We start from the raw sequence: 72,089 nt of genomic DNA on the forward strand, positions 1-72,089 counted from the left end.
AGTGATGATCATGATGCATTTATTGACCCCGAAGCATATATAGACGAGCACGATTGTTATTAGTTCATGTCAGGTATTCAACTATTATACTATATATAAATTTTGAGTTCATGTTAGGTATTCAATTTTTATTAGTCATGTTGGTATTTATGACGATGATACACTTAAATTATATACATTTTATTACTCTTGTTGGTATTTATGTTGTACTAATTTCATTTACTCTTTCTCATGAGAGGTGTTGAAAGATGGTGGGAAAGGGTCGAAAACACTCCTCGGCTCCTTCTTCGTCGGCGGGTGATGGGATGGGTACTTCCATTCCTGCCTCGCCTCTTCGGAGAATGTTGCTCTCTACTATGCAAGGAGCGCCTCCCGTGAGAGGAGGTCGACCCCCCGCGAAGCCGAGAGGTACTAAAGGTACACGTTGTATTTATGTTGGTATTTATGTTGTACTCATGTTGTATGCATGTTGGTATTTATATACATTTTATTACTCATGTTAGTATTTATGTTGTACTAAAGGTACACGTGGCAGCGGGAGAGGTAGGGCGGTGGCTGCCACGCCTTCTGAGGTGGAGTCTACACGGTCTCCGCCACCACCCCAAGCTGATTCACCTGAGCACACGACTTCTAGGGTGGATTCGTCTCTGGTGGAGGCTACAAGGTCTCCAGTTCATGAGCCTCGGGTCGACGAGCCTCAGGTCGACGAGCCTTCGAGCCACGAGAATCGTGTCCCAGAGGCTTCGTTCCAGGCGACTCCGGAGCAAAGCAGGGATGAGGGTACGTCCCCAGAGACCCAGTGGGATACCTGGGCTGAGCCAAGTGGCCATGCTGGTAGCGATGAGGAGCGGGGTGAGGGGGCTACCGTCTACCAGCGTGGTAGTTCAGGGCTCCCGCTCGTGCCGGCAACCCCCGAGCAGAGGTGGTCGATTAGGCCAAATGGGGACAAGTAAGTTAATTTACTCTTATTTAAACTTTTGCCTTCATGTTTTCTCAAATATCTAATGTTTTGGCTTTAATTTGTCATACCGTAGGGGTTGGATTGTTGCCAAGGGTGTCCGCAAGCCCAACAGCGTCCTCGCTGTGCTTTGCCGTAAAAACTTCCCAGGGTTTGTTATGTTGCCCGGTCGGGAGCGAGAGGTAGGAATGACCTGGGAGCACTACTTGGGTGCCCCGGCCCCGCCGGAGGTGGAGATCGACGGTGTTCTGTGCCACACGAGGGCCGACATGGTGATCCGATAGTTCTGGGTAATTTCTCCTTCACACAATTATAAATCAACCATAGCTAGTGATCGTGGAGGAGAATATTTGAGTCACGAGTTTGGCACACACCTAAGGAAATGTGGAACTATTTCACAACTAACGCCGCCTGGCACACCACAACATAACGGAGTGTTTGAACGTCGTAATCACACTTTATTAGATATCGTGCGATCTATGATGTCTCTTACCAACTTACCGCTATCATTTTGGGGATACGCATTCGAAACTGCAGCATTCACATTAAATAGGGCATCGTCTAAATCTGTTGAGACGACACCATATGAATTATGGTTTGGCAAGAAACCTAAGCTGTCGTTTCTAAAAGTTTGGGGCTGCGATGCTTATGTGAAGAAACTTCGACCAGAAAAGCTCGAACCCGAAGCGGAGAAATGCGTATTCATAGGATACCCTAAGGAAACTATTGGGTACACCTTCTATCTTTGATCCGAAGGTAAAATCTTTGTTGCCAAGAACAGATCCATTCTAGAGAAAGAGTTTCTCTCGAAAGAAGTAAGTAGGAGGAAAGTAGAACTTGATGAGGTAATTGTACCTCCTCTCGAACCGGAGAGTGGCGCAGCGCGGGAAAATGTCCTTGTGGCGCCTACACCAACTGAAGAGGAAATTAATGACGATGATCATGAAGATTTGGATCAAGTTGCTACTGAACCACGAAGGTCCACAAGGGTACGTTCCGCACCAGAGTGGTACGGCAACCCTGTGATGGAGAACATGTTGTTAGACAACGGTGAACCTTCGAACTATGAAGAAGCTATGGCAGGCCCGGATTCCAACAAATGGCTTGAGGCCATGAAATTCGAGATAGGATCCACGTATGAGAACAAAGTATGGACTTTGGCGGACTTGCCCGATGATCGGCGAGCCATAGAAAATAAATGGATCTTCAAGAAGAAGACTGACGCAAACGGTAATGTGACCGTTCATAAAGCTCGACTTGTCGCAAAGGGTTTTCGACAAATTCAAGGAGTTGACTACGATGAGACCTTATTTCCCGTAGCGAAGCTGAAGTCAGTCTGAATCATGTTAGCAATTGCCACTTTTCATGATTATGAAATTTGCCAAATGGACGTCAAAACAACGTTCCTTAACGGGTATCTTAAGGAAGAGTTGTATATGATGCAACCAGAAGGTTTTGTCGATCCTAAGAGTGCAAACAAGGTATGCAAGCTCCAGCGCTCCATCTATGGGCTGGTGCAAGCATCCCAGAGTTGGAACATTCGCTTTAATGAGGTGATTAAAGCATTTGGGTTCATACAGGTTGATGGAGAAGCCTGTCTGAACAAGAAAGTGAGTGGGAGCTCTGTAGCTTTTCTCATACTATATGTGGATGACATATTATTGATGGGGAATGATATAGAGTTATTGGAGAGCATAAAGGCCTACTTGAATAAGATTTTTTCAATGAAGGACCTTGGAGAAGCTGCATACATATTAGACATCAAGATCTATAGAGATAGATCGAGACGCCTCATAGGTCTTTCACAAAATACATACCTTGACAAGATATTGAAGAAGTTCAATATGGAAAACTCGAAGAAGGGGTTCTTGCGAGTTTTGCAAGGTATGAAATTGAGTAAGACTCAGTCACCGACCACGGCAGCAGATAGAGAGAAGATGTGTACTGTCCCCTACGCCTCAGCCGTGGGCTCTCTAATGTATGCCATGATGTGTACCTGACCTGATATAAACCTTGCCATAAGTTTGTTAGGGAGGTACCAAAGTGATCCCGGTATGGAACACTGGACAACGGTCAAGAATATCCTTAAGTACCTGAAAAGGACTAAGGAGATGTTTCTCGTTTATGAAAGTGACCAAGAGCTCGTCGTAAAGGGTTATGCCGATGCTAGCTTCGACACAGATCCGAATGACACTAAGTAACAAACCGGATACGTGTATGTTCTGAATGGTGGGGCAGTGAGCTGGTGCAGCAACAAGCAAGACGTCGTGGCAGCATCTACGTGTGAAGCGGAGTACATAGCTGCTTCAGAAGTAGCTCATGAAGGGATCTAGAAGAAGGAGTTCATCACCGACCTTGGAATGGTTCCAAGCGCGTCAGGTCCGATGACACTCTTCAGTGATAACACTGGAGCCATTGCCATAGCCAAGGAGCCCAGATTTCACAGGAAGACCAAGCACATCCAACACCGTTACAACTCCATCCAGGACCAGGTCTAGGGAGGAGTCATAGATATTTGTAAAGTACACACAGATCTGAATATTCCAGACCCGTTAACTAAACCTCTTCCACGAGCAAAACATGTTCAACACCACAATGTTATGGGTGTTCGATTCATCACAATGTAACTAGATTATTGACTCTAGTGCAAATGGGAGACTTTTGGAAATATTCCCTAGAGGCAATAATAAAATGGTTATTATCATATATCCTTGTTCTTGATAATTGTCTACTTTTCATGTTATAATTGTATTAACAGGAAACAGTAATACATGTGTGAATAAATAGATCACAATGTGTCCCTAGCAAGCCTCTAGTTGGCTAGCTCGTTGATCAATAGATGATCATGGTTTCCTGATCATGGACATTGGATGTCATTGATAACGGGGTCACATCATTAGGAGAATGATGTGATGGACAAGACCCAATCCTAAGCATAGCACTAGATCGTGTTGTTCGTATGCTAAAGCTTTTCTAATGTCAAGTATCTTTTCCTTCGACCGTGAGATTGTGCAACTCCCGGATACCGTAGGAGTGCTTTGGGTGTATCAAACGTCACAACGTAACTGGGTGACTATAAAGGTGCACTACGGGTATCTCCGAAAGTATCTGTTGGGTTCGTACGAATCGAGATCGGGATTTGTCACTCCGTGTGACGGAGAGGTATCTCTGGGCCCACTCGGTAGAACATCATCATAATGAGCTCAATGTGACTAAGGAGTTAGTCACGGGATGATGTACTATGGAACGAGTAAAGAGACTTGCCGGTAACGAGATTGAACAAGGTATAGGGATACCGACGATCGAATCTCGGGCAAGTTCTATACCAATAGACAAAGGGAATTGTATACGGGATTGATTGAATCCTTGACATCATGTTTCATCCGATGAGATCATTGTGGAACATGTGGGAGCCACCATGGGTATCCAGACCCCGCTGATGGTTATTGGCCGAAGAGGTGTCTCGGTCATGTCTGCATGCCTCCCGAACCCGTAGGGTCTACACACTTAAGGTTCGATGATGCTAGGTTTATAGGGAATTGTTCTACGAGGTTACCGAAGGTTGTTCGGAGTCCTGGATGAGATCCTGGACGTCACGAGGAACTCCGGAATGGTCCGGAGGTAAAGATTTATATATAGTATGGATGGGTTTGGACGTCGGAAATGTTTCGGGCACCACCGACAACGTGTCGCGACCACCGGAAGGGTTCCGGAGGCCCACCAGGAGGGCCTACCAGCCCCGGGAGGCAACATGGTCCAAGTGTAAGAGGGAACCAGCCCCTGGGTGGGCTGGTGCACCCCCCACACCCAGCTCAAGGCGCACCAGAGAGGGAGGGAGGGGACACCCTAGGTGCTGGTGGGACTGAGGCCCACCTAGGGGTGCGCCACCCCTCTCCTCCCTGGCCGCCGCCCACACCTCTCATACGTCCATTTTGCATCATGCGTTTATATTGACATTTACCGCATTATGGGCAATGATACCTCCATTTTGCATCATGCTTTTATGTTGATATTTATCGCTTTATGGGTTGTTATTACACTTCACGGTACAATACTTATGCCTTTTCTCTCTTATTTTATAAGGTTTACATGAAGAGGGAGAATGCCGGCAGCTGGAATTTTGGTCTGGAAAAGGAGCAAGTTTGAGATACCTATTCTCCGCAACTCCAAAATCCATGAAAATCAACGAGGAATTATTTTGGAATTTATAAAAAATATTGGGCGGAAGAAGTACTAGAGGGGAGCCACCAGGAGGCCACAAGCCTGCCAGGCGCAGCCTACCCCCCTGGCCGCGCCTAGGTGGCTTGTGGGCCCTGCTACCTCTTGAGCTTGCGTTGGTTTTTCCCTTGAAGAGGAAAGGGTGATGTAGCATAGTAGCAGTAAGTATTTCCCTCAGTTTGAGAACCAAGGTATCAATCCAGTAGGAGTATCAAGGCAAGTCTCTAGAGTACCTGCGCAAAAACAAACAAACTTGCACCCAACGCTATAAAGGGGTTGTCAATCCCTTCACGATTGATTGCAAGTTGAGATCTGAAGGTGGAGAGTGCAACAAAGTGAAAGTGTAGAGCTGAAAATATGAAGTGAAGTAGACCCGGGGGCCATAGTGTTCACTAGAGGCTTATCTCATGATAGCAAATATTATGGTGGGTGAATGAATTACTGTCGAGCAATTGATAGAACCGCGCAAAGTCATGATGATATCTAAGGCAATGATCATACATATAGGCATCACGTCCGAGACAAGTAAACTGATACTTTCTGCATCTACTACTATTACTCCACACATCGAACGCTATCCAGCTTGCATCTAGTGTATTTAGTTCATAAGAAACAGAGTAACGCCTTAAGCAAGATGACATGATGTAGAGGAATAAATTTATGCAATAGATATAAACCCGATCTTTTTACCCTTGATGGCAACAACATGATGCGTGCCTCGCTACCCCTTCTGTCACTGGGTGAGGACACCGCACTGTATGAACCCAAAACCAAGCACTTCTCCCATTGCAAGAGTTATAGATCAAGTTGGCCAAACAAAACCCAAAACTTGAAGAGAATTACAAGGATACGAAATCATGCATATAAGAGATCAGAGGAAACTCAAATAATATTCATAGATAATATGATCATAAATCCACAATTCATCGGATCTCGACAAACGCAGCGCAAAAGAAGATTACATCGGATAGATCTCCATGAAGATCATGGAGAACTTTGTATTGAAGATCCAAAACAGAGAAGAAGCCATTTAGCTACTAGCTATGTTCCCGAAGGTCTATGGTGAACTACTCACGCATCATCGGAGAGGCAATGGTGTTGATGAAGAAGCCCTCCGTGTCCGAATACCCCCTCTGGCAGGGCACCAGAACGGTCCCCGGATGGGATCTTGCGGAGACAGAAGCTTGCGGCGGCAGAAAAGTATTTTTGTGGCTCCCTCCCATGGTTTGGAATTTTTCGGGGATTTATAGGCGGAAGAGGTAGGGCAAAGGAGCCACGGGGGGGCCACAAGCCTGCTAGCCCCCCCCCCCCGAGGCCGCGGCTAGTGGGCTTGTGGCCTCCCCTGGGGGTCCTTTGCCTTGGCTCCCAAGCCCCCTGCATATCTTGTGTTACGGAAAAAATCTTTCCGAAGGTTTTATTCCGTTTGGACCCCGTTTAATATTCTTCTCTGAAAAGGGTCAAAAACACGGAAAAAACAGGAACTGGCACTTGGCACTGAGTTAATAGGTTAGTCCCAAAAAATATATAAAATAGCATAATCATGCATGCAAAACATCCAAAGTTGACAAGATAATAGCATGGAACTATCAAAAATTATAGATAGGTTGGGGACGTATCAAGCATCCCCAAGCTTAACTCTTGCTCGTCCTCGAGTAGGGAAGTGATAAAGACTGAATTTTTGATGTGGAATGCTACCTAACATATTTGTCCTTTGCAACTTCTTTCATGTGACATGAATGTTCAGATTCGTAAGATTCAAAACAATAGTTTGCTATTGACATGAAAACAATAATACTTTAAGGAAACTAGCAAGGTAATCATGAACTTTCAAAATAACAAGGCCAAAGAAAGTTATCCCTAAAAAATCATATAGTCTGGCTATGCTCCATCATCCCCACACAACGAATTTCAATCATGCACAACCCCGGTATTGGCCAAGTAATTGTTTTCTCACTCTTACTTTCTCAAACTTTTTCAACGCTCACGCAATACATGAGCGTGAGCCATGGATATAACACTATAGGTGGAATAGAGTGTGGTGGAGGTTGTGAGGCAAAAAAAAGGAGGAGATGGTCACATAGACTCGGCATATCAAAGGGCTATGGAGATGCCCATCAATAGATATCAATGTGAATGAGTAGGGATTACCATGCAACAGATGCACTTAGAGCTATAAGTGTGTGAATGCTCAAAAGGAGAACTAGTCGGTGTGCATCCAACTTGCTTGCTCACGAAGACCTAGGGCAATTTTGAGGAGGCCCGTCATTGGAATATACAAGCCAAGTTATAATGAAAATTCCCACTAGTATATGGAAGTGTCAAAACAAGAGACTCTCAATCATGAAGAATATGGTGCTATTGTGAAGCACAAGTGTGGAAAAAGATAGTAGCATTGTCCCTTCTCTCTTTTTCTCTCTGTTTTTTTGTTTGGGCTCTTTGGCCTCTTTTTTAATTTTATTTTTCACTTTTTTGTGGGCTCTTTGGCCTTTTTAAATATTTCCTCACATGGGACAATGCTCTAATAATGATGATCATCAAACTTCTATTTACTTACAACTCAACACTTAGAGCAATGATGACTCTATAGGAAATGCCTCCGGCAGTGTACCGGGATGTGCAATGATCTAGCTTAGCGTATGACGTTGAAACATCTTGATAGCTATCTTACAATCATGCAATGGCCATATGAAAGTGATGGCACAAGTCATGAGACGGAATGGTGGGAGTTGCATGGCATTATATATCGGAATGGCTATGAAAAGGCCATAATAGGTAGGTGATACGTCTCCAACGTATCTATAATTTTTTATGGTTCCATGCTATTATCTTGTCAACTTTGGATGTTTTGTATGCATGAATATGCTATTTTATATCTTTTTTGGGACTAACCTATTAACTTAGTGCCAAGTGCCAATTCCTGTTTTTTCCGTGTTTTTGACCTTTTTCATAGGAGAATATTAAACGGAGTCCAAACGGAATAAAACCTGCGGAATGATTTTTTCCATAACAGAAGACACGCACGAAACTTGAGAACCAAGGCAGGTGTCGTGGTTTTTTCACGGCCGATGTCCTTGTGAAAGGACTTACTACTGGAGCCATCGCACCTTGGTGGCGACTCAAAGGGGTTAAGCGGGAGAGACACGGCGATTTACCCAGGTTCGACCCCTCGAGAGGAGGTAATAGCCTACGTCCTGCTTTTGTGTGTATTGATATGGATTCGATTACAAGGAAGGCGTAACTCGCCTAAACCTAGCACTCGATGATTTCTAACCTATCCTCTGTCCCCAGGACCTCGCCTTTATATACAGGTCGATTCTCTAGGGTTTACAAGGATTCCTTCCTTTTTACAACTCGTGACCATTGCGATCTCTAAATCGCCATCTTCCAAAGCTGGGAGACCCGCCAATAGCCATACTCGTCGTGCGACCTTGATTCGGCCAAAACGAGGCCCAACTAAACACTTAGATGAGTCGCTCAATGGATAACCCGGCCCAACTAGGGCGGGTCATCCACAGGTTACATCCCCAATATTAGGCCCCAAATTGACTTGAACCTTTCTTCTTCACGCCAATACCTCTGCTCCATTGAAGGCGATTCATCCCCAATTTTTCTTCATTTGTCAAAAAATTGCACACCCGCCATCGCCTTTGGGCACTGACAATCCCTTAAGTCGCTAGATCATTACTAACTGGCCTTTTCTTATTCCTCTTTTTTCGAGAAGACCGCCACAACTCCAACGGATCCTTAGGGCATTGTTATCCCGAAATTTTCGGCGCACATTTATAGCGAATCTTTTATCCCCCGGTGGTTCCCGCTCATGGCGCCTCGATTCCAGCGCCTGCCTTGATAAATAGGCCAGGGGGGACAGAACTGGCGCTTCCCACCTACCAGTCCTGTCACCTTCCTCCCCACCGGCGCAGCGAGAAAAACGCATCGCCCCGAGGAATCCGTCGCCGACCATGCTTTCGGCCTTCACGCGAGGAGCTTCGGCGCCGCCTGTGGGCTTTCACCGTCGTCCATTCTCGTGCCGCAACCAACACATCCGCCATCGTCATCATCGACTGCACCGCCGTCAGTCACCTCTCCATTCACCACGAACTTCGCCGCCGCCGGAAACCTCTTCGCTCGACGGGACGCCCGTGCTTCTCCAGCAAACCCCATCACCGTCGGCTCTTCTCACCCGACAGCATCAGGTTAGGATTCCACCTATCTTCAGGAGTAGATTTACTCTCTGCTTGAACTTCCGCCATTGCCGTATTCTTGAAGCTCCTTGCATATAGACGCTATCTGCTCTGAATCGATTAGCACGAGTGTTGGTAGGATAGCTAATGTTCCGAATACTTTCATTTATCCGCTGTACTCGTGAATCTTTGAAAATAATGTTTTCACCAAGCGAAGGGCATCATCTGATAATAAACTGTCGCGACCAGTCATTTTCTCTAGGTTTTCGCGTCTGTCTGGTAGATCCATTCCATATTTACTGTTTGCAAAAAGTTGTTTATAATCTTCATCTCCTAGTACTTCAAATGAAACGCCCTTACCGTCTTCAGAACGTAGTCCTTGGGAATAGCCATACTTCCATAAGTTGCCATAGTGACCCAACTCGGCCCTTTGATCTCAAAGTACTCGGCGGGTTAAATGAACTGATTTCATCCCATACAGTAGGTGTCCAAGGAATGTAATATCATACTTTACTTATTTGTAGCATGGGCACCGTCTTCAAGAGTGACTGGCTTCCTACCAAGGTCGATGACTCCATATTAGCCGATTATGTGAAAACGGGTAGTTTGGATCCTCAGGATGTTATTGGCTGGCGCACTGGGTTCGGAGAAGATCTCCCTAACCCCAAAGAAGGGGAAACAATCGTTTTTGTTGAACACCTGGAGCGAGGTTTTAAGCCGCCCGGATCAAAGTTTCTTAGGGACGCCTTAACTTTCATGAACGTCCGTCTCCAGGATCTGGGACCCAATTCCATAAGTAATTTGTGCCAATTCCAAGTTCTCTGTGAGGCTTATCTGCGGATCGAGCCTTCTGTCCCTTTATTCTGGCATTTCTTTCATCTGAATCGCCAAACGGAATTCCACAATGGCCCCAGCTTGGAACTTGGTGGCGTCAATGTCCAGCGCCGCAGGGATAGCCCATTTCCCTCACTCACCATGCCTAGCCATCCCAAAGGCTGGGGCGAGTCTTGGTTTTACTGTCAAGAGACGTCTCCTGCTGGCGAGAACAAGCTTCTGGGTTACAGGCCAACCCGCCTTCCAACCAACTTCAAGCTTCCAGACAAGCTTACCGAGGAGGAGGAATCGGAATTCATCCCAATACTATCGGAATTAAGATCTTTGACGAACAACGGCCTTACCGGGGTCAACCTAATCCGCTGTTGGGTTGAATGGCGTATCCTCCCTCTGAGCCGCCGGGATGGTCTGATGTGTGATTTTGATGGCACCCTGGATCATCCTCAATGCTATTTTTGCACAGCTTTAGCGGAAAAGGATATTGTTACCATTATCAAAAAGCTGACTGGCGAGCCTGCGGGAAAATGCGGTCAAATCGGCCTTTAGCCTTTCTGCAAAATTAACCCGACGCCCAAGGTAAATAAACCTAACCCGCCTTTGGTCTTTATTCTTTATGCTTCATTTGTATTGTGGTTTCGTAATATATGCCATTTCAGAAAGGCGATAAGTTCTGGTCCAGGAGGCCCAAAAAGCAAGCCGTGAAAAATGTCAAGCCGCCCTCAAAGAAAACCAAGGGTAAGGGCAAATCTGCTGCAGCTGAACCATCCGAAGTTGACGAATCTCAAGTCGGCGATGCACTTTCGGAGGTAAAAATGCGTCCTCTTTTCACTCGCCACCTATTACTGTTAGCCTTTGTATTTATATCTCTCCCTTTCCTTGAAATAGAATGAAGATAACGAAAGCCAAGAGGACTCTGTTGAGGTAATTTCTGTTTCCTCCGATTCATCTCCTTCTCCACCTAAGCTGGCCAGGCGAATTTGTGGGAAAGTTCCCTTCTCACATCCAAATGCTTATTTGGACCCAAATTTCCTACTGAAGAAAGCACAACATGGCTCAAACCGGAAAACATGAAGTCACTCCGGCAATCTGGTATCTGGCTTACCAGCAACGAACAAAAGAAAGCCAAGCGAGGTACTCTTATGAGTAACCATTCTTCATGTTTCTTTGGATCACGTTTGTAACCCGCCTGTATTATTGACATATAATTTTTGCAGAACTCTCCTCCCACTTCCGGCGACTCAGTGATGTCGACACTTCCACCAATGATTCGAGTTTCGGGGTAAGTCTTTTGATAATCTTGCTTTGACTTTTGAGAATAACGAGCTTTTCAATTCCTTAACGTGCTTATTCCCTTTTTTTAGGGCACAAGCCAAGAAGAGGAAAACCAGTGGATCAACTCCTGATGCAACTTCAGAACCCACGAAAGAATCAACTCCGACTCGAGACAATCCGGATCAGACTGAGCCTGCGACTCAAGTGGATCTTCCTGAGTCGGAGAAGGAAACAATGGATGCCCCTAAGCCGCCGAGCCCATTGATGACAACAGAAGACCCAGATGCTGTAGTTATTACTGGCTCTGGCTTTTCTAAGCCGGCGGCGACAGTTTTGTCCAAACATGTAGCATCCTCCTCCCAAGCCGTTCCCGAGTCTGGGCTCTCCACGGCGAAACTTTCCGACTATGCAAATTTGGAGTTTAAGGAACTCTGCTCTGGCTTTGCAAGTCGCCTGGAGGCGAGCTATGAGATGGAGAAAAACCTGCTGCGGATGTTAAACAACAAACATGAGGTAAGTTTTTTTATACTATATTATTCCCATTAACCCCCAAGGGCCGGGTCATCAGTAAAAAGATGAGCCGGGTCTTGAAAATTTAGAAAAACTTCGCGACCAGTAACCCCCAAGGACCGGGTCATCAGTAAAAAGATGAGCCGGGTCTTGAAATTTTTTAGAAAAAACTTCGCGACCAGTAACCCCGAAGGGCCGGGTCATCAGTAAAAAGATGAGCCGGGTCTTGAAAAATTTTAGAAAAAACTTCGCGACCAGTAACCCCCAAGGGTCGGGTCATCAGTAAAAAGATGAGTCGGGTCTTGATTTTTGTATAATTTCATCTGAAAAAATTATACATTAGCCCCCAAGTGTCAGGGATATTGCTTTTGCAGTAGTTCTGAGACTTCCCTTATTTTAAACTTTCAATACGAAAACCTTGCTCAGACCGAATCGGCGCTGGGCGATTTAAGGAAGAATTTAGCTGGTCAACAAGACGCCCGAGCTAAGTCGGAGGAAAAATGTCAATTGGCCTTGGCCGAACTGGTAAAACTCAAGGCCGAGTTGAAAGAAGCTCAGGCTGACCAAAATGCCGTCTTGAAGAGAGCAGAGAAAGCTAAAGCGAGGCTGGCCACTGTACAACAGGAATTGTCCGGCTTAAAGCGTCATATCTCCAACATGACTCAAGCCGTCTTTGGTAAGCTTTACTTAGACCTTTGATATCCTCCTCCCTTTTTTGTTTTAAAATAACACTTATGATAAGTCGCTAATCATCATGATTCAAGTCCGAGAGCCGCCAACCTTCAAGAAGACTGTTTGTTGATGCTGAAGGCGATTTACACGCTGACATAGCAATTGTACACAGGCAGTGTCTTGACTGTTAAAGCTGTGATGGGTGCCAAAGAACCTATCACTTCCATCAAGAAGGTGCTTGGCTGCTTGTCCACACTTCCCCCTCAGATTGGCGAGTTAACTCGGTCAGCCGCCCGGAGAGGTATTATGACTGCCCTGAGTCGCTGTTTGGCGTATGCTCCAGAAATCAACTTTGAAGAAGTAGCCGCAGGCTTTCCTCAGCTCAAGGACGATGGGTCCGAATTTGTTGAAGAGGACTATCAGTGAGTCGTCAAGGACTCCCGGCTGGCTGCAACTCAACTTGCCGCAAGCCTTGATTTAACAAAATACCACGCGGCTTATGATAGCAGAAACAAGGATGTCAGCCCGCCAACCTTTGTGACGACCAGTCTAACTCCTCGGCGACCCAAGAATCCTTTTGACTTGGAAGCAGACCTGGCATCAATTCTGACTGATGAAGATGACTTTGCTGCTTTGGCCCAGTGCAATTGGGTATTGGGCGACTTGCAAATCAAAGTCGGCCAGAGCTCACATCAGGATGATCCCGAGGCGCCAGCAAAGTAAACTTTTTTGATTTTGGCCTGAGAGCCATGTAATAGGTCCTTTTTCCATAAGTCAGTACTGTTTTTGATGATACCCTCTACAAGAACCTTTATATCGCCCTTAAGGCGATTTGAAATATTTGACCCGCCTTTATAGGAGTCTTCTATAACGCTTAATTTGCCATGGATGAAACAATTCTTATCACCCTCCTGTCTTAAGCTTTGCGAATATCATATGTGAAAGCAAACAAACTATAGATATTCTCAACAAGCATGAGAAAGAAAAGGCTTAAAACCTTCAGGGCTATGCCACGACGAAAAGTAGCAACAATAATTTCGTCGGCTCATAAGGTCGCGACAGGGGGAGGCGAGTCAGAAAGCTCGTGCACCCACCTTAAATGCAGGTTTGGTCGGCTCATAAGGTCGCGACACGGGGAGGTGAGTCTGAAAGCTCGTGCACCACCCTAAATGCAGGTTTCGTCGGCTCATAAGGTCGCGACAGGGGGAGGCGAGTCAGAAAGCTCGTGCATCCACCCTAAATGCAGGTTTCCTCGACTCATAAGGTCGCGAGAGGGGGAGGCGAGTCAGAAAGCTCGTGCACCCACCCTAAATGCAGGTTTCGTCGGCTCATAAGGTCGCGACAGGGGGAGGCGAGTCAGAAAGCTCGTGCACCCACCCTAAATGCAGATTCTGTCGGCTCATACGGTCGCAACAGGATGACAGAATTTGCTTTTTAATGGAGAAGCCCCCAAGTCCGGGAATATTTTATTACTTCATAATGAAACTGAAAAACTTACAAAGTGTAGAGCTTAAGAGCTCAAGTGTAGTAAGGCCGCAAATGGGCAATATTCCACGGGCGAGTTGACTCGGCCTCCGTGGTCGGTCGATTAGGCCGAAGATCCAGCAAATAATAAGAGCCATTGCGGAGGTTCTTGCTGACGACGAACGGCCCTTCCCAAGGGGGTGACAACTTGTGCATGCCTGCTCGATCTTGTATAAGACGAAGCACTAAGTCGCCTTCCTGAAAGGTCCGACTCTTAACCCGGCGACTATGATAACGCCGCAGATCTTGCTGATAGAGAGCCGAACGGGCCGCAGCCAGGTCTCGCGCCTCTTCCAAGGCATCCAAAGAATCTTGACGCGCCAGCTCATTATCTTGCTCCACATATGCGGCGACTCTAAGAGAGTCATGCCTTATGTCAGTAGGGAGAACAGCCTCTGCTCCATAGACCAAAAAGAAAGGGGTGAATCCCGTGGACCGGTTCGGGGTGGTCCGAATACTCCACAGTACCGAAGGTAACTCTTCAACCCAACACCCTGGAGTCCTTTCTAGGGGAACCATGAGTCGGGGCTTGATCCCTCGCAAGACCTCCTGATTCGCCCGCTCTGCTTGCCCGTTGGATTGCGGGTGAGCGACTGCAGAAATATCAAGTCGGATATGTTCTCGACGACAAAAATCCTGCATCGCCCCTTGGGACAAGTTAGTACCATTATCAGTGATAATACTGTGCGGATATCCAAACCGGAAAATCAGCTTCTTCAAAACTTTGACCGCTGTCTCCGCATCGCAAGCTCTAACAGGTTCCGCCTCAACCCATTTGGTGAACTTATCAACTGCCACCAATAGGTGAGTCTTCTTGTTGGAGGACATTTTAAAGGGACCAACCATGTCCAGCCCCCAGACCGCAAAAGGCCAAGTAATGGGAATCATTCCTAATTCTTGAGCCGACACATGAGCCTACCTCCCATAATGTTGGCACCCCTCACACCGGCGAACTATGACTTCTGCATCTGCATGAGCCGTCAGCCAAAAGAGACCATGAGAAAAGCCTTTGATACCAAAGAACGTGACCCGGCGTGATGTCCACAGTCTCCGGAATGAATGTCATTTAGGATCGCGCATCCTTCTTCAGGGGAAACACATCGCTGAAACACCCCAGAAGCGCTCCGTTTATATAACTCGCCATTAATGATGACCATGGATTTGCTGCGCCGAATGATCTGGCGAGCCAAAACTTCGTCGGTGGGTAACTCGCCACGAGTGAGATAAGCCAGATAAGGGAGAACCCAATCCGGAGTGACACGGAGAGCCGCCACGAGCTGAGACTCGGGATCCGGTATCGCCAATTCCTCCTCTGAGGGTAAAACCACGGATGGTTTATGCAAGATATCCAGAAAAACATTAGGGGGAACCGGTTTTCTCTGAGAGCCGAGTCGCGAGAGGGCATCAGCTGCCTCGTTGAGGCGCCGGTCAATATGGTCCACCTGATAGCCATGAAAATGACCCGCCACATCAGACATAGCTCGTCTGTAAGCCGCCATCATGGGATCCCGAGAGTCCCAGGTACCCGAAACTTGTTGCGCCACCAAATCGGAGTCACCAAAACACCTGACTCGTGTTAGGTTCATCTCTTTTTCAAGTCACAAGCCGTGAAGCAAAGCCTCATATTCCGCTGCATTATTAGTGCAGGGAAACATGAGTCGGAGAACGTAACAGAACTTATCTCCTTGAGGGGATACTAACACCACACCAGCCCCCGAGCCTTCCAGCTGCCTGGACCCATCAAAGTAAATAGTCCAGTAGGTAAGGTCAGGCCGGTCTTCCGGAGCCTGTAGCTCTGTCCAGTCGTTAACGAAATCAACTAGTGCCTGGGACTTAATAGCTGTGCGGGGAGTATATTGTATGTGATGAGACCCAAGCTCTATCGCCCATTTGGCGATTCGCCCTGTTGCCTCCCGATTCTGGATGATGTCACCAAGGGGAGCAGAACTAACCACTGTGATCGGGTGCTCCTGGAAATAATGCTTAAGTTTTCGACTCGCCATAAACACCCCATAGGCCAGTTTTTGCCAATGCGGGTATTGCTGTTTGGAAAGAGTTAACACCTCGCTGATAAAATGTACTGGGCGTTGCACTGGGTATTCCTTCCCTTCTTCCTTTCTTTCAACGACCACAGCCACACTTACTGCCTTGGAATTCGCCGCGATATACAGAAGCATAGGCTCCTTTTCAGTCGGGGCTGCCAGGACCGGCGGATTAACCAATTGGCGTTTCAGGGCCTCGAGCGCCTCGTCTGCCTCATTTGTCCACACGAATTGATCGGACTTCCTCAATAATTGATAAAGATGAATCGCCTTTTCCCCTAGGCGACTCACAAAACGACTTAAAGCCGCAATGCGACCCGCCAGTCGTTGAACTTGATTAACATTCGCCGGCTTTCCGAGAGAGGTAACCGCTTTGATCTTGTCCGGGTTAGCCTCGATGCCGCGGTCCGATACCAAGAAACCCAGCAATTTTCCTGCAGGTACACCAAAAACGCACTTGGTACGATTTAGCTTCATCTGTTATACCCGTAAATTATCAAAAGTTCCCTTAAGGTCTTCCAATAGTGTCTCCCCGTGGCGGGTCTTGATCACAATATCGTCGACATAGGCATGGACGTTGCGACCAATTTGGTTACGAAGAGAATTCTGGATGTAGCGTTGATAAGTCGCCCCCGCGCTTTTGAGTCCGAAAGGCATGGACACATAGCAAAAGGCCCCGAAGGGGGTTATGAAGGCCGTCTTCTCCTGATCCTCTACGGCCATTTTGATCTGGTGATATCCTGAATAGGCGTCCAGAAAACAAAATCGTTCGCATCCCGCCACCGAGTCAATGATTTGATCGATGCGGGGAAGAGCGAAGGGATCTTTGGGACAAGCTCTGTTGAGATCTGTATAGTCAATACACATACGGAAAGTGCCATTCTTCTTGAGTACCAACACCGGGTTAGCCAGCCATTTGGGGTAGAAGACTTCCACGATGAACCCGGCGGCTAAAAGACGGGCGACTTCTTCTCCAATCGCCTTGCGTCGTTCCTCGTTGAATCTGCGAAGGTACTCGAAGGAGGTCACAAGCCACCCAGGCCCGGCCTAGGGGGGCGGGCCTAGCAGGCTTGTAGGCCCCTGTGGCTCCCCTGCCCTACTTCTTCCGCCTATAAATTCCCTAAAAATATGAAACCACGGGAGAGAGCCACGAAAATACTTTTCTGCCGCCGCAAGCTTCTGTCTTCGCAAGATCCTATCTGGGGCACGTTCTGGTGCCCTGTCGGAGGGGGGATTCAGACACGGAGGGCTTCTTCATCAACACCATTGCCTCTCCGATGATGCGTGAGTAGTTCACCACAGACCTTCGGGTCCATAGCTAGTAGCTAGATGGCTTCTTCTCTCTTGGATCTTCAATACAAAGTTCTCCATGATCTTCATGGAGATCTATCCGATGTAATCTTCTTTTGCGGTGTGTTTGTCGAGATACGATGAATTGTGGATTTATGATCAGATTATCTATGAATGTTATTTGAGTTTCCTCTAATCTCTTATATGCATGATTTCATATCCTTGCAATTCTCTTCGAGTTGTGGGTTTCGTTTGGCCAACTTGATCTATAATTCTTGCAATGGGAGAAATGCTTGGTTTTGGGTTCATACCGTGCGGTGTCCTCACCCAGTGAAAGAAGGGGTAGCGAGGCATGCATCATGTTGTTGCCATCAAGGGTAAAAAGATGGGGGTTATATCTATTGCATGAATTTATCCCTCTACATCATGTCATCTTGCTTAAGGCGTTACTCTGTTTGTTATGAACTCAATACACTAGATGCATAATGCATAGCGGTCGATGTGTGGAGTAATAGTAGTAGATGCAGAAAGTATCGGTCTACTTGTCTCGGACGTGATGCCTATATGTATGATCATTGACTTAGATATCATCATGACTTTGCGCGGTTCTATCAATTGCTCGACTGTAATTCGTTCACCCACCGTAATACTTGCTATCATGAAAGAAGCCTCTAGTGAACACTATAGCCCCCGGGTCTACTTCACATCATATTTTCAGCTCTACACTTTTACTTTGTTGCACTTTCCACCTTCAGATCTCACCTTGCATTTAATCATGAAGGATTGACAACCCCTTTATAGAGTTGGGTGCAAGTTTGTTTGTTTTTGCGCAGGTACTTTGGAGACTTGCCTTGATACTCCTACTGGATTGATACATTGGTTCTCAAACTGAGGGAAATACTTACTGCTGCTGTGCTGCATCACCCTTTCCTCTTCAAGGGAAAAACCAACGCAAGCTCAAGAGGTAGCAGTAGGTATGGTGGCTGTTTTGAGGAAGGTATATGGTGGTTTTGTGCACCGGAGAAAGTTGCGCGGCACTAGTGAGGCTCGCAACGGTGAAAGGTGAAACTGCATCTATACCATGGACTCACATTAGTCATGAAGAATGCATATACTTATTGCGAAAGTTTTATTAGTAATCGAAACAAAGTGCTAAACGCATACTCCTAGGGGAAGGGTTGGTAGGTGTTAACCATCGCGCGATCCCGACCGCAACACAAAAGATGACAATCAATAAATCAATTATGCTCCGACTTCCTAACATAGCGGTTCACCATACGTGCATGCTACGGGAATCACTAACTTCAACACTAGTATTTCTAGATTCACAACACTCTACTAACATAACTCTAATATTACCAATCCATATCTCAAAACTAATTGAGAGGAATCAAACTTCTCTTTACTAATCAATGCACATGAATATGAAAGTTTTATTATATCCTCTTTGGATGCCTATCATCTTTAGGACTACTTTCATAGCACAAGCCAACTGCCAAGTTACTCAGAGAGAGCACTCTCAAAAAGATATAAGTGAAGATCGAGAGTTCTTATTTCTCCAAAATATGACACCGCCGTGCTCTAAAAAGATTTAAGTGAAGCACTAGAGCAAAGTTATCTAGCTCAAAAGATATAAGTGAAGCACATGCGAGCTAAATTGCCTAACTCAAAAGATATAAGTGAAGCTCAATGAGTATTTTAGCAAATTCACGATGAGTGCATGTCTCTATCAAAAAGGTGTGAAGCAAGGATGATTGTGACACAACAAAAAGAAAAGACTCATATAATACACGACGCTTGATACGTCTCCATCGTATCTACTTTTCCAAACTCTTGTGCCCTTGTTTTGGACTCTAATTTGCATGATTTGAATGGAACTAACCCGGACTGACGCTGTTTTCAGCAGAATTGCCATGGTGTTGTTTTTGTGCAGAAATGAAACTTCTGGAACGTTCTGAAAATTCACGGAGAATTTTTCTACAAAATATGAAAAATACCTGCACAAAGATCCACCGGAGGGGATGGGCCAGTGGGCCACAAGCCCTGTTAACACGGCCACCCCCTGGCCGCGGCAACCAAGCTTGTGGAGCCCACGTGGCTCTACCGCCCTCAAACTCAACTCTATAAATTCACTATCGCCCAGAAAAAAATCAGAAGAGAAGATTTTGTCGAGTTTGCAAGACGGAGGCGCCGCCACATCCTGTTCTTCATCTGGAGGACAAATCTGGAGTCCGTTTTGGGCTCCGGAGAGGGGAAATCGTCGCCATTGTCATCATCAACGTTCTTTCCTTTCCAATTCCATGAAGCTCTTCATCGTTCGTGAGTAATCTATTCGTAGGCTCGCTGGGTGGTGATGAGTAGGATGAGATCTATCATGTAATCGTATTAGTTTTGAGGGGGATTGATCCCTAGTATCCACTATGTTCTGAGATTGATGTTGCTACTACTTTGCCATGCTTAATGCTTGTCACTAGGGCCCGAGTGCCATGATTTCAGATCTGAAATTATTATGTTGTCACCAATATATGTGTGTTTTAGATCTGATCTTGCAAGTTGTAGTTACCTACTATGTGTTATGACCCGGCAACCCCGGAGTGGCAATAACCGGAACCACTCCCGCTGATGACCATAGTTTGAGGAGTTCATGTGTTCACCAAGTGCTAATGCGTTGTTCCGGTTCTTTATTAAAAGGAGAACCTTAATATCCCGTAGTATCCTTTTGGACCCCGCTGCCACGGGAGGGATGGACAATAGATGGCATGCAAGTTCTTTTCCCTAAGCATGTATCACTACTCACGGAATGCATGCCTACATCACATTGACGAACGGGAGCTAGCCACATATCTCTCCGTGTTATAATAGTTGCATGATGAATATCATCCAACCGAATCACCGACCCATTGCCTACGAGTTTGTCCCACTTCTGCTGTTACTTGTCTTTCTCTGCTGCTACTGTTGTTACTACTGTTGCTGCTGCTGTAACTTGCTACCGCTGTCACTACTGTTGTTCCTTGCCACTGCTGTTACTCGTTACACTGCTGCTACCTGCTACAATTCTGGTTAGCTCGGCTTTGACGGGAAAAGACGATTTCCGTCAACAGGCAACTTCTGGCGCCATTGATACGACAGTTAGGAATAGTCTTCCGTCAACAGATCGTTTCTGACACCGTTATTATCATCCTACTTTGCTGCTGATACTTTGCTTGCAAATACTAATCTTTCAGGTGTGGTCTAATCCGACACATTCAGCTGCTAATACTCAAGAGTATTCTCTCACCTCCTGACTGGCGTACCAACAAATTTGGGTCGAATACTCTACCCTCGAAAACTGTCGCGAACCCACGCGCTGGTGGGCCATTGCAAGACAATTTCTAATTTTTGAGCAACTGGGAGCAGTTCTGGCTCTGTTGTCGCGAAGGCATCAAGTCAGGGACTCGTCAACAACATTCTTCTAGTGTTGCTGCCGCGGACTGCCGTTAGCAGCATTTTTCTGGCGCCGTTGCCGGGGAGGTTTGCTATATTCTCTGAGTCACTTGGGATTTATATCTGCTGATCACTATGAAGAATCTGAAAGATCCAAAAACCAAGGCTTGCCCTCAACTACGAGGGGAGGTAAGGAACTGCCATCTAGCTCTAGACTTGATTCACCTTCGGTTATGAGTAAGTTTGCGACATCACCTCCTGCTAGAAATCTTGATATGTCGCATGTGCTTGATGATGCTTATGATGCTACTATGCTTGATGCTATGCCTGATACTGCTAGAGATGCTAAGTCTGATACTGCTAGAGATGCTATGCCTGATACTGCTAGAGATGCTATGCGTGATACTGCTTTGCCTGATGATGCTAGAGATGTTATTTTTCCTGATGATGCTATGCTTGATACTGCTAGAGATACTACTTTGCCTGACATGCCACTAGGGGTATTCCTTGATGCTCATATTGCTATAGTTACTGCTAATGCTCGTGATACTTCTGAAACTGTCGATACTATTGAGATAGAACCTGCTTTTGCACCTGCTAAATCTAGCTCTCCTAGATATGAATTGCGTGATATACCTGAGGGTTACGTTATGGAGGGAGAGATAGCTGAGGATTTTCTTGCGTGTAAGGATGCCTATGACGCTGAGAAATTGCTTCTCAAGTGGAAGGAAAAAATCTTTGAAAGCTAGGATGAAATACGACCCGAAGTTTGCCACTTCACCTATCTTTATCACCGATAAGGAGTATGAATTCTCTGTCAATCCTGAGATAATCTCTCTAGTTGAATCTTATCCTTTCCACGATTATGAATCTGAGACGGTCGTAGCCCATCTTACCAAACTACACGATATAGCCACCCTTTTCACTAGTGAGGAGAAGATCCGCCACTACTATATCCTTAAGCTCTTTCCTTTCTCTCTAAAGGATGTGCTAAAGCCTGGTTCGCTTCTCTTGCTCCTGGATGTGTGAGTAGTCCCCAGGATATGGTCTATTACTTCTGTGAGAAATATTTCCCTGCCCATAAGAAGCAAGCTGCCTTGCAGGAAATATACAACTTTACTCAACTCAAAGAAGAGAGTCTCCCACAAGCTTGGGGGAGGCTCATCCAGCTACAAAATGCTTTGCCTGATCACCCACTTAAGAAGAATGAGATACTTGATATCTTCTATAACGGACTTACCGATGCTTCTACAGACCATCTAGATAGTTGTGCCGGTTGTGTTTTTAGGGAACGAACTGTAGAACAAGCTGAGATTCTACTGAATAACATCTTGATCAACGATAATGCTTTGACTATTCCCGAACCACCTCCTAAGCCAACTCCAAAGAAAAGATGTATTCTATTCCTTAGTCCCGAAGATATGCAAGAAGCCAAGAAATCTATGCAAGAGAAAGGCATTAGATCTGAAGATGTCAAAAATCTATCACCTATCGAAGAGATCCATGGTCTCGATAACCCGATACAGGTAGTGGAAGTAAATTCTCTGCGTAGGTTTGATGAAAGTGATATTCCTTTTGATAAACCTGCTAGCCTATGCTTTGATGAATTTGACAACTTTGTTGCCAAACAACAGAGTTTCAATGATTATGTTAGCAGACATTTGGAACAAAGTACTCGTATGCTTAGCCATTTAAGTGCTTGTGTAGACAGAAATGTCAATGATCTGAAGCTTCTGAGTAAACATGCCTCTATGATTACTACTCAGGTAGAACAAGTACTTAAAGCTCAGAATGACTTGCTCAATGAATTAAATGACAACTCTGTCAGAGTCATTACTAGAGGAGGCAAAATGACTCAGGAACCTTTGTATCCTGAAGGCCATCCTAAGAGAATTGATCAAGATTCTCAAGGAATTAATGCTGATACACCTAGTCATCCTTAGGAGAAGAAGAAGGATGATAGAAACCTGCATGTTGGTTCATCAAATACTGTCACACCTGAAGAACCATATGATATTTCTGCGTCTGATGCAGAAACACAATCTGGTGATGAACATGAACCTGGTGACAATATGGACAACGATGTTCATAATAATGCTCAACCTAGAAATGATAAGGATGTGGAGATTGAATCTACGGTTAATCCTGATAACCCACAACCTAAGAGATACGATAAGAATGACTTTACTGCTAGGAAGCATGGTAAAGAAAGGGAGCCATGGGTTCAGACACCTATGCCCTTTCCTCCTAAGCCATCCAAGAAAAAGGATGATGAGGATTTTGAGCGCTTTATTGAAATGATAAGACCCGTATTTCTGCAGATGCGGTTAGTTGATATGCTCAAAATGTCTCCATATGCCAAGTACATGAAAGATATCGTGACCAATAAACGGAAGATACCAGATCTTGAGATCTCCACCATGCTTGCCGATTACACTTTCAAAGGTGGAACTCCTAAGAAACTTGGTGATCTCGGAGTGCCCACTATACCTTGCTCCATTAAAGGAAACTACGTAAGAACTGCTTTATGTGACCTTGGAGCAGGAGTTAGTGTTATGCCTCTCTCTCTTTATCGTAGACTTGAACTGGATAAGTTGACACCCACTGAAATTTCTCTGCAAATGGCCGACAAATCAAGTGCTTTCCCTATTGGGATTTGCGAGGATGTGCCTGTTGTGGTTGCTAATACCACTATCTTAACAGACTTTGTTATCTTGGATATTCCCGAGGACGATGCCATGGCTGTCATCCTCGGAAGACCCTTTTTAAACACTGCAGGGGCTGTTATAGATTGCAACAAAGGCAATGTCACTTTCCATGTCAACGGTAATGAGCACACCGTGCACTTTCTGAAGAAACGATATCAAGTACATTGCATCAATGTTATCGAAAAAACTTCATCGATTCTTATTGGGAGCTTTGAATGCCCTATTCCTCGTGTCAAGATGAAGTATGATTTGCTTGTTGGGAAGATCCATATCCCCATTGAGGTGACTTAGTGGTTATTCAGAAATTCTCCGTTTCCTTTCGCGATTCGAGAAGGTTTTGTCATGAGGATTTGATCAACCCCACTGACGGATTTCCTTCAATGACCATGAAATGGATGAATCAAAGAGTCACATACCTCTATTTTAAGCTTTCACTTTCTGTTGCTTAGAAGAAAAATGATTGGTTTAGTTTAGTTTTTCTTGTTTTCTGTCTTAGCGTCTCGGATAAAAATACCCCAGAAATAAAAGTTCTCCGATGGTCCTGAAAATCTAGTATGATTTTTTCTGTAATATTTGAAAAATATTGGGACTCAAAGCTGGCCTGGGGGCCACCCCAATGGGCCACAAGCCCTGTCACCGAGGCCACCCCCCTAGCTGTGGCAAGCAAGCTTGTGGGGCCCATAGGGCCCCCCTCCACTCATTCCAGCTCCCATCCTCTTCTTCTTCCTCCAGAAAAAATCCTTTCATAGCTCAAACCCGTGTTCTTGCTCATCTGGCTGTGATTTTCGATCTCCTTGCTCAAAGCATCATTCTCCGAACCATTTTGGGGAAAATACTCCTTGGTAAGTGACTCCTCCATAGGTCCAATTAGTTTTTTCTCTAGTGCTTTATCCTTCGCGTATTCTTGCTACCTTGGTGACCCTGTTCTTGAGCTTAAATGTTGATTTTAGCTGGTCCCAAGTAGTTTTAGCACGTGATACGGTCTCTAAGCACTAGTAGGAGTAGTTGCTACAAGGTATGGTTGGTCTTTATTCACTTCTCTCTTGAACTTCAAAATTTCAGCAAAAAGAAATTATGTTCAGGAGGAAGTTTCATGGTGGTTCCTCAAGTAAGAAGGGTTCCCGTCTTTATTTTCGGGATCCCGATCCTTATCAACTAAGGGACGCATCGTTACAACCATGTGAATGGCCTTCCGATGAGTTCATGATCGAAGCAAGCTTCAAGGATGAGTTTGATACACTTGTTCGCAATGCTGGGTTAGAAGAATTCCTCTCAGATAAATGTGAACAGTATGCTATGCTCACTGCCTCTTTCGTCCATAGATTTAAATTTTCAGTTGTTCGTGACTCATCCATACTGTTTGATTTGTATGATAAATCCTATGCCATGGATTTGGAGGATTTTAATAGGATTTGCAAAATACCCAATGGAGGTAATCTTAAAGATCCTGGTAGATCTTCGGTTAGAGATTTTTTTTCTCTAGTATATCTGTTGGAGAAACTAGAGACATCACGCAAGCTACCATAGGAAGCATTCATTTCCCTGCCTTGCACTACTTTTCCCTCTTCATAGGTAGATGCATTAACAGTAAGGTTGAACATTGTCACCTATGCGCATCCGACCTTAGTATCCTTAAGAGCGCGGTTACGGGTGACAAAAGCTTCAACATGGGAGCTATTATAGCAAGGAGGCTGAATAAGAACGCTATTGAGGGAGATTTCTTTGGCGGCATCTATGCTACTCGCATAGCAAATTTTCTTGGAGTACCCATCCGCGCAGGAGTTCCCCCGCTCCAGACAGCTTTCCTTGACCGCGTCGCTTTGACACGCTACCAGTTTCTTGAGAGGGATAATGAATCCCTCCTATACCGATTGATATTTAACCGGCAGCGTGTCTCCCATATTACCCTTCCTGCTCCTGCTTTCTTTGACTTTCAGGTAAAACGGAGATACAACATAACCATAGGAGAGGCAGAGGAGTATGAGAGGGAGGCGACGGCTGCCCGTCTTCGTGAGGCAGCTATTCAGGCAGTGGCTGCAGCGCTCCCGTATAACCCCGATTATGATTTTGGGTTTCGCCAGGACCGTCCTTGGGAGTAGACCAAGGTAGGCCAAAAGCCTAAGCTTGGGGGACTACGTGTTCTCACCGACTTTACACCCTTGCTTATGCTTTCAGTTTGTTCGTCGATGTTCACACTTTGCCACTGTATTATCCATGCTAGTTTATTTTCGTTTTCTTGTTTTCTTGTTTTGTGTCCTTTTGAGAAAACCCAAAAAGATTTTCCTTTCTTTTTTTGCTTGTTGGGGGGCTTTCCCGTGTAAATAGTTTTCTTTTCCTTTGGGTCAAGGTAGAAGATATTGGTTACAATGTTTAGTAGCTCTTGCATGCATACCTGTTTAGCTTTCAAAGAGCCATATTACTTTGTCTTCTTCTTTGTGTTTGCCTGCAGATTTTAGCTTAGTCCAATGCACAAGCACTCTTATTATTGTTCACTTCGTTCGATCGTGCAAGTGAAAGGCAGTAATGATGATATATGATGAAGGGACTGATACTGGAAAAGCTGGTATGAACTCTATCTATTTTGTTTTTGTAAATATGACTAGCTTGTCATCCCAGATTCAGCTTTGTTGTGAGAGAACCATGTTTGCAATGACAACTTAGAGATCATAGTTTCTGATGCCATGCTTATTTAGCTAGGAGCTTATAATGGTTTGTCTTGAATGCCAACATAGATTTTGAGATGACTATGATGTAGTATGATAGGATGGTATTCTCCTTTGAATGATTCAAGTGGCTTGACTTGGCGCATGTTCATGCATGTAGTTGAAACAAAATCAACATAACCTCTATGATGTTCGTGTTCATGGTGATTTATATCATGTTCATGCTTGCATTCCATGTTAGTCAAACTCATTGCACCTTGATGACTGTTGTCGCTCTCTAGTTGGTCGCTTCCTAGTCTTTTGCTAGCCTTCACTTGTACTAAGCGGAATACTGCTTGTGCATCCACTTCCATAAACCCAAAAAAAATTCCATGAGAGTCCACCATACCTACCTATTTGCGGTATTTACCTGCCGTTCCAAGTAAATTTGCATGTGCCATTCTCTAAACCTTCAAGAAATAATCTGTTTTGCATGCCCGAACCGCTCATGTGGTGGCAGGGGGCTATTGCTATCTTCCATGTTAGGCGTGTTATCCTCGAGATGTGTTTATTCATTGTCATTCACGAGAAAGGGGCCGTTAATTGGAATGCCCAGTTCCACGCTTAAATCGAGAACATAACGTAAAACAAAACTCCCCGTGGATTGATGTTAGTATGGACGGTACCCGAGGATTCGGCTAGCCGTGGAGTGTGATGGATTGGTGGAGGGGGAGTTAAAACTTTACTTTTCTGTGTGGGAACCGCCTATAGCTTGAGTAGCATGGAAGATATTGAGAACTCTTGGTCAATGCGTTGACAATGAAAGCATGCCACCTAAAATTATTATCTCTGTTTTCAAGCTTCAGCTCTGGCACCTCCGCAAATCAATGCTTCCCTCTGCGAAGGGCCTGTATATTTATTTTCCTGTTGAGTCATCCTCTTCTTACATAAGCACCAATTAGAGAGCACCTCTATCATTTTTATGCTTTGCTTTTGATTCATATTGAGTATGACTATGACTGGACCTTCGTTGCTATGAATTACAATGTTTAGTCAGCCCTTGATCTTTGAAAGTGCTCTGCATTTAGGTTTTGCGGTCTCAGAAAGAGCTAGTGAGATATCACCTATTCATATTGCTTCATGCTTGTTTTGATTGAATTGTAGGTATCTGAAACTCATTATTATTTGCTCGCTAGCTGATTATGCCTTTGATATTAGTTTACCGTGAGACCTTTGTGTCACTTGCTTATGTGGTTAACTTGTGATCTTGCTGAAATTCTGGTTACGAGTTAGACATAGTTGCAACAACAAGATCAAACAGAGTTTGTCAAAGTTTTCTTTCTCTTTCAGTTTGTCACCTGAGTTGCTTGAGGACAAGCAAGGTTTTAATCTTGGGGGAGTTGATACATCTCCATCGTATCTACTTTTCGAAACTCTTTTGAACTTGTTTTGGACTCTAATTTGCATGATTTGAATGGAACTAACCCGGACTGGCACTGTTTTCAGCAGAATTGCCATGGTGTTGTTTTTGTGCAGAAATGAAAGTTCTCGGAACGTCATAAAAATTTACGGAGAATTTTTCTAGAAAATATGAAAAATACCTGCGCAAAGATCCACCGGAGGGGATGGGCCACAAGCCCTGTTGCCGCGGCCACCCCCCTAGCCGCGGCAACCAAGCTTGTGGGGCCCACGTGGCTCTGCCGCCCCCAAACTCAGCTCTATAAATTCACTTTCGCCCAGAAAAAAATCAGAAGAGAAGATTTCGTCGCGTTTGCGACACGGAGGCGCCGCCACATCCTTTTCTTCATCTGGAGGAAAGATCCGGAGTCCATTTGGGGCTCCGGAGTGGGGAAATCGTCGCCATCGTCATCATCAACCTTCTTCCCTCTCCAATTCCATGAAGTTCATCATCGTTCGTGAGTAATCTATTTGTAGGCTCGCTGGACGGTGATGAGTAGGATGAGATCTATCATGTAATCATGTTAGTTTTGACGGGGATTGATCCCTAGTATCCACTATGTTCTAAGATTGATGTTGCTACTACTTTGCCATGCTTAATGCTTGTCACTAGGGCCTGAGTGCCATGATTTTAGATCTGAAATTAGTATGTTGTCAGCAATATATGTGTGTTTTAGATCCGATCTTGCAAGTTGTTGTTACCTACTATGTGTTATGACCCGGCAACCCCAGAGTGACAATAACCAGAACCACTCCCGGTGATGACCATAGTTTGAGGAGTTCGTGTGTTCACGAAGTGCTAATGCGTTGTTCCGGTTCTTTATTAAAAGGAGAACCTTAATATCTCGTAGTATCCTTTTGGACCGCGCTGCCACGGGAGGGATGGACAATAGATGTCATGCAAGTTATTTTCCCTAAGCACGTATGACTACTCACGCAATGCATGCCTACATCACATTGACGAATGGGAGCTAGCCACATATCTCTCCGTGTTATAACTGTTGCATGCTGAATATCATCCAAACGAATCACCGACCCATTGCCTGCGAGTTTGTCCCACTGCTGCTGTTACTTGTTTTGCTCTGCTGCTGTTACTTGTCTTGCTCTGCTGCTACTTTTGTTACTACTGTTGCTGCTGTTGTTACTTGCTACTGTTGCTACTTGCTACCGCTGTCACTACTGTTGTTCCTTGCCACTTCTGTTACTTGTTACACTGCTGCTACCTGCTACAATTTTGGTTCGCTTGGCATTGACGGGAAAAGACAATTTCCGTCAACGGGCAACTTCTGGCGCCATTGATACGACAGTTAGGAATAGTCTGTGGTCAACAGATCATTTCTGACACCGTTGTTATCATCCTACTTTATTGCTGATACTTTGCTTGCAGATACTAGTCTTTCAGGTGTGGTAGAATCCGACACATTCAGCTGCTAATACTCGAGAGTATTCTCTCACCTCCTGACTGGCGTACCAAAAAATTTCGGTCGAATACTCTACCCTCGAAAACTGCCGCGAACCCACGCGCTGATGGGCCATTGCAAGACAATTGCTAATTGTTGAGCAACTGGGAGCAGTTCTGGCTCTGTTGTCGCGAAGGCATCAAGTCAGGGACTCGTCAACAACATTCTTCTAGTGTCGTTGTCGGGGACTGCCGTTAGCAGCATTTTTCTGGCGCCGTTGATGGGGAGGTTTGCTATATTCTCTAAGTCACTTGGGATTTATATCTGCTGATCAGTATGAAGAATCGGAAAGATCCAAAAACCAAAGTCCTGCCCTCAACTACGAGGAGAGGTAAGGAACTGCCATCTAGCTCTGCAATGATGCTCACATAAAAGATAGCAATCGGACACGAAGAGAGCATCATGAAACATGTGACAAACATATCTAAGTCTAACATACTTCCTATGCATAGGCATTTTATAGGAAAACAAATTGTCAAGACAACCAATAGTTACCATATGCAAGGAAGAAGAAAGAGACAATAGCAATCTCAAGATAACGAGAGGTGATTTAGTGATATGAAAGTTTCTACCACAATAGTTTCCTCTCTCAGAACAATTACATGTGGGATCATATTCAAATTCAACAATATAGCTATCACATAGGGTATTCTTTTCATGATCCACATGCATGCAAAGTTGACTCTCTTCAAAAATAGTGGGATTATCATCAACTAAAGTCATGACTTCTCCAAACCCACTTTCAATATTATTGCAAATATCATATTCATCATGAGGCTTAAACAATTTTTCAAGATCATAAGAAAAATCATTACCCCAATCATGATCATTGCAACAAGTAGTGGACATAGCAAAACTAGCATCCCCAAGCTTAGGGTTTTGCATATTTTTAGCATGATTGTCATTAATAGAATTTATAATGAAATCATTGCAATCATGCTTTTCATTCAAGGAGCCCTCGTGAATCACTTCATAAATTTCTTCATCATGATTTTCAGATTCACGCATCTCAAGCAAAACTCCATAGAGAAAGTCAAGTGCACTCAACTCACTAGCAAAGGGTTCAACATAATTGGATCTCTTAAAGAGATTAGCAAGTGGATGAGGATCCATATCAATAGATTTTCAGCAAGCGAATATACAAGCATATTGAAGGCACATAGCACACAAGCAAAGGAAAGGCAAATGAAAAAGGCAAATATTTTTGTAAATTTTTGTTTTTTAGAAGTGGGGGAGAGGAAAACGAGAGGCAAAAAAGTAAATGCAAGAGATGAGTTTGCGACAGTTACTTGGATAAGCTTCACTCAGAATAGTCCCCGGTGCCAGAAACTGACACATTGAAGGAAGACTATTCTTGACTTGATACTCCCCGGCAACGGCGCCAGAAATTCTTCTTGCTACCTCTTGAGCTTACGTTGGTTTTTCCCTTGAAGATGAAAGGGTGATGCAGCACAATAGCAGTAATTATTTCCCTCAGTTTGAGAACCGAGGTATCAATCCAGTAGGAGTATCAAGGCAAGTCTCCAAAGTACCTACGCAAAAACAAAAAAACTTGCACACAACGCTCTAAAGGGGTTGTCAATCCCTTCACGATTGATGGCAAGGTGAGATCTGAAGGTGGAAAGTGCAAGAAAGTGAAAGTGTAGAGCTGAAAATATGAAGTGAAGTAGACCCGGGGGGCCATAGTGTTCACTAGAGTCTTCTCTCCTGATAGCAAATATTACGGTGGGTGAATGAATTACTGTCAAGCAATTGATATAACCACGCAAATTCATGATGATATCTAAGGCAATGATCATACATATAGGCATCACGTCCGAGACAAGTAGACCGATACTTTCTGCATCTACTTCTATTACTCCACACATCGTCCGCTATCCATCATGCATCTAGTGTATTGAGTTCATAACAAACAGAGTAACGCCTTAAGCAAGATGACATGATGTAGAGGGATAAATTCACGCAATAGATATAAACCCCATCTTTTTACCCTTGATGGCGACAACACGATGCGTGCCTCGCTACCCCTTCTGTCACTGGGTGAGGACTCCGCACGGTATGAACCCAAAACCAAGCACTTCTCCCATTGCAAGAGTTATAGATCACTTTGGCAAACGAAACCCAAAACTCGAAGAGAATTACTAGGATACGAAATCATGCATATAAGAGATCAGAGGAAACTCAAATAATATTCATAGATAATCTGGTCATAAATCCACAATTCATCGGATCTCGACAAACACACCGCAAAAGGAGATTACATCGGATAGATCTCCATGAAGATCATGGAGAACTTTGTATAGAAGATCCAAAAGAGAGAAGAAGCCATCTAGGTACTAGCTATGGACCAGAAGGTCTATGGTGAACTAGTCACGCATCATCGGAGAGGCAATGGTGTTGATGAAGAATCCCTCCGTGTCTGAATCCCCCCTCCGGTAGGGCACCGGAACGGTCCCCAGATGGGATCTTGCGGAGACAGAAGCTTGCGGCGGCGGAAAAGTATTTTTGTGTCTCTCTCCCGTGGTTTGGGATTTTTCGGGGATTTATAGGCGGAAGAGGTAGGGAAAAGGAGCCACGAGGGGCCCACAAGCCTGCTAGGTGCGCCCCCCAGGCCGCGGCTAGGGGGCTGATAACTCACAAGTATAGGGGATCGCAACAGTTTTCGAGGGTAGAGTATTCAACCCAAATTTATTGATTCGACTCAAGGGGAAGCCAAAGAATATTCTCAAGTATTAGCAGTTGAGTTGTCAATTCAACCACACCTGAAAGATTTAGTATCTGCAGAAAGTATCAGTAGCAAAGTAGGGTGATAGCAACAGTAACAACAGTAACCAGTAGCAGCAAAGTAACAGTAGCAGCAGTGACAACAGTAGCAACAGAGTAACGTAGCAAGGACGAGTAGGAAAAACTCGTAGGCATTGGATCGGTGATGGATGATTATGCCGGATGTGATTCATCATGCAACAGTTATAACACGGAGAGATAAGTAACTAGCTCCAGTTCGTCAATGTAGCGACCCGACTCAAGACGAGTCAAGCCTCTGTGTTTCTGTGCCATCCCTGGATCAGTATGCTGGCACACACAGTACATCAATGTATATATCAAAGTGCAATCACATGTAAAATAGCGTAAAACTGTTATATACCTTAAATATCTCAGCGGAAGCGGTCAAGGGAGTGGAGTCCCAATAAACACCAACGGCAAGTTGAGTGTAGACCGTAACCCTGAATCGTACTCTTACTCCTCGAAGAAAAATATCTGCAACATAAGACGTTGCAGCCATGTAGGTCAGCATATTGAATATGCCGGCAAGTCACATAAGAGAGGGGTGAAAAGTAATCATCTATACTAAATGCATATATGGCAAGTGGGGCTATAAGTTTTTTAGCGTAAAGCAAATTTTCTCCTACAACAAGAGGGGCTAAAAGCAAAATATTACTACGCTGTTGGTTGTTAATGAGATGGTTCCGCCAACCAGTTCTCATACCCAGGTTATCAATAATACCCACATCAAATATATATATAATGGTGTTGAGAATTCCAGATAACTTCAGTTCCTTTGGCTCAAGTTGTCCATGACCGTGGACATGGCTAATCGATTAGGTTTGAGTACTCTGCAGAGTTTTGCACACGTTCCCCACAAGATTTGATCGCCTCCGTGTATGTCCTCACACTTCAGGATGTTTGAAGACCGGATGATCAAAACATGGTCTTTCAACGGGTCCATCTGAATCCCTGTCGGTGCCCATCCACTCCTACCGTTCTTCTACATCTGCTAGCACCGCCTGTCCAGAGTCGCCGCGTTGTCCAACCAAGCCAGAGCCCATAATGACTTGTGGCTGTGCAGGTAAGCCTTGGGTCTTGAAAATATCCGTCCGTCTCTTTGAGCCTGGGTGAAGCTTTCCGCAGGATGTCATGGCCTCTCCAGCATCCCGGGTCATCCACTGGGTTCTCGAGGGAGCCGATCAACCGTCCTTCACCTAGAGTTGCATTGCGTTCTGAGGTCTTGAAAATCTTGTCTTAACCGGTCTTGATTATTTAATCAACCTTGCATCACTTGTGTTATGCACTCAACCGAAATCCCGTCTACTCAAGCATAGCAATATGAAATTTGTTGTCCCGGGGCCAAGTATCGGGGTTGTTGTGTGCCTACCACATGATACTACAATCTATACTAAAATTTCCAAGTACCTACTCAGCATGCAATTGGGCATAGGATGGTAGAACTACAATGCATAAAACATAGGTGATAGTATAATCAAAGTGACTTGCCTGGTATTACTTGATGAAGATAGTCGCTCTCAAAATCCTGATAATTCTACTCGCCACACTCCGAGCAATCTATCGTAAACGAATAGCATTCAATAAACATTCATGCCAAAAAGGAAGAACCAAGAGAACATAAGAACAGAGCATGTCTTGGTGCAAAATAACAACGTACTAAGGTTTAATAAAAAGGTCCTAAGTGTGTTGTAAAGTGAAGGTGCATGAATGAGATCAAAAGAGTTAATGGACGAGGAACCATTGCTATATAAGCTCGACTTGCATACACTATGGGAGATGATCAAAATATTGGGAGAACAACATGAATGTTGTTTGACAAATAGTATAAGGCATAAGAATTTATTTGTAGAAAGAATTTCTTGAAATGGAGCACTACAACGCAAGTTATAGCGAATTGAAGTATGAATTGAATTTGCATTCAAAAGGTCAAGAGAAGTTGAACCGAAGTACGATGGTTACGTACAAAAATATATGACATGAGTGTTTAGGGGTAAAAGGAATCAATTGAAAAGGTGGTACGATTTGCAAGATAAGATCAAATGAATGTTCGAATACAAATTTGAATCGCTCAAATTTGTAAGGTTCAAAGGTCGAAACTAATGATGCTACTGGATATAGGAGATCAATATGAGCGTGTAGAAAAAAGAATTACTAGATTTGAACTAGCGGATCAAAAGATACAAATACGTCAATATAACATTGAATCGGCTTAAAACGATGTGAACACTTTTGGGCACTAATAGATAAGTCTGATTTGATCAAAATTATAAGTTGAAAAGTTAAAACTAATGATACAAACAGGAAGATTACTTTGATACGAATCCGACGCAATTGGATTCATCTAAAACGGAGCTACGGATAAAAAGATATGATCAAAAGAAGTTTGAATATGAATATGAACAACTTTCGAAATTTGAAAATTTTGAAAAGTTGATATGATAGGTTCAGAGGATAGGTGGGATCAAGACGAAACTCTAGGCGTTGGTTTCATCTAATTCGGATAAACGAGTAAAAAGTTATGGCTATTTGAAAAATCAGGGCCAAGCTGTTTTACGGAAGAAAAGTGCTATGTCTAAAAGAATTCTAGTAATAATGTGTAAGTACGAAGACTAATTAATATATCTAATTACTCTACCGTATACTAGTGTAGGAATACTAGTCTAGAAATAATAAACTACGGAAGTATAAAAAAAATACGAAGAGAAATACCTTTAGAATGTAGAGTAAGAATTAATTCCAATGAGGAGACGACTTCGAGAAATCCCGTCGAAGAGAAAAGAATATTTTTATTTAATAAATCTAGTTAAACCAAAAGATTGATTTAACCCGAAATAGATGATTTTTGGATGCTCCTATGGGTCTATACTTATAGGTGGAAGGGAGGTCTAATGGTTCATAGATAAGCAATGTGGGACTAAACATATACGTAGTGTAGGGAAAATAGAAAAAAAGAGGGACAAAGGTGTCTCATGGGCCAAAGGAATCGGCCGGCCACATGAGTAGTACGGCCAGGCGCGACCTTTTTTTTTCTTTTTTTTTGCGACCGAACAAATTTTTTTTTAAAACAGAGAACAAAAACGTATAAACGAAAAAGAGAGAACATTTTATATAGGCATGTTATATATCAAAATTTTCAGAATAAAATTTTCTAAAACATGAACATATTTTCAAAACCAAAAAAAATACTTTTAAAAAAAAATTATTTTTTTGCAATAACTTTAAAATGAAAAGGAATTTGAATTTCAAATAAATTGCAAATACTTAAAATTTGAATCAAGGCATTGTCTCTGATTTTGGAGGGTCATTTTCCTCCTCTCGTTTGATTTTTTTTAATCTAAGGGTTTTGAAAATATTCAAACTCAAAATTGAAAAGGGATTCAAAATAGAAAATTTTGGGAAAGTCATTTTATTCCCTCTCATTTTTTTGAGAAGTTTCAAATTCCACTCAAGTTTCAATCACTCAAACAAACAAAAAATCAATCTAATAATTATATTAACATTCCAAAATTTATAATTTTGGGATGTTACAAACTATCACACTTAAAATGAATCTCGTCCTCGAGATTCGAAAAGGCTAGAAAGAAAAGGTTATGGTTTGGGGGGTCTTCAAACAAATATAGTCTCCTGCAAAGTGGGGTGCTACCACGCTTAAAATGAGAGTTACTGGTCGCTCAAATTTTTAACAATCCTCTGGGGTCTTGGCATCTCGCTCGTCACATTCTTCATGGTAACTTCTTTGGTGAAGTTCTTCCATTATATTCATAATGTTTCCATCAAAATAGAGGGTTCTTCTGTTGATATAAGATTCTTCCGTCACTGGGTCTTCTTAACTGACAAGTCTCGTGACCATTCTAAATAACCTATCGATGATTCTCATGGTGGTCTACCATTTATAGTTATCCTGCAAAGAGAAGGGTCTTGGCTTCATCATCACCGTAAAATTTCCTACGCGTGACAACAAGTGCCATGTACATGGGCTTTCATTATACCATTCTAAGGCTCAAACAAAAGCTTCAAAGGACGTCGTCTCTCACTATGGGTAAGTCTCTCAGATTTACCTTTCCGAATAGCAAGAGAATGATAAGAGTAAGTCATCATGGTGGCCAAGCCATGTCGCACTGAAATCCTTACCTTGTATAAGGTTTAGTGAATCTCGTATACTAACACTTGGGCATCCTCACAAGCGTTGCAGAGTTTCTCTTGTCCACGAACGAAGTTCGGATAAACCATTGGTTCTGCAAGCTGAACAAAACATCTATCATTTCTTCACCACTCCCAGGTTGTCGTATGCTCCTAAGAAAACGTTTGCTGATACAAGTTTCCTTCTCCAAAAAGAAAGTACTTGATCCTTGTTAGTCCCGGGGTCTGTGGGTTTCAGGCATACTTGGGGTAAATGTGACACGTCGCTGGGTAGTGGGTGGTTCCTTCACACAAGAAACAAGTCACCTGACTAGTTGGGCATTCCTCAGGTGGGTGATTTTCTTCACAATGAGTGCATCCATCCTTGTGTTCCTCCTGGGTGTGTCCTATTTCTCCATAGATCTTGCATGCACAAGTCTTCTTCTTCGGATTATCATAGCACTTCTGAATAAGACGGGATCTTAACAGAGTCTTCTTGAATTCGTCCCAGGTTTCTACTCCACTAAATCCTTGTATGGCATGATGCAGTTTCCACCAGATTGCAGCACTTCGTGTAAAGTACTGAAGAGCGTGTTCCACTTCATACTTCCTTGAGATCAAGTTGCTCCCGAAGTGGTTCTCCATGTTCTGAATCCATATTTCAGCCTCCAGCTGGGTCATTGGTCCAGAGACTACAAGTCCAGCTTCATACTCCATCTGGTAGGGTTGAGGTTTTGGGGATGAGACGGGTAAGAGAGGGAGGGATATACACACAATACAAACAATATTTTTGAGAAAAGATTTTAGTTGTGGCCGTAGGAAAACACACACCAATGACGGCTCACAAATCATCGTATCTAACGTGAGTATATAAAAGGGGTTTGGACTACTAATGGTCATATAATTATTCGAACACTTCAGGGTCTTCGAGTTCTTCGGGTCTTGAGAGTCTTCAATTGGTGCAGCTTCAATTCTTCAAATGCATGTTGAAATCCTCTTTACTTTGAAGTAGAGCTCCGTTGATTCTTCATGAGGTCAAAGGGGTAAGGGGATTGTATAACTAGTGGAGGTGAGAGAGAATATTTGATGAAATCAGAAGAGATGAGAAGTGGAAGGTGTTCTTGAAAATAAAATTTTTGAGAGATCCTTTCCTAAGCAATTTCCAGTTTCTAGGGTCACGTCCTACAGTCAACATGTGCTCTGATACCATCTTTGTAGCGACCCGACTCAAGACGAGTCAAGCCTCTGTGTTTCTGTGCCATCCCTGGATCAGTATGCTGGCACACACAGTACATCAATGTATATATCAAAGTGCAATCACATGTAAAATAGCGTAAAACTGATATATACCTTAAATATCTCAGCGGAAGCGGTCAAGGGAGTGGAGTCCCAATAAACACCAACGGCAAGTTGAGTGTAGACCGTAACCCTGAATCGTACTCTTACTCGTCGAAGAAAAATATCGGCAACATAAGACGTTGCAGCCGTGTAGGTCAGCATATTGAATATGCCGGCAAGTCACATACGAGAGAGGTGAAAAGTAATCATCTATACTAAATGCATATATGGCAAGTGGGGCTATAAGTTTTTTAGCGTAAAGCAAATTTTCTCCTACAACAAGAGGGGCTAAAAGCAAAATATTACTACGATGTTGGTTGTTAATGAGATGGTTCCGCCAACCAGTTCTCATACCCAGGTTATCAATAATACCCACATCAAATATATATAATGGTGTTGAGAATTCCAGATAACTTCAGTTCCTTTGGCTCAAGTTGTCCATGACCGTGGACACGACTAATCGATTAGGTTTGAGTACTCTGCAGAGTTTTTCACACGTTCCCCACAAGATTTGATCGCCTCCGTGTATGTCCTCGCACTTCAGGATGTTTGAAGACCGGATGATCAAAACATGGTCTTTCAACGGGTCCCTCTGAATCCCTGTCGGTGCCCATCCATTCCTACCGTTCTTCTACATCTGTAAGGTTCAAAGGTCGAAACTAATGATGCTACTGGATATAGGAGATCAATATGAGCGTGTAGAAAAAAGAATTACTAGATTTGAACTAGCGGATCAAAAGATACAAATACGTCAATATAACATTGAATCGGCTTAAAACGATGTGAACACTTTTGGGCACTAATAGATAAGTCTGATTTGATCAAAATTATAAGTTGAAAAGTTAAAACTAATGATACAAACAGGAAGATTACTTTGATACGAATCCGACGCAATTGGATTCATCTAAAACGGAGCTACGGATAAAAAGATATGATCAAAAGAAGTTTGAATATGAATATGAACAAATTTCGAAATTTGAAAATTTCGAAAACTTGATATGATAGGTTCAGAGGATAGGTGGGATCAAGACGAAACTCTAGGCGTTGGTTTCATCTAATTCGGATAAATGAGTAAAAAGTTATGGCTATTTGAAAAATCAGGGCCAAGCTGTTTTACGGAAGAAAAGTGTCATGTCTTAAAGAATTCTAGTAATAATGTGTAAATACGAAGACTAATTAATATATCTAATTACTCTACCGTATACTAGTGTAGGAATACTAGTCTAGAAATAATAAACTACGGAAGTATTAAAAAAATACGAAGAGAAATACCTTTAGAATGGAGAGTAAGAATTAATTCCAATGAGGAGACGACTTCGAGAAATCCCGTCGAAGAGAAAAGAATATTTTTATTTAATAAATCTAGTTAAACCAAAAGATTGATTTAACCCGAAATAGATGATTTTTGGATGCTCCTATGGGTCTATACTTATAGGTGGAAGGGAGGTCTAATGGTTCATAGATAAGCAATGTGGGACTAAACGTATACGTAGTGTAGGGAAAATGGAAAAAAAGAGGGACAAAGGTGTCTCATGGGCCAAAGGAATCGACCGGCCACATGAGTAGTACGGCCAGGCGCGGCCTTTTTTTTCTTTTTTTTCTTGCGAACGAACAAATTTTTTTTTTAAAACAGAGAACAAAAACGTATAAACGAAAAACAGAGAACATTTTATATAGGCATATTATATATCAAAATTTTCAGAATAAAATTTTCTAAAACATGAACATATTTTCAAAACCAAAAAAATACTTTTTTAAAAAAATATATTTTTTTGCAATAACTTTAAAATGAAAAGGAATTTGAATTTCAAATAAATTGCAAATACTTAAAATTTGAATCAAGACATTGTCTCTCATTTTGGAGGGTCATTTTCCTCCTCTCGTTTGATTTTATTTAATCAAAGGATTTTGAAAATATTCAAACTCAAAATTGAAAAGGGATTCAAAATAGAAAATTTTGGGAAAGTCATTTTATTCCCTCTCATTTTTTTGAGAAGTTTCAAATTCCACTCAAGTTTCAATCACTCAAACAAACAAAAAATCAGTCTAATAATTATATTAACATTCCAAAATTTATAATTTTGGGATGTTACACTCAATCTAATGTAGGCATGTATTCCGTATGTAGTCATACGTGCTTAGGGAAAAGAACTTGCATGACATCTATTGTCCATCCCTCCCGTGGCAGCGGGGTCCTAATGGAAAGTACGGGATATTAAGGTCCTCCTTTTAATAAAGAACCGGACCAACGCATTAACACTTGGTGAATACATGAACTCCTCATACTATGGTCATCTCCGGGAGTGGTTCCGGCTATTGTCACTCCGGGGTTGTCGGGTCCTAACATATAGTAGGTGACTACAACTTGTAAGATAGGATCTAAAACACACATATATTGGCAACAACATAATAGGTTCAGATCTGAAATCATGGCACTCGGGCCCTAGTGACAAGCATTAAGCATGGCAAAGTAGTAGCAACATCAATCTCAGAACATAGTGGATACTAGGGATCAATCCCCGTCAAAACTAACTCGATTACATGATAGATCTCATCCAACTCATCACCGTCCAGCAAGCCTAAGATGAGATTACTCATGAACGATGAAGAGCATCATGGAATTGGTGATGGAGGAAGGTTGATGATGACGATGGCGGCGATTTCCCCTCTCCCGAGCCCAGAACAGACTCCAGATCTGCCCTCCAGATGAAGAACACGGGGTGGCGGCGCCTCCGTATCGTAAAACGCGATGAATCCTTCTCTTTGATTTTTTTCCAGGCGAGACGGAATAAATAGAACTGAGTTTGGAGGCGGTGGTGCCACGTGGGCCCCATAAGCCCTCACGGCGCGGCCAGGGGGTGGCCGCGGCCCAGGGGCTTGTGGCCCACTTGCACACCTCCTCCGGTGGATCTTTGCGTAGGTATTTTTCATTTATTCCAGAAAAATTCTCCGTAAATTTTCTGGACATTCCGAGAACTTTTATTTCTACACAAAAACAACACCATGGCAATTCTGCTGAAAACAGCGTTAGTCCGGGTTAGTTCCATTCAAATCATGCATATTAGAGTCCAAAACAAGGGCAAAAGAGTTCGGAAAAGTAGATACGACGGAGACGTATCAACTCCCCCAAGCTTAAAGCTTTGCTTTTCCTCAAGCAATTCAGTTGACAAACTGAAAGAGACAAAAGAAAAACTTTGACGAACTCTGTTTGACTTGTTGTTGCAACTATGTCTAACTCATAACCAGAATTTCAGCAAGATCACAAGCAAACCACATAAGCAAATGACATCTAGGTCTCACGGTAAACTCATATCAATGGCATAATCAACTAGCGAGCAAATAATAATAAGTCTCAAACGTCAACACTTCAATCAAAACAACATGAAGCAGTACGAATAGATGGTATCTCGCTAGCTCTTTCTGAGACCGCAAAACATAAATGCAGAGCACCTTCAAAGACCAAGGGCTGACTAAACATTGTAATTCATGGCAAAGAAGATCCAGTCATAGTCATACTCAACACAGTTAAAAGCAAAGCATAAAAATGACGGAGGTGCTCTCTAATTGGTGCTTTTGTAAGAGGAGGATGACTCAATAGAAACATAAATAGACAGACCCTTCATAGAGGGAAACATTGATTTGCAGAGGTGCTAGAGCTCAAGCTTTGAAAACAGAGATAATAATTTTAGGTGGAATGCTTTCATTGTCAACGCAATGACTAAGAGTTCTCAACATCTTCCATGCTACACATGCTATAGGCGGTTCCCAAACAGAAAAGTAAAGTTTTGACTCCCCCACCACCAATCAATCACACTCCATGGCTAACCGAAACCTCGGGTACCGTCCATACCAACATCAATCCTGGGGGAGTTTTGTTTGCAATTATCTTATCGATTTTAGCATGGAACAGGGAATTCCAATTACCGGCCCCTTTCTCATGAATGATAGTGAATAATCACATATCGAGGATAACACGCCTAGCATGGAAGATACCAATAGCCCCCTGTCACCACATGAGCGGTTCGGGCATGCAAAACAAATTATTTCTTGAAGGTTTAGAGAGTGGCACATGCAAATTTACTTGGACCGGCAGGTAGATACCGCACATAGGTAGGTATGGTGGACTCATCTGGAACAACTTTGGGTTTATGGAAGTGGATGCATAAGCAGTATTCCCGCTTAGTACAAGTGAAGGCTAGCAAAAGACTAGGAAGCGACCAACTAGAGAGCGACAACAGTCATCAAAATGCATTGAGATTAACTAACATTGAGTGCAAGCATGAGTAGGACATAAATCACCATGAACATGAACATCATAGAGGCTATGTTTATTTTGTTTCAACTATATGCGTGAACATGCGCCAAGTCAAGCCACTTGAATCATTCAAAGGAGGATACCATCCTATCATACTACATCATAGTCATCTCAAAATTCATGTGGGCATCCAAGACAAACCATTATAAGCTCCTAACTAAGTAAGCATGGCATAAGCAACTATGATCTCTAAGTTGTCATTGCAAACATGTTTCTCCCACAACAAAGCTGAATCATGCATGATGAGCTAGTTATATTTACAAAAACAAAATAGATTGAGTTCATACCAGCTTTTCCAGGCTTAGTCACTTCATCATATATCGTCATTATTGCCCTTCACTTGCACGACCGAATGATGTGAACAATAATAAGCGTGCTCGTGCATTGGACTAAAGCTGGAATCCGCAGGAAAACACAAAGGAGAAGACAAAGTAATATGGCTCTTTGAAAGCTAAACAGGTATGCATGCAAGAGCCACTAAACATTGTAACCAATATCTTCTACCTTGACCTAAAGAAAAAGAAAACTATCCACACGGGAAAGCTCCCAACAAGCAAAGGAAGAAAAGAAAATATTTTTGGGTTTTCCCAAACTAGATAGACACACGAAAAGAAAATGAGAAAAAGAAAATAAACTAGCATGGATGATAGAGTGGCAAAGTGTGAACACCGGCTAACAAAGTGAAAGCATAAGCAAGAAAGTAAAGTCGGTGAGAACACGTACTCTCGCAAGCTTAGGCTTTTGGCCTAAGTTGGTCTACTCCCATGGAGGGAAATAACCAGCTCCGGGGTACTCCGGAGTGGACTGAGGATGCCACTGCTGTGTGAGCTTCTCTGGCTCCCACTGATAAACTGGCGTCTAGTACTCGACTGGTGGCTCGGGCACGGGCACCTGCGGTTGGGCTAAGCCCCACTATGCGTAGATGTCCGAGGGCATAATAATGTACCTGCCTGCATGAAGATTGAACAAAGAAGGAGCAGGCAAAGTAATAGTCTCACGAGTACCCTGACTAAATACCAGGTTAGAAATCATCCTTCTATTTATATCTCTATCAAGAAAGTCATGGCGAACCATGCTATCGTAATCTAGATATCTCTCGGGAAGAAGAATCTCTTCTTCCTCGTCCAGTCTAATAGGTATATCAAAATGTCTGGTAAGACGGGTAGCATAGATACCTCCATAGACAACGCCTTTAGAACGGTTCGTGTTCAACCGTTGAGCTACTATAGCGCCCAAGCTATAAGTTTTATCATTATAAAGGGCTTCGCGCAAGACCGCAAGATATGGGGAGCTAAGTGACCCAGCTTTCCCACGGCCAATCAAACATTTTCCCACAAATAATGAGAAGTACCGAAGCACGGGAAAATGAATGCTAGCAGCTCTAGCGCAAGACACTCCTCCCTCCTCTCCTACAGCAATAGTACCGATGAAAGCTTCCAAGTCCTATGGACGAGGTTCATGAATATCCCCAACAAAAGGCAATTTGCAAACATTGCAAAAATCCTGGAGTGACATGCGCTGGGGGATATCATAAAGTTTAAACTCAACCATAGGAGGATTCTTCCTCGGATAGAATTTAAAGCTTTGTACGAAGATATTAGTGAGGAGGAGGTATTGCGGACACTTATCTTCAACGAAGGCGGTAAGGCCTACATTATCCACCAAGTGATAAAAGTCCTCATAAATTCTAGCGGCGCGTAAGAACACGTCGCTTGGCCACTCGCACGCTTGAACTTCTGCGACTCGAGGGACCATATACTTGGGCTTATTCTACCTCCCATCATCCTTGGGGTCACGGCTTGACGAGCCTCTTAAGAACCTCCTCATCTTTTCCCTTTTCTATCTCTGAAAATTTCTGAAATTTTTAGTGACTCTAAGGAAAAGTGAACAAGGCTCAACAAAACTAGTAGCAACTACTCCCCCAAGTGCCTAAAGGCCATATTACGCAACAAAACTACTTGGGACCAGCTAAAATTAGCATGCAAAGCTCAAGAACAGGGTCACCAAGGCAGCAAAAATATGCGGAGTATAAGGCACTAGAGCAAAAACTAATTGGACCAATGGAGGAGTCACTTACCAAGAAGTAATTTCCCCAAAACAGTTCGGAGAATGGTGATTTGAGCAAAGAGATCGAAAATCCCAGCAAGAGGAGCAAGAACACGGGTTTGAGTTGCGAAACGATTTTTTCTGGAGGTAGGAGAACCAGATAAGAGCAAGAACGAGTGGAGGGGGTGCCTGTGGGCCCCACAAGCCAGGGTGGCGTGGCCAGGGGGGTGCCCACGCCCTCAGGGCTTGTGGCCCACTGGTACAGCCCCCAGACAAGCTCTTTGTCTCAGAATTTTTCAAAAATTCCAGAAAAAATCATACTTGATTTTCAGGACGTTCGGAGAACTTTTATTTTCGGGGTACTTTTCTACCGGACGCTAAAACAGAAAGCAAGGAAAACTAAACTAAATCTATCATTTTTCTTCTAAGCAACCTAAAGTGAAAGCTTGGAACAGAGGTTTGTGACTCCTCGATTCATCCATCTCATGGTCATCGAAAGAAAATCCACCAATGAGGTTGATCAAGTGTCCTTGACAAACCTTTTCGAATCGCAAAAGAGAACGGAGAATTTTTCGAATATTCACTAGGTCACCTCAATGGGTATGTGTATCTCCCCAACAAGCAAGTCATACTTCATCTTGACACGGGGAATAGGGCATTCAAAGCTCCCAATAAGAATGGATGAACTCTTTTCGATAGCATTGATGCAATGTACTCGATATTGTTTCTTCGGAAAGCGCACCGTATGCTCATTAGCGTTGACATGGAAAGTGACATTGCCTTTGTTGCAATCTATAACAGCCCCTGAAGTGTTTAAAAAGGGTCTTCCGAGGATGACAGCCATGGCATCATCCTTGGGAATATCCAAGATAACAAAGTCTGTTAAGATGGTGACATTAGCAACCACAACAGGCACGTCCTCGCAAATGCCGATAGGGAAAGCAGTTGATTTGTCGGCCATTTGCAAAGGGATTTCAGTGGATGTCAACTTATCCAGTTCATTTCTACGATAAAGAGAGAGAGGCATAACACTAACACCAGCTCCAAGGTCGCATAACGCAGTTCTAACGTAGTTGCCTTTAATGGAGCAAGGTATAGTGGGCACACCGGGATCACCTAGTTTCTTAGGAGTTCCACCCTTGAAGGTATAATTAGCAAGCATGTCGGAAATCTCAACCTCAGGTATCCTCCTCTTATTAGTCACAATATCTTTCATGTACTTAGCATACAGAGACATTTTGAGCATATCCGTCAAACGCATTTGCAGAAAGACACGTCTGATCATCTCAAGAAAGCGCTCAAAATCTTCATCATCCTTTTTCTTGGATGGTTTGGGAGGAAAGGGCATGGGTTTTTTAACCCATGGTTCCCTTTCTTTACCATGATTCCTAGAAGTGAAGTCATTCTTATCGTATCTTCTATTCTTAGGATGTGGGTTATCAAGATCAACACCAGGTTCAATCTCCACATCCTTTTCATTACTAGGTTGAGCATCATCATGAACATCACTATTGATATTATCATTAGGCTCATGTTCATCACCAGATTGTGTTTCAGCATCAGAGACAGAGGCATCGTTTGGACTCTCAGGTGTAGCAGCAACAGGGTTGCTAGCGTGCAGGTTCCTATCATCTTTCTTCTTCTTTCTAGGATGACTAGGTGCATCAGTGCTAACTCCTTGAGAATCTTGTTCAATTCTGTTCGGATGCCCTCAGGATACAGAGGTTCCTGGGTCATTCTACTGCCTCTAGTAACGACTCTGACGAAATTGTCATTCAACTCATTGAGCTAGTCATTTTGAGCTTTAAGTACTTGTTCTACCTGAGTAGCATGTTGGGGAACGTCGCATGGGAAACAAAAAATTTCCTACGCGCACGAAGACCTATCATGGTGATGTCCATCTACGAGAGGGGATTTCCGCTCTACGTACCCTTGTAGATCGCACAACAGAAGCGTTAAGAAACGCGGTTGATGTAGTGGAACGTCCTCACGTCCCTCGATCCGCCCCGCGAACCGTCCCACAAACCGTCCCGCGATCCGTCCCACGATCTAGTGCCGAACGGACGGCACCTCCGCGTTCAGCACACGTACAGCTCGACGATGATCTCGGCCTTCTTGATCCAGCAAGAGAGACGGAGAGGTAGATGAGTTCTCCGGCAGCGTGACGGCGCTCCGGAGGTTGGTGGTGATCTAATCTCAGCAGGGCTCCCCCCGAGCTCCGCAGAAACGCGATCTAGAGGTAAACCGTGGAGGTATGTGGTCAGGCTGCCGTGGCAAAAGTCGTCTCAAATCAGCCCTAATAGCTCCATATATATAGGAGGAGGGGAGGGGAGGCTTGCCTTGAGGCTCCAAGAGCCCCAAGGGCTGCGCCACCAAGGGAGGAGGAGTCCTCCTCCAATCCTAGTCCAACTAGGATTGGAAGGTGGAGTCCTTCTCTTCTTTCCTACCTCCTTTTTTTATTTTCACTTTGATTTTCTATCTATGGCGCACAGGGCCTTCTTGGGCTGTCCCACCAGCTCACCAAAGGCTGGTGCGCCACCCCGAAGGCCTATGGGCTTCCCCGGGGTGGGCTGCCCCCCCCCCCCCCCGGTGAACACCCGGAACCCATTCGTCATTCCCGGTAACTCTGAAAACCTTCCGGTAATCAAATGAGGTTATCCTATATATCAATCTTCGTTTCCGTACCATTCCGGGAACCCTTGTGACATCCGTGATCTCATCCGGGACTCCGAACAACATTCGGTAACCAACCATATAACTCAAATACGCATAAAACAACGTCGAACCTTAAGTGTGCAGACCCTACGGGTTTGAGAACTATGTAGACATGACCCGAGAGACTCCTCGGTCAATATCCAATAGCGGGACCTGGATGCCCATATTGGATCCCACATATTCTACGAAGATCTTATCGTTTGAACCTCAGTGCCAGGGTTCATATAATCCCGTACGTCACTCCCTTTGTCCTTCGGTATGTTACTTGCCCGAGATTCGATCGTCAGTATCCGCATACCTATTTCAATCTCGTTTACCGGCAAGTCTCTTTACTCATTCCGTAATACAAGATCCCGCAAATTACACTAAGTTACATTGCTTGCAAGGCTTGTGTGTGATGTTGTATTACCGAGTGGGCCCCAAGATACCACTCCGTCATACGGAGTGAAAAATCCCAGTCTGGATCCATACTAACTCAACGAACACCTTCGGAGATACCTGTAGAGCATCTTTATAGTCACCCAGTTACGTTGCGACGTTTGATACACACAAAGCATTCCTCCGGTGTCATTGAGTTATATGATCTCATGGTCATAGGAACAAATACTTGACACGCAGAAAACAGTAGCAACAAAATGACACGATCTACATGCTATGTCTATTAGTTTGGGTCTAGTCCATCACGTGATTCTCCTAATGACGTGATCCAGTTATCAAGCAACAACACCTTGTACATAGTCAGAAGACCCTGACTATCTTTGATCAACTAGCTAGCCAACTAGAGGCTTGCTAGGGACAGTGTTTTGTCTATGTATCCACACATGTATATAAGTCTTCATTCAATACAATTATAGCATGGATAATAAACGATTATCTTGATACAGGAATTATAATAATAACTATATTTATTATTGCCTCTAGGGCATAATTCCAACAGTCTCCCACTTGCACAGAGTCAATAATCTAGCCCTCACATCACCATGCGAATTACATTGTAATAAATCTAACACCCATACAGTTCTGGTGTTGATCATGCTTTGCCCGTGGAAGAGGTTTAGTCAGCGGGTCTGCTACATTCAGATCCGTGTCCACTTTGCATATATTTACGTCATCCCCTTCGACGTAGTCGCGGATGAGGTTGAAGCGTCATTTGATGTGTCTGGTCTTCTTATGAAACCGTGGTTCCTTTGCTAAGGCAATGGCACCCGTGTTGTCATAGAACAAGGTTATTTGATTCAGTGCGCTTGGCACCACTTCAAGATCCATCATGAACTGCTTCATCCAGACACCCTCCTTAGCCGCCTCCGAGGCAGCCATGTACTCCGCTTCACATGTAGAATCAGCTACGACGCTTTGCTTGGAACTGCACCAGCTTACCGCACCCCCATTAAGAATAAATACGTATCCGGTCTGCGACTTAGAGTCGTCCGGATCTGTGTCAAAGCTTGCATCGATGTAACCCTTTACTGCGAGCTCTTCGTCACCTCCATACACGAGAAACATCTCCTTAGTCCTTTTCAGGTACTTCAGGATATTCTTGACGCCGTCCAGTGATCCACTCCTAGATTACTCTGGAACCTGCCTGCCATGCTTATGGCCAGGCTAATGTCCGGTCTAGTGTACAGCATTGCATACATGATAGATCCTCTGGCTGAAGCATAGGGGACGGTGCTCATATGCTCTCTATCTTTATCACTTGCTGGGCACTGAGTCTTACTCAATCTCGTACCTTGTAAAACTGGCAAGAACCCTTTCTTGGACTGTTCCATTTTGAACCTCTTCAAAACTTTATCAAGGTATGTGCTTTGTGAAAGTCCTATCAGGCGTTTCGATCTATCCATGTAGATCTTAATGCCTAGAATGTAAGCAGCTTCTCCTAGGTCCTTCATAGAGAAACTTTTATTCAAGTAATCCTTTATGCTATCCAAAAACTCTACGTTGTTTCCAATCAGTAATATGTCATCCACATATAATATTAGAAATGCCACAGAGCTCCCACTCACTTTATTGTAAATACAAGATTCTCCAACCACTTGTATAAACCCAAATGCTTTGATCACCTCATCAAAGCGTTTATTCCAACTCCGAGATGCTTGCACCAGTCCATAAATGGATCGCTGGAGCTTGCATACCTTGTTAGCATTTTTAGGATCGAGAAAACCTTCGGGTTGCATCATATACAACTCTTCCTTAAGGAAACCGTTAAGGAATGCCATTTTGACATCCATCTGCTAGATTTCATAATCGAAAAATGCATCTATTGCTAACATGATTCTGACGGACTTAAGCATCGTACGGGTGAGAATGTCTCATCGTAGTCAACTCCTTGAAGTTGTGAAAAAACCCTTTGCCACAAGTCGAGCTTTATAAACGGTCACATTGTCGTCAGCGTCCGTCTTCTTCTTCAAGATCCATTTGTTCTAAATAGCCTTGCGGCCCTCAGGTAGTACTTCCAAAGTCCACACCTTGTTTTCATACATGGATCCTATCTTGGACTTCATGGCCTCCAGCCATTTGTTGGAATCTGGGCCCACCATTGCTTCTTCATAATTTGCAGGTTCATTGTTGTCTAACAACATGATTGACAAAACGGGATTACCGTACCACTCTGGAGCGGCACGTGGTCTCGTCGACCTGCGCGGTTCGATAGGAACTTGAACCGGAGTTTCATGATCATCATCATTAACTTCCTCCTCAACCGGCGTCGCAACGACAGGGGTTTCCCCTTGCCCCGTGCCACCATCAGAGGGATGAGAGGTTCGACAACCTCATAAAGTTCTATCTTCCTCCCACTCAATTCTCTCGAGAGAAACTCCTTCTCGAGAAAAGCTTTGTTTTTAGCAGCAAACACTTTGCCCTCGGATTTGAGATAGAAGGTGTACCCAACTGTCTCTTTTGGGTAACCTATGAAGATGCACTTTTCCGCTTTGGGTTCCAGCTTTTTAGGCTGAAGCTTTTTGACATAAGCATCACATCCCCAAACTTTAAGAAACGACAACTTTGGCCTTTTGCCATACCACAGTTCGTATGGTGTCGTCTCAACGGATTTTGATGGTGCTCTATTTAAAGTGAATGCAGCTGTGTCTAATGCATATCCCCAAAACAATAACGGAAATCGGTAAGAGACATCATAGATCGCACCATCTCTAATAAAGTACGATTACGACGTTCGAACACACCATTACGCTATGGTGTTCCAGGCGGTGTCAACTGTGAAACAATTCCACATTGTCTTAAGTGAGCACCAAACTCGAAACTCAGATATTCACCCCCACGATCAGACCGTAGGAACTTGATCTTCTTGTTATGATGATTTTCAACTTCACTCTGAAATTGCTTGAACTTTTCAAATGTTTCAGACTTGTGCTTCATTAAGTAGACATAACCATATCTACTCAAATCGTTAGTGAAGGTGAGAAAATAACGATATCCGTCACGTGCCTCCACGCTCATCGGACCGCACACATCGGTATGTATGATTTCCAACAAGTCACTGGCACGCTCCATTGTTCCGGAGAACGGAGTTTTAGTCATCTTGCCCATGAGGCCTAGTTCGCACGTGTCAAGTAATCAAAGTCAAGTGACTCCAAAAGTCCATCGGTATGGAGTTTCTTCATGCGCTTTACACCAATATGACCTAAGCGGCAGTGGCACAAAAACATGGCGCTATCATTGTTAACTCTAACTCTTTTGGTCTCAATGTTATGTATATGTGTATTATCACTATCAAGATTCAATATGAACAATCCTCTCACATTGGGTGCATGACCATAAAAGATGTTACTCATAGAAATAGAACAACCATTATTCTCTGACTTAAAAGAGTAACCGTCTCGCAATAAACAAGATCCAGATATAATGTTCATGCTCAACACAGGCACTAAATAACAATTATTCAAGTTCATAACTAATCCTGATGGTAACTGAAGTGAAACTGTGCCGACGGCGATTGCATCAACCTTGGAACCATTTCCTACGCGCATCGTCATTTCATCTTTCGCCAGCCTTCGCCTATTCCGCATTTCCTGTTTCGAGTTGCAAATATGACCAACAGAACCGGTATCGAATACCCAGGCACTACTACGAGAGCCGGTTAAGTACACATCAATAACATGTATATCAAATATACCTGATTTTTCTCTGGCCGCCTTCTTATCAGCCAGATACTTGGGGCAGTTGCGCTTCCAGTGACCCATACCCTTGCAATAGTAGCACTCTGTTTCAGGCTTAGGTCCAGCTTTGGGTTTCTTCGTCGGATTGGCAACAGGCTTGCCGCTCTTCTTTGAATTACCCTTCTTCCCTTTGCCGTTTCTCTTGAAACTAGTGGTCTTATTCAGCATCAACACTTGATGCTCTTTACGGAGTTCAGACTCTGCGACTTTCAGCATCGCAAACAACTCGCCGGGTGACTTGTTCATCCCTTGCATGTTGTAGTTCAACACAAAGCCCTTATAGCTTGGCGGCAGTGATTGAAGAATTCTGTCAGTGATAGCCTCTTGCAGGAGTTCAATCCCCAGCTCAGCTAGACGGTTTGAGTACCCAGACATTTTGAGCACATGTTCACTCACAAACGAATTCTCCTCCATCTTGCAAGCATAGAATTTATCAGAGGTCTCAAACCTCTCGATCCGGGCGTTCTTTTGAAAGATAAACTTCAACTCCTAGAACATATCATATGCTCCATGACGCTCAAAGCGACGTTGAAGTCCCGGCTCTAAGCCATACAAGACTGCACATTGAACTACTGAGTAGTCCTCCTTACGTGTTAACCAAGCGTTCTTAACATCTTGGTCAGCCGTAGCGGGTGGTTCATCTCCTAGCGCAACATTAAGGACATAATCCTTCTTCCCAGCTTGTAGGATCAACTTAAGATTACGAGCCCAGTCTACAAAGTTGCTTCCATCATCTTTCAACTTAGCTTTCTCTAGGAACGTATTAAAATTCAGGGTGACTGTCGAGTGAGCCATGATCTACAACACAAATATATTCAAAGTGGACTTAGACTATGTTCAAGATAATTAGAGTTTAACTTAATCAAATTATTTGCTAAACTCCCACTCAAAAATACATCTCTCTAGTCATTTGAGTGGTTCATGACCCACTTACACTAGCTCAAGTCCGATCATCACGTGAGTTGAGTATAGTTTCAGTGGTAATTATCCCTATGCTAATCATATCAACTATATGATTCATGATCGACCTTTCGGTCTCATGTGTTCTGAGGCCATGTCTGCACATGCTAGGCTCGTCAAGCTTAACCCGAGTGTTCCGCGTGTGCAACTGTTTTGCACCCGTTGTATGTGAACGTTGAGTCTATCACACCCGATCATCACGTGGTGTCTCGAAACGACGAACTGTAGCAACGGTGCACAGTCGGGGAGAACACAATTTCGTCTTGAAATTTTAGTGAGAGATCACCTCATAATGCTACCATCGTTCTAAGAAAAATAAGGTGCATAAAAGGATTAACATCACATGCAATTCATAAGTGACATGATATGGCCATCATCATGTGCTCCTTGATCTCCATCACCAAAGCACCGGCACGATCTTCTTGTCACCGGCGCCACACCATGATCTCCATCAACTTGTCGCCATCGGGGTTGTCGTGCTACTCATGTTATTACTACTAAAGCTACATCCTAGCAAAATAGTAAACGCATCTGCAAGCACAAACGTTAGTTTAAAGACAACCATATGGCTCCTGCCGGTTGCCGTACCATCGACGTGCAAGTCGATATTATCTATTACAACATGATCATCTCATACATCCAATATATTACGTCACATCGTTGGCCATATTACATCATAAGCATACCTTGCAAAAACAAGTTAGACGTCCTCTAATTTGTTGTTGCATGTTTTACGTGGTGACCATGGGTATCTAGTAGGATCGCATCTTACTTACGCAAACACTAGAACGGAGATATATGAATTGCTATTTAACCTTATCCAAGGACCTCCTCGGTCAAATCCGATTCAACTAAAGTTGGAGAAACCGACACTCGCCGGTCATCTTTGAGCAACGGAGTTACTCGTAGCGATGAAACCAGTCTCTCGTAAGCGTACGAGTAATGTCGGTCTGAGCCGCTTCGATCCAACAATACCGTGGGATCAAGAAAAGACTAAGGAGGGCAGCAAAACGCACATCACCGCCCACAAAAACTTTTGTGTTCTACTCGAGAAGACATCTACGCATGAACCTAGCTCTGATACCACTGTTGGGGAACGTCGCATGGGAAACAAAAATTTCCCTACGCGCACGAAGACCTATCATGGTGATGTCCATCTACGAGAGGGGATTTCCGATCTACGTACCCTTGTAGATCGCACAGCAGAAGCATTAAGAAACGCGGTTGATGTAGTGGAACGTCCTCACATCCATCGATCCGCCCCGCGAACCGTCCCACAAACCGTCCCGTGATCTGTCCCACGATCTAGTGTTGAACGGACGGCACCTCCACGTTCAGCACACGTACAGCTCGACGATGATCTCGGCCTTCTTGATCCAGCAAGAGAGACGGAGAGGTAGATGAGTTCTCCGGAAGCGTGATGGCGCTCCGGAGGTTGGTGGTGATCTAATCTCAGCAGGGCTCCGCCCGAGCTCCGCAGAAACGCGATCTAGAGGTAAAACCATGGAGGTATGTGGTCGGGCTGTCATGGCAAAAGTCGTCTCAAATCAGCCCTAATAGCTCCATATATATAGGAGGAGGGGAGGGGAGGCTTTCCTTGAGGCTCAAGGAGCCCCAAGGGCTGCGCCACCAAGGGAGGAGGAGTCTTCCTCCAATCCTAGTCCAACTAGGATTGGAAGGTGGAGTCCTTCTCTTCTTTCCCACCTCCTTTTTTTTCTTTTCTCTTTGATTTTCTATCTATGGCGCATAGGGACTTCTTGGGCTGTCCCACCAGCCCACCAAGGGCTGGTGCGCCACCCCCAAGGCCTATGGGCTTCCCCGGGGTGGGCTGCCCCCCCCCCCCCGGTGAACACCCGGAACCCATTCGTCATTCCCGGTACATTCCCGGTAACTCCGAGAACCTTCCGGTAATCAAATGAGGTCATCCTATATATCAATCTTTGTTTCCGGACCATTCCGGAAACCCTCGTGATGTCCCTGATCTCATCCGGGACTCCGAACAACATTCGGTAACCAACCATATAACTCAAATACGCATAAAACAACGTCGAACCTTAAGTGTGCAGACCCTGCGGGTTCGAGAACTATGTAGACATGACCCGAGTGACTCCTCGGTCAATATCCAATAGCGGGACCTGGATGCCCATATTGGATCCCACATATTCTACGAAGATCTTATCGTTTGAATCTCAGTGTCACGGATTCATATAATCCTGTATGTCATTCCCTTTGTCCTTCGGTATGTTACTTGCCGAGATTCGATCGTCAGTATCCACATACCTATTTCAATCCCGTTTACCGGCAAGTCTCTTTATAGTCACCCAGTTACGTTGCGATGTTTGATACACACAAAGCATTCCTCCGGTGTCATTGAGTTATATGATCTCATGGTCATAGGAACAAATACTTGACACGCAGAAAACAGTAGCAACAAAATGACACGATCTACATGCTATGTCTATTAGTTTGGGTCTAGTCCATCACGTGATTCTCCTAATGACGTGATCCAGTTATCAAGCAACAACACCTTGTACATAGTCAGAAGACCCTGACTATCTTTGATCAACTGGCTAGCCAACTAGAGGCTTGCTAGGGACAGTGTTTTGTCTATGTATCCACACATGTATATAAGTCTTCATTCAATACAATTATAACATGGATAATAAACGATTAGCTTGATACAGGAACTATAATAATAACTATATTTATTATTGCCTCTAGGGCATAATTCCAACATAGCAACCATAGAGGCATGTCTACTCAGAAGCTTAAGATCATTGACATTACTGTCTACACAAGCACTTAAATGACTAAGCATACGAGCATTCTGTTCCAATTGTCTGCTAACATAATCATTGAAACTCTGTTGTTTGGCAACAAAGTTATCAAATTCATCCATGCATAGGCTAGCAGGTTTATCAAAAGCAATATCACTCTCATCAAACCTACGCAGAGAATTTACTTCTACTACCTGTATCGGGTTATCGAGACCATGGATCTCTTCGATAGGTGGTAGATTTTTGACATCTTCATATTTAATGCCTGTCTGTTGCATAGATTTCTTGGCTTCTTGCATATCTTCAGGACTGAGGAATAGAATACCTCTTTTCTTCGGAGTTGGCTTAGGAGGTGGTTCGGGAATAGTCCAAGCATTCTCATTGCACAAGATGTTATTCAATAGAATCTCAGCTTGTTCTACAGTTCGTTCCCTAAAACACAACCGGCACAACTATCTAGGTGGTATTTGGAAGCATCGATAAGTCCACTATAGAAGTTATCAAGTATTTCATTCTTCTCAAGAGGGTGATCAGGCAAAGCATTCAATAGCTGGATAAGCCTCCCCCAAGCTTGTGGGAGACTCTCTTCTTTAGCTTGAGAAAGTTGTATATTTCCTGCAAGGCAGCTTGCTTCTTATGGGAAGGGAAATATTTTTCGGAGAAGTAGTAGACCATATCCTGGGGGCTACGCACACAACCAGTAGCAAGAGAAGTGAACCAGGTCTTAGCATCATCCTTTAGCGAGAAAGGAAACAGCTTGAGGATATAGTAGTGGCGGATCTTTTCCTCGCTTGTGAATAGGGTGGCTATATCATGCAGTTTGGTAAGATGGGCTACAACCGTTTCAGACTCATAACCGTGAAAAGGATCAGATTCGACCATAGTGATTAACTCGAGGTCGACAGAGAATTCATAATCCTTATCAGTCACAAAGATAGGCGAAGTAGCAAACTTCGGGTCGTATTTCATCCTAGCGTTCAGAGATTTTTCTTTCCACTTGCGCAGTAATTTCTCAACATCATAGCTATCCTTACATGCAAGAAAGTCCTCAGCTATCTCTCCCTCCATAACATAGCGCGTATCAGGCAATTCACGCATAGGAGAGCTAGTTCTAGCAGGCAAAATAGCAGGTTCTACTTCAATAGTATTAGCAGTTTCAGAAGTATCATCACGTCTAGCAGTAACTCTAGCAATATGTGCATCAATGAATGCACCAAGTGGCAAAGCAGTATCAAGCATAGCATCATCAGGCATAGTATCAAGCATAGCATCATCAAGCATAGTATCAAGCATAGCATCATCAGGCATGGTATCAAGCATAGCATCATCAGGCATAGTATCAAGCATAGCATCATCATAAGCATCATGGGCAGCAGAAGTAGCATCATCAAGCACAGGCGACATATCAAGATTTCTAGCAGGAGGTGATGTCGCAAACTTACTCATAACTGAAGGTGAATCAAGTGCAGAGCTAGATGGCAGTTCCTTACCTGTCCTCGTAGTGGAAGGCAAGACTTTAGTTCTTGGATCTATTGGATTCTTCATAGTGATCAGCAGACATAAATCCCAAGTGACTCAGAGAATATAGTTGTGCCTCCCCGGCAATGGCGCCAGAAAATAGTATTGATAACCCACAAGTATAGGGGATCGCAACAATTTTCGAGGGTAGAGTATTCAACCCAAATTTATTGATTCGACTCAAGGGGAAGCCAAAGAATATTCTCAAGTATTAGCAGTTGAGTTGTCAATTCAACCACACCTGAAAGATTTAGTATCTGCAGCAAAGTATCACTAGCAAAGTAGGGTGATAGCAATAGTAGCAACAGTAACCAGTAGCAGCAAAGTAACAGTAGCAGCAGTGACAACAGTAGCAACAGAGTAACGTAGCAAGGACCAGTAGGAAAAACTCGTAGGCATTGGATCGGTGATGGATGATTATGCCGGATGTGATTCATCATGCAACATTTATAACACGGAGAGATAAGTAACTAGCTCCAGTTCATCAATCTAATGTAGGCATGTATTCCGTATGTAGTCATACGTGCTTAGGGAAAAGAACTTGCATGACACCTATTGTGCATCCCTCCCGTGGCAGCGGGGTCCTAATGGAAACTATGGGATATTAAGGTTCTCCTTTTAATAAAGAAACGGACCAACGCATTAACACTTGGTGAATACATGAACTCCTCATACTATGGTCATCTCCGAGAGTGGTTCCGGCTATTGTCACTCCGGGGTTGCCGGGTCATAACACGTAGTAGGAGACTACAACTGGCAAGATAGGATCTAAAACACACATATATTGGCGACAACATAATAGGTTCAGATCTGAAATCATGGCACTCGGGCCCTAGTGACAAGCATTAAGCATGGCAAAGTAGTAGCAACATCAATCTCAGAACATAGTGGATACTAGGGATCAATCCCCGTCAAAACTAACTCGATTACATGATAGATCTCATCCAACCCATCACCGTCCAGCAAGCCTACGAATAGATTACTCACGAACGGTGAAGAGCATCATGGAATTGGCGATGAAGGAAGGTTGATGATGACGATGGCGACGATTTCCCCTCTCTGGAGCCCAAAACGGACTCCGGATCTGCCGTCCAGATGAAGAACAGGAGGCGGCACCTCCGTATCATAAAACGCGATGAACTCCTCCTTGATTTTTTTCCGGGCGAGACAGACTAAATATAGCTGAGATTGGAGGCGGTGGAGCAACGTGGGCTCCACAAGAGTGTCAGGCGCGGCCAGGGGGGCCCGCGTCTGGTGGGCTTGTGGGCTCACGGCTCCATTCCCTCCGCTGATTCTTGCGCCAGTATTTTTCATTAGTTCCACAAAAATTCTCCGTGAATTTTCAGGTCATTCCGTGAACTTTTATTTCTGCGCAAAAACAACACCATGGCAATTCTGCTGAAAACAGCGTTAGTCCGGGTTAGTTCCATTCAAATTATGCAAATTAAAGTCCAAAACAAGGGCAAAAGAGTTCGGAAAAGTAGATACGACGGAGACGTATGAGGGACTTGTGGCCTCCCGTGGGGTCCTTTGCCTTGGTTCCCAAGTCCCGTGCGTATCTTCTGTTACGGAAAAAATCTTTCCGAAGGTTTTATTCCGTTTGGACTCCGTTTAATATTCTTCTCTGAAAAGGGTCAAAAACACGGAAAAAACAGGAACTGGCACTTGGCACTCAGTTAATAGGGTAGTCTGAAAAAAGATATAAAATAGCATAATGATGCATACAAAACATCCAAAGTTGACAAGATAATAGCATGGAACCATAAAAATTATAGATACATTGGAGACGTATCAGGTCCCGTGTTGCCCCTCTGGCTCCCATCTTTTGCTATAAGGAGGGTTTCATTCCAGAAAAAATCAAGAGGAGGTTTTCGGGAGGAATCGTTGCCGCCACGAGGCGGAATTTGAGCAGAACCAATCTAGAGCTCCTGCAGGGCCGTCCTGCCGGGGAAACTTCCCTCCCGGAGGGGGAAATCGTCGCCATCGTCATCACCAACACTCCTCTCATCGGAGGGGACTCATATCCATCAACATCTTCATCAGCACCATCTCATCTCCAAACCCTAGTTCATCTCTTGTAACCAATCTCCGTCTCACGACTCCGATTGGTACTAGTAAGGTTGCTAGTAGTGTTAATTACTCTTCGTAGTTGATGCTAGTTGGATTACTCGGTGGAAGATCATATGTTCAGATCCTTAATGCTATACAATACCTCTCTGGTCATGAACATAATTATGCTTTGTGAGTAGTCACTTTTGTTCCTGAGGAGATGGGATAAGTCTTGCTATAAGTAGTCATGTGAATTTGGTATTCGTTCGATATTTTGATGCGATGTATGTTGTCTTTTCCTCTAGTGGTGTTATGTGAATGCGCCTACATGACACTTCACCATTATTTGGGCCTATAGGAAGGCATTGGGAAGTAATAAGTAGATGATGGGTAGCTAGAGTGACAGAAGCTTAAACCCTAGTTTATGTGTTGCTTCGTAAGGGGTTGATTTGGATCCACTAGTTTAATGCTATGGTTAGACTTTGTCTTAATTTTTCTTTCGTAGTTGCGGATGCTTACAAGAGGGTTTAATGATAAGTGGGATGTTTTTTCAAGTAAGGTCAGCACCCAAGCACCGGTCCACCCACATATCAAAATATCAAAGTAGCGAACGCGAATCATATGAACATGATGAAAACTAGCTTTACAGAAATTCCTGTATCCACGGGAGCGCTTCACCTCATATAAGAGTTCGTCCAGGCTTGTCCCTTGCTACAAATGGGATTGGGCCACCTTGCTGCACCTTTGTTACTATTGTTACTTGCTAATCGTTACGAAGTATCTTATCACACAACTATATGTTACCGATAATTTCAGTGCGTGCACAGAATACCTTGGTGGAAACCACTTGTCAGTTCCTTCTACTCCTTGTTGGGTTCGACACTCTTACTTATCGGAAGGACTACTATAGATCCCCTACACTTGTGGGTCATCAAGACTCTTTTCTGGCGCCGTTGCCGGGGAGTGAAGCGCCTTTGGTAAGTGGAATTTGGTAAGGAAACATTTATATAGTGTGCTGAAATTTCTTGTCACTTGTCACTATGGAAACTAATCCTTTGAGGAGCTTGTTCGGGGTATCTTCACCTTGAGTGGAAGCACAAGGAGTTTCTCCTCAACCTGCTGCACCTACTGAAAATATTTGTTATGAAATTCCTTCGGGTATGCTAGAGAAACTGTTGCCTAATCCTTTTACAGGAGATGGAACATCACATCCCGACTTGCATCTAATCTATGTAGATGAAGTTTGTGGTTTATTTAAGCTTGCAGGTTTTCCCGAGGATGAGGTCAAGAAGAAGGTCTTACCCTTATCTTTGAGGGATAAAGCATTGACATGATATAGGCTATGTGATGATACTGGATCATGGAACTACAACCAACTGAAATTGGAATTTCATCAAAAGTTTTATCCTATGCATTTGGTACATCGTGATCGGAATTATATCTATAAATTTTGGCCTCGTGATAGAGAAAGTATCGCTCAAGCTTGGGGGAGGCTTAATTCAATGTTATATTCATGCCCCAACCATGATCTCTGAAGAGAAATTATCATTCAGAACTTCTATGCTCGGCTTTCTCATGATAATCGCGCCATGCTTGACACTTCTTGTACCGGTTCTTTTATGAAGAGAGATATTGACTTCAAATGGAATTTATTGGAAAGAATTAAACGCAACTCTGAAGAGTGAGAGTTTGATGAAGGTAAGGAGTCAGGTATGAATCTTAAGTTTGATTGCGTTAAATCCTTTGTTGAAACAAATGCTTTTTTGTGATTTTAGCGCTAAACATGGATTTGACTCTGAGATAGTAGCCTCATTATGTGAATCATTTGCTGCTCATATTAATCTCCCTAAAGAGAAGTGGTTTAAATATAATCCTCCCATATAAGTCAATGTAGTTAAACCCAATCCAGTTGAGGATAAATTCATTGCTTATAATGATCCTATAGTTCCTAGTGCATACGTTGAGAAACCACCTTTCCCTGTTAGAATAAAGGATCATTCTAAAGCTTCAACTGTGATACGTAGGGGATACATTAGAACACCTACACCCCCTCAGCAAATTAGAGTTGAACCTAGCATTGCTATTATCAAAGATCTCCTATCCGACAATGTTCATGGCCATGATATTCACTTCTGTGAAGATGCTGCTAGAATTGCTAAACCTCATGCTAGAGACAAACATAGGCATGTTGTTGACACGCCTGTTGTTTCTGTTAAGATAGGATATCATTGTTATTATGGTTTATGTGACGTGGGTGCTAGTGTTAGTGCAATACCTCAATCTTTATATGATGAAATTAAAGACGAGATTGCACATGTCGAGATGGAACCTATTGATGTCACTATTCAGCTTGCCAATAGAGATACTATCTGCCCTTTGGGAATTGTTAGAGATGTTGAAGTCTTGTGTGGTAGAACTAAGTATCTTGTTGATTTTCTCGTTCTTGCTACCACACAAGATAGCTTTTGTCCCATCATATTTGGCAGACCTTTCCTCAATACTGTCAATGCTCATATTGACTGTGAGAAGCAAACGGTCACTGTTGGCTTTGAAGGTGTGTCGCATGAGTTCAATTTCTCCAAGTTTGGTAGACAACCTCATGAAAGAGAGTTATCTAGTAAGGATGAAATTATTGCCCTAGCTTCTATTATTGTGCCTCCTACTAATCCTTTAGAGCAATACTTGCTTGAGCATGAAAATGATATGCATATGGATGAAAGGAATGAGATAGATAGAGTTATCTTTGAACAACATCCTATCCTTAAGAATAATTTGCCTGTTGAACTGCTTGGAGATCCAATCCCACCAAAGGGTGATCCTGTGTTCGATCTTAAACAGTTACCTGATACTCTTAAGTATGCTTATCTTGATGAAAAAGAGATATATCCTGCTATTATTAGTGCTAACCTTTCAGAGTATGAAGAAAAGAAATTATTGAAAACTCTGAGGAAGAACCTTGATGCTATTGGATATACTCTTGATAATCTTAAGGGCATTAGTCCCACTCTATGCCAGCACAAAATTAAAACCGACCCTGATTCCAAACCAGTTGTTGATCATCAACGGAGATTAAATCCTAAGATGAAAGAGGTAGTAATAAAATAAATACTAAAGCACCTAGAAGCAGGTATTATCTATCTTGTTGCTCATAGTGATTGGGTAAGTCCGGTGCATTGCGTCCCTAAGAAGGGAGGTATTACCGTTGTCCCTAATGATAAAGATGAATTGATCCCACAGATGATTATTACTGGCTATAGGATGGTGATTGATTTTAGGAAATTGAATAAAGCCACTAGGAAAGATCATTACCCTTTGCCTTTTATTGACCAAATGCTAGAAAGACTGTCTAAACACACACACTTCTGCTTTCTAGACGGTTATTCTGGTTTCTCCCAAATACCAGTTGCACAATCTGATCAGGAGAAAACCACTTTTACCTGCCCTTTCGGTACCTTTGCTTACAGACGTATGCCTTTTGGCTTATGTAATGCACCTTCTACCTTTCAAAGATGTATGATGGCTATATTCCCTGAGTTTTGTGAAAAGATTGTTGAGGTTTCATGGATGACTTCTCCATTTACGGGTCTTCTTTTGATGATTGCCTCAGCAACCTTGATCGAGTTTTGCAGAGATGTAAAGATACCAACCTTGTCTTCAATAGGGAGAAGTGCCACTTTATGTTTAATGAAGGCATCGTCTTAGGACATAAAATTTCTGAAAGAGGTATTGAAGTCGATAAGGCTAAAGTTGATGTGATCGATAAAATGCCATGCCCTACAGATATCAAAGGTATAAGAAGTTTCCTTGGTCATGTTGGTTTCTATAGAAGGTTCATTAAGGACTTTTCTAAGATTTCTAGGCCTCTTACCAATCTCTTGCAAAAGGATATTCCTTTTGTTTTTGACGATGATTGTGAGGAAGCATTTGAAATACTTAGGAAGGCCTTGATAACTGCACCTATTGTTCAGCCACCTGATTGGAACCTACCTTTTGAAATTATGTGTGATGCTAGTGATTATGTTGTTGGTGCTGTTCTAGGACAAAGAGTTGATAAGAAATTGAATGTTATTAATTATGCTAGTAAAACTCTAGACACTGCCCAAAGAAACTATGCTACTACTGAAAAGGAATTTTTAGCAGTCGTGTTTGCATGTGAAAAGTTCAGATCTTATATTGTTTATTCCAAAGTTACTATTCACACTGATCATGCTGCTATTAAGTATCTCATGGAAAAGAAAGATGCTAAACCTAGACTTATCAGGTGGGTTCTCTTGCTACAAGAATTTGATTTGCATGTTGTTGATAGGAAGGATGCTGAGAACCCCGTAGCAGATAACTTGGCTAGGTTGGAGAATGTTCTTAATGACCCACAACCTATTGATGATAGCTTTCTTGATGAGCAGTTGAATGTCATCAATGCTTCACTTAGTGCACCGTGGTATGCTGATTATGCAAATTATATTGTTGCCAAATATATACCACCTAGTTTCACATACCAGTAAAAGATGAAATTCTTCATTGATTTGAGACATTACTTTTGGGATGATCCTCACCTTTATAAAGAAGGAGTAGATGGTGTTATTAGACGTTGTGTATCTGAGCATGAACAGGGACAGATCCTATAGAAGTGTCACTCTAAGATTTATGGAGGACACCATGTGGGAGATAAAACTGCACACAAGGTATTGCAATCCGTTTTTTATTGGCCTACGCTCTTCAAGGATGCCCGTAAGTTTGTCTTGTCTTATGATGAATGTCAAAGAATAGGTAATATCAGTAAACGTAAGGAAATGCCTATGAATTATTCACTTGTCATTGAACCATTTAATGTTTGGGGTTTTGATTATATGGGACCTTTCCAAAGTCTAATGGGTATACTCATATTCTAGTTGTTGTTGATTACGTTACTAAGTGTGTAGAAGCTATCCCAACTAGTAGTGTTGATCACAACACCTCTATTAGGATGCTTAAAGAAGTTATTTTCCCTTGATTTGGAGTCCCTAGATATCTAATGACTGATGGTGGTTCACATTTTATTCATGGTGCTTTCCGTAAAACGCTTGCTAAGTATGATGTCAACCACATAATTGCATCTCCCTATCATTCTCAGTCCAGTGGTCAAGTAGAGCTAAGTAATAGAGAGATTAAACTAATTCTGCAAAAGACTCTTAATAGGTCTAGAAAGAATTGGTCTAAGAAGCTTGATGATGCACTGTGGGCTTATAGAACTCCTTATAAGAATCCCATGGGCATGTCTCTGTACAAAATGGTTTTACGGTAAAGCCTGTCATTTACCTCTTGAGCTAGAGCATAAGGCTTACTAGGCAATCAAAGAGCTCAATTTTGATTTCAAACTTGCTGGTGAGAAGAGGTTATTTGATATTAGCTCACTTGATGAATGGATAACTCAGGCATATGAAAATGCCAAGTTGTTTAAAGAAAAAGTTAAGAGGTCGCATGATACAATGATACAAAAACATGAGTTCAATGTAGGTGATTATGTCTTGCTATACAATTCTCGTTTAAGATTTTTTGCAGGCAAGCTTCTCTCTAAATGGGAAGGTCCTTACATTGTTGAGGAAGTATATAGTTCCGGTGCCATCAACATCAACAACACGGAAGGTAATTTTCCGAGAGTTGTAAATGGGCAAAGAATCAAGCATTATATCTCAGGTACTCCCATAAATGTCGAAATCAATATTATTAATACCATAATTCCGGAGGAGTACATAAGGGATATTTATCAACCTGTTTCAGACTCCAAAAATGAAGAGGTATGTGATTCGGTAAGTAGACCGACTCCAAAACTTTTCCAGTGGGAATTTTTCTCCGTTTTTGAATTTTTAGGAAAATAGAAAAAATTAAAATAGTCCAGAAAGCGGACGAGGAGGCGACAAGCCTACCAGGCGTGACCTACCCCCTTGGCCGCGCCTGGGGGGCTTGTGAGCACCTCGTGTGCCTCCCGGACTCCGTTTTCTTGCGTAGTACAACTTCTGGTCGGGAAAAAATCATTATATATTCTCCCGAAAGGTCTGACCCTCGTATCACGCAAATATCCTCTGTTTTCATTTCGAGCTGCCGTGCAGACAGATCTAGATCCCTATGGCGTCCCGAAAAGTTCCGAAGGACAAGTTCTTTGAAAAGGTCGTCAATCCCTACCTCGCGGGAGTGCTGCAACACCCTCAATCTATCCAGATGCGTGAGGGGGTGCTGCACATCCGTGATGTTGAGGGGCCCAAGAAGACCGGAAGCATGGAAGCGAGGCTCGAAGCAATGGAGCAGAAAGTCTTCAAGTGCCAAGGGATGGTGGAACGCGGACTCAACGCCAACCACATGATGATCACGGAGTTCACCAACAAGCACATGATCGATGCCAATGATATCGGGAAGCACCTCTCCAGGCTCTATGACAGAATTGATCACCTCAATGCCCATATCTACGACCTGCAGAACCAAAACTGTGAGTATGAGTATAGATTTAAATCAATACGGTTGGCTGTAGATTTGAGGATTCCGGAGACTCAATCATCTTTCCATGATGGAGCACCTATGCCTTAGAAGACGGAGGATCAACCCCAGATTGCAACAACTTCACCACCATCACCTTCGAAGGAAGACAATTAAGCACGGGTATGGGCACTCCCCTTGGCTTGTGCCAAGCTTGGGGGAGTTGCCCCGGTATCTTATCACCATCACATCTTTAGCCTTTACCTTTTTCTTAGTTCAATCCATTTTGGTTTTATCTTTCTCTAGTAGAATAAAGTTCTTGGTGTTCTAGGCTTGAGTTTTGCTTTGTGTCACCCCCAATGTAATCGAGTTCGCGAGTCATATAATAAAGAGTGTTTTAGTTAAGGGACTTGCTTCATGCCATGATCTAAAGAAAAGAATAATAAAGAACAAAAGCATGAAAGATCATGTAATGATCTTATGAGAAGTGATGGCTTCACATATAAAAAGAATGTTGATTGAAACTTGTTGTGGGTAGACAAACGTAGACCTTGGTCATTGTTGCAATTAATAGGAAGTAATAAAGAAAGAGAGGTTCGCATATAAATATATCATCTTTGACACCGTCTATGATTGTGAACACTCATTAAACTATTACATGCTTAGAAGTAGATGTTGGACAAGGAAGACAACATAATGAATTATGTTTGCTTGGTTCCGAACAATGTTATATGACTAGAGATCCCTTAGCATGTGACACCTGCTCCCACCTCATATCAGCCAAAACTTCCGCACTAAGTAGAGATACTACTTGTGCATCCATAAACCTTCAACCCAGTTTTTCCATGAGAGTCCACCATACCTACCTATGGATTGAAGAAGCTCCCTCAAGTAAGTTGTCATCGGTGCAAGCAATAAAAATTGCTCCCTAAATATGTATTATCTATTAGTGTGTGGAAAATAAGCTTTGTATGAACCTGTGATGAGGAAGACATAAAAGCGACGGACTGCATAATAAAGTTCTTTATCACAGGAGGCAATATAAAGTGACATTCCCTCACACTTAGAGGTCACCCATGCAAACCTCAAAAGCGCATGACAACCTCTGCTTCCCTCTGCAAAGGGCCTATGTTGTACCTTTACTTTTTATCCTTAAAAGAGTCATGGTGACCGACACCAATTCCTTATTTCGCCTTTATCTTTGCTAACGTCATGTGCTAGCGAAAGATCTATATTCTTATGTCAACTTGGAAGTAAGTATCCATGAATTATTATTCTTGACATTACCCTTGAGGTAAGTAGTTGGGAGGCAAAATTATGAGCCCCTATCTTTCTCTGTGTCCAACTGAAACTTTGATCTCATGAGTACCACGTGAGTTTTAGCAATTGTAGAAGACGAAAGGATGATTGAGTATGTGGATTTGTTTTACAAGCTCTTATTTGGCTCTTTCCTATGTTACTATAAATTGCAATTGCTTCAATGACTAAAGGCTATTGGTTGTTAATTCTCAATAAGGTTCTTGATCCATACTTTACTTTGTGATGGAATTATCACTCTAGCATAAGAGATTATATGACGCTATTGTTGTTCTAATTATGATCATGATGCCTGCATGTCCGTATTTTGTTTTACCGACACCTCTATCTCTAAACATGTGGGTATACTTATTGATCTTGGCTTCCGCTTGAGGACAAGCGAGGTCTAAGCCTGGGGGAGTTGATACGTCCATTTTGCACCATGCTTTTATGTTGATATTTATCGCTTTATGGGCTGTTATTACACTTCACCGTACAATACTTATGCCTTTTCTCTCTTATTTTATAAGGTTTACATGAAGAGGGAGAATGCCGGCAGCTGGAATTCTGGTCTGGAAAAGGAGCAAGTTTGAGATACCTATTCTGCGCAACTCCAAAAGCCGTGAAAATCAACGAGGAATTATTTTGGAATTTATAAAAAATACTAGGCGGAAGAAGTACGAGAGTGGAGCCACCAAGAGGCCACAAGCCTGCCAAGCGCGGCCTACCCCCCTGGTCGCGCCTAGGTGGCTTGTGGGCCCCCTGTTGCCCCTCTGGCTCCCATCTTTTTCTATAAGGAGGGTTTCGTTCCAGAAAAAATCAATAGGAGGCTTTCGGGAGGAATCGCCGCCGCCACGAGGCGGAACTTGAGCAGAACCAATCTAGAGCTCCGGCAGGGCCGTCCTGCCGGGGAAACTTCCCTCCACGAGGGGAAAATCGTCGCCATCGTCATCACTAACACTCCTCTCGTTGGAGGGGACTCATCCCCATCAACATTTTCATCAGCACCATCTCATATACAAACCCTAGTTCATATCTTGTAACTAATCTCCGTCTCACGACTCCGATTGGTACTAGTAAGGTTGCTAGTAGTGTTAATTACTCTTTGTAGTTGATGCTAGTTGGATTACTCGGTGAAGATCATATGTTCAGATCTTTAATGCTATTCAATACCTCTTTGGTCATGAACATAATTATGCTTTGAGTAGTCACTTTTGTTCCTGAAGACATGGGATAAGTCTTGCTATAAGTAGTCATGTGAATTTGGTATTCGTTCGGTATTTTCATGCGACGTATGTTGTCTTTTCCTCTAGTGGTGTTATGTGAACGTTGACTACATGACACTTCACCATTATTTGGGCCTAGAGGAAGGCATTGGGAAGTAATAAGTAGACGATGGGTTGCTAGAGTGACAGAAGCTTAAACCCTAGTTTATGTGTTGCTTCATAAGGGGCTGATTTGGATCCACTAGTTTAATGCTATGGTTAGACTTTGTCTTAATTCTTCTTTAGTAGTTGCGGATGCTTGCGAGAGGGGTTAATCATAAGTGGGATGTTTTAGCGACCTGACTCAAGACGAGTCAAGCCTCTGTGTATCTGTGCCATCCCTGGATCAGTATGCTGACACACATAGTACATCAATGTATATATCAAAGTGCAATCACATGGAAATAGCGTAAAACTGATATATACCTTAAATATCTCAGCGGAAGCAGTCAAGGGAGTGGAGTCCCAGTAAACACCAACGGCAAGTTGAGTGTAGACCGTAACCCTGAATCGTACTCTTACTCGTCGAGGAAAATATATGCAACATAAGACGTTGCAGCCGTGTAGGTCAGCATATTGAATATACCGGCAAGTCACATAAGAGAGGGGTGAAAAGTAATCATCTATACTATATGCATATATGGCAGGTGGGGCTATAAGTTTTTAGCGAAAAGCAAGTTTTCTCCTACATCAAGAGAGGGCTAAAAGCAAAATGTTTCTACATTGCTGGTTATTAACGAGATGGTTCCACCAACCAATTCTCGTACCCATGTTGTCAATAATACCCACATCAATATTATTATTTGTGTTGAGAATTTTAGATAACTTCAGTTCCTTTGGCTCAAGTTGTCCATGACCGTGGACACGGCTAATCGATTAGGTTCGAGTACTCTGCAGAGTTTTGCACACGTTCCCCACAAGATTTGATCGCCTCCGTGTATGTCCTCGCACTTCAGGGTGTTTGAAGACCGGATGATCAAAACATGGTCTTTCAACGGGTCCCTCTGAATCCCTGTCGGTGCCCATCCAATCCTATTGTTCTTCTACATCTGCTAGCATCGCCTGTCTAGAGTCGCCGCGTTGTCCAACCAAGCCAGAGCCCATAATGACTTGGGGCTGTGCAAGTAAGCCTTGGGTCTTGAAAATATCCGTCCGTCTCTTTGAGCCTGGGTGAAGCTTTCCGCAAGATGTCATGGCCGTCTCCAGCATCCCGGGGTCGTCCACTGGTTTCTCCAGCGAGCCCGTCAAACCGTCCTTCACCCAGAGTTGCATTTCTTCACGGGGTCTTGAAAATCTTGTCTTAACCGGTCTTGGTTATTTAATCATCCTCACATCACTCGTGTTATGCACTCAACCAGAATCCCGTCTACTCAAGCATAGCAATATGAAATTTGTCGTCCCAGGCCAAGTATCGGGGTTGTTGTGTGCCTACCACATGATACTACAACCTATACTAAAATTTCCAAGTACCTACGCAGCATGCAATTGGGCAAAGAAAGGTGAAACTACCATGCATAGAAAAAACATAGGAGATAGTATGATCAAAATGACTTGCCTGGTGATGTTGACGAAGAAGAATTTCTCGAGAAATAACTTGATAGACTACTCGTCACTCTCCGATGAAATCCATATAACAAACATATCATTCACATAAGCACTCGTACTAGCAATCATTCTAGCAATCAAAACAAAAGAGAGAGTGAATAAGAATCCGAAGGAAACTTCAAATAAGACTAGGGAGTCTTCTACTACGTTAAACACTAAATAGTTTTTGTCTAACAGAAAATAATATACTTAAATAACAGGGAACTAAGATATAAATTTAACTAAGATAAAATAAAGTATTTTTTCACAAAACTATTTGAAAGTATTTCCAAACGGGATTTGAAACAGTGGAGAAACCAATTGCAAGTTATTAGAGAACTAGAATTGATTTCATGATAACATATAACAATAAAAATCAAAACTTGTTGCAAACATACTGTTAACTAACAGAAACAAAACATAATCTTTCTGAAATATAAAAGAAAAATAATTTAAAAACAACTAAAGAAAGGAAATTGGTCACAATCCTAAAAGAGGTGAAACAGAAATTGTTTCAAAAGAAACAATGAGCTAAAATACTCAAACAATTCTGAAATTTTTACCACTGATAAATAAGATCACTAGTGATCAGTAGCAAAAAGAATTAAATTAAAAGCTATTTTTAAACTCCCAGAATAAGCAAAACAAGGTTTAAACTAAATCTGATCTAATTCTAATTTGAAAATTTCAAACATATACAAATAATATGTTTTTGAAAACTACAGGAAAATTGTGATCTACTGGAAAAAGAATCAACCCCATCGGAATTGTGGATCAAAAGTTATGAGCAAACGAAAATTTGATCTACCTCTGTTTTTGAACTAAAACTGAAAAAAGTAAAATCTAAATAGTGAACAGGGGGTCCACGTGGCGCGTCCTGAGTGGCTAGGAGGTGTGCGCTGCGATGACTAACTAGCGGACGGCCGCAAATTAAACAAAAGCTCTCTGGCTAAATAATAAGTGAAGAAAACCGTTCGGTTTTTGTTTAAAAACCGAAGGGTTATTCTACTTCTAATCGTGCGCGTAAGATCTAGATCGGACGGTTATTAACGGGAGGGGAGCTCCCAGTGTGGTGGTGGTGCTCCGGCGAGGTCGCTGGCGAGGCCGAGGCGGAGCTGGCGATGGGGAGGGGCTCCGGTGGTGTCCGGCGATGCCCGAGGGTTGGAGGAGACGGCGGCGGGTCTCCCGGGTCGGTTGGAGGCGGCGGAGAGGAGGTTCGGGGGTCGGGGAAGGAGCAGCAGGGCTCGGGGCTTCGGGTGGAGCTCGGAGCTTCGGCGAGGTGGCTAGGCGGCGGGGGTGGTGAGGGGTTCGGGCAGTGGAGGGGAACGGGGAGCGGGGGAGAGGGGCGAGCTTTATAGGGGGAGGAGAGGGCTCGGGGAGGGCAGGCGAGGGAGATCCGGGTGGGGGAAGGAAACTCCAGCGATGGCGGGCTGGTCGGGCGCGGGGAAGGAAGGAGAGGTGGGGGGTGGGCGGCTCGGGCAGGGGACGGACGGTGGGGTCGGGCAGGGGCCCGGGGGTCAGTGGGGGAGGGGGCAGCCGGTTCAGTCGGTGACCGAAAGGTAAGGGGAGGGGATCCCGGGACAGAAGCGGAGTGGGCCGACAACGCTATAAGGCGCTCGGGCGCCTTTTTTTTTTTAAGATTTGTTTCCGATTTTGATATTTTCCAAAACAGAAAGTAAAAGGAATTAAAAGGAAACAAAATAAAATAATTAATATAGGGTATTATATACCAAAATTTTCAGAAAAAAATCTCTACACGTTTAACATTTTTCCAAGGCCAAAATAAAAACTTTTAAAAAATGTTTTTTTTAGAAAAACCCTAAAGGCTTTATTTTCTGTTTGCAATTATTTTCTCAATAAAACTTTGGTTTTCTTGGCTCAAAATAATTTCAAAAATACCCCTGATTTGGGAGGGTCATTTTCCTCCGCTCTTTCTTGCTTGGAAGAATTATTTTCGGGGTATTTCTCGGGGAAGAAAAATAGAAATGCAAAAGCAGAAATTTGAAAGAATTCAAATGCAAACTCCATTCAAATTCTTTATAGTTGAAGAAGTCATGTCATCTTCTCTCATTGCTTTTGAATTGATTGAATTTGAATTCACTGGAGAAGGGGAAAGTCATTTTATTCCCTCTCATTCAAAAGTTTTGAAAAGTTTCAAATTTCACTCAAGTTTCAATCACTCAATCAAACAAACAATCATTCTAATAATTATTTTAACATTCCAAAATTTGGGACGTTACAAACCTACCACACTTAAAATGAATCTCGTCCTCAAGATTCGGAGGGGCTAGAAAGAAAGGCTAGGGTTTGGAGGTCTTCTAACAAATCCAACCTCCTGCAAAGTGGGATGCTACCACACTTAAAATGAGAGCTACTGGTCCCTCAGAATTTTTAGGAATCCTCTCGGGTTTTGGCATCTGACTCCTCACAGTCTTCATACTAATTCCTGTGGTGATGCTCTTTCGTTATATTCATAACGTTTCCATCAAAATCGAGGGTTCTTCTGTTGATATAAGCTTCTTCCGTTTCTGGGTCTTCTTAACTGACAGTGTCACGGCCAATTCTAAATAACCTATCGATGATTCTCATGGTGGTCTACCATTTGTGGTTATCCTGCTCAGAGAGAGGCCTTGTCTTCATCCTCACCGTAAAATTTCCTACGCGTGACAACAAATGCCATGTACATGGGCTTTCATCATACCATTCTAAGGCTTAAACAAAAACTTCAAAGAACGTCGTCTCTCACTATGGGTAAGTCTCTCAGATTTACCATTCCGAATAGCAAGAGAATGATAATAGTAAGTCGTCATGGTGGCCAAGCCATGTCGCACTGAAATCACTACCTTGTATAAGGCTTAGTGAATCTCGTATTCTAACACTTGGGCATCCTCACAAGCATTGCAGAATTTCTCTTGTCCACGAACGAAGTTCGGATAATCCATTGGTTCTGCAAGCTGAACAGAACATCTATCGTATCTTCACAACTCTCAGGTTTTCGTATGCTCCTAAGAAAACGTTTGCTGAAACAAGTTTCCTTCTCCTTCGGAATGTCATAGCACTTCTGAATAAGTCGGGATCTTAACAGAGTGTTTTTGAATTCGTCCCAAGTTTCTGCTCCACTAAATCCTTGTATGGCATGGTGCATTTTCCACCAGATTGCATTACTTTGTGTAAAGTACTAAAGAGCGTGTTCCAATTCATACTTCCTTGAGATCAAGTTGCTCCCGAAGTGGTTCTCCATGTTCTGAATCCATATTTCAGCCTCCAGCTGGGTCATTGGTCCAGAGACTACAAGTCCAGCTTCATACTCCATCTGGTAGGGTTGAGGTTTTGGGGATGAGACGGGTAAGAGAGGGAGGGAGATACACACAATACAAACAATATTTTTGAGAATAGGTTTTATTTGTGGCCGTCAGAAAACACACACCAATGACGGCTCACAAATCATCGTATCTAACGTGGGTATATAACAGGGGTTTGGACTTCTAATGGTCATATAAATATTCGAACGC

This window comes from Hordeum vulgare, chromosome 3H (genome assembly GCF_904849725.1).
Source record: "Hordeum vulgare subsp. vulgare chromosome 3H, MorexV3_pseudomolecules_assembly, whole genome shotgun sequence".
NCBI classification, from domain to species: Eukaryota; Viridiplantae; Streptophyta; class Magnoliopsida; order Poales; family Poaceae; genus Hordeum; species Hordeum vulgare.